Genomic DNA, 72089 nt, shown 5'->3' with positions numbered 1-72089 from the left:
AAAAGAGGATTGGTGGCGACTCCCGTTTCTTTTTTTCAAAACCCAAGTCAACCCCATTTTTCATCCTAAAAAATGGTGTCAACAGCTTGGCGACTCCACTGGGGACAATAAGAGAGTCAAGCCACGTGTTGATTATTTCTTGTCTTTCTGTTGAAAGTGGAAAATTCGATTTAAATTTACGATCCTCTCATTGCATCTCTTTTGTTTTGAGTTATATTTTTTTATCGTGTTCTGTATTTTATTTTATACCTCTGCACATTGCATTGCATGACCGCTGGTCATACCCTTTTTAAGTGGGAGTGAGAAGCTACGCCTTCGTGAGGTTTTCACCTCCGCATGGGATAGTGAATCGCTTTCGGGATATATCCGTACCTATGTCTTCGTGAGATTTTCATCTCCGCATGGCCATAGGGAAATGTATCCCCCTGAATCGAACTCGGTCCGTATGAGCCTATAATGGGTGAGGATCGAGGAATCTGCTGGTTCAGGTACCCTACTTTAGAACCAAATCACATGTAATGAGCCATAGGAACTGACCTAGGTAGAGCTACTCCAAATTTTAGTGCTTACCTAAATGAATGATTGTCGCTTATTTTAAATCTTATTCTGTGTTTAATGCTAATTTACTTTGTTTGTGATTGCATGGCATCTTCATTCTAAAAGAGGTGTCGATTTACGTTCAGTTTCTGGGTAGAAAGCTTATCATGGAAAAGGGGTTTTTTGATAAAGTAGAGGATAATGTGGCTGTGCGAATATGGGCTGAAACGACACAACGAGAGAAAGGCGATAGTCTTACCGAAGGGTACGTGTCAGAATTGTGGGATTTTACCCGTATCAGTGTAATCCAGAATGACCTTCGAGAAATGAAAGAAGTCTGGGATCAATGGGATGTCGAGGCCAAGCAGCTGTTCTATTGTAACTACGGTGACCTACCTTATCTGCTTAGTGTCAAAGTGGACAAGTATTTATTCCGAGCCCTTGCTCAGTTTTGGAATCCTGCCTACAGTTGTTTCACTTTTGGGAAAGTAGATTTGACGCCTACTGTGGAGGAGTATACGACCTTGCTTCGGTGCCCAAAGATTCAAGTCGACAAGGCTTATTCCAGAGCTGCTTGTGTCCCTCCGTTGTTAAAGAAATTAATGAACATCACTGGGATGAGCGAGCAGTGGGTCGCTGCCCGGATCCAACAGAAGGGCGACAGTAAATGTGTTCCTTGGAAAAGTTTGCGAGATTTGGTGCTTGTACATCCTGACTTAAAGAAAAGGGTCGATGTCTTCGCTTTAGGTATCTATGGACTAGTGGTTTTCCCCAAAGCTTTAGGACACATAGACGAGGCTGTGTCTGATTTGTTTGATCGGCTTAGTAAAGGGGTTACACCGGTTCCGGCAATACTCGCTGAAACTTTTAGATCCTTGAATGCGTGTCGAAAAGCAGGGGAGGGAAGGTTTATTGGATGCGCGCAGCTCTTATTGGCATGGTTCCATAGCCACTTCTGGAAAGTCGAAAAGGTCTCTTATCGGGTATTCTCTGATAGCTACTCCCCTCTAGGAGAATTGGTGGCCACGCCAAGACGGGATGATATTTCAGAAGAAAAATGGATAGAGATACTCCAGAATCTCCAGGATGAAGATATCGAATGGAGGGCTCCTTGGTTAATTCCTGATGAGATATTGTACCGATGTGGAGATTTTGACTGGGTTCCGCTGCTCGGGATATGGGGAGCTATCGGATATGCTCCTCTACTCGTATCAAGACAGTATAGATCACGACAATTCATACCAGCAACGCAGGGGTTGGCCTATTGTGATTTTTCCTATAGGGAGGACAATTACAAGAAGAAGGTTCGAGAAATATCTAGTGCCTGGAACCAGACTCGTCGAATGAAGATCTTAGCCGTGGGTCCGACAATTACCCCCGAGTATAGTCAGTGGCGTGATCAAAGGATCAACGACAACATCCCGGCGTCAAATGCAAAAACTGCTCGATCTTTAGAGGAACACTTACAAGTTTTGCCTTCTGAGATAGAAATCATCAAACAAGAATTTGAAAAAAGGAGTTTAGAATTGGGGAAGAAGATAGAACAACTAGAGGAAGAAAAAATGCAGTTAGGACTGGATGTGGACATTCAAAGATTAGAGGCCGATAAATTGAGAAAAGGAAAGAACAAAGCAGAAGAAGATTTGGACAGCCTGAAGACAGATTACAAGAAGTTGCGTAGGTCGGTAAGAGCTGCTGGCTTGGGTAAAACGCCAGAACAATGGCGACAAGAAATTCAGGAGGAAAAGACGAAAGCTAATCAATGGGAAAAGAAATTTCAGGATACTCGGACTCGAGAAGTCGCCTTGGGAAAGAGTCTACTAGTTTGCCAAGACGAGAAGACGGAGTTGAAGGTCCGGATAACTGAACTAGAAAGATCGCTTCACCAGTACTGTAATCATAATGCTACGGTTGAATTAAGGGCGAGCTTAGACAAAATTGAAGAATTAAAAGGACAAATAGGAGGGCTAGAGAATGCATTGCAAAATAGTGAAATCCGGATAGAGCTTCTGGAAGAAAATAATGAGCAGTGGCAAAGACAATTCCGTCGGTCTCAAGAGCAGATTAGAGAAAGAGATTATATTATGGGAGAGGCGGTGGCTCAAGTGCGCGAAGTAGCTGATCATCTGCAAACCCTGGCGGTTCAGGCTGATCTATTAAGTTTGAAATATGAGTCAGAGTCGGACAGGGGCCGAGAATTAGCTTGGCTTCTTAGAAAGGTTAAGGCTTTGAGTGTAAGGGCAAAGCCATATATGTAGTCTATTTTATGTAAAGAAACTCTTTATCTAGTAAAGTTTTCTAATGAAGTTGAATTAGAATCAGTGCCTCTTTTTCTTTGCATTCTTTTCATGCATTGCATCACATCATATGCATTAATGACCATTTAAAAAAAAACCTAATCGAATAAAATCATTTCAGTTAACCTGGAAAACCAACAAAGTTACGGCACCCGAGCTAAGGCAAAAATTATGGACCAAAGGTTGGAGAAGCTAAGCGACTTCAAAAAGAAATGCAAGACCAGTTGCAGGCGCAAATGAAAGAGCAAATGGAAAAGATTCAGCGTGACATGGTGCAAAAGATGGAGGAGTCCCAAAATGATCTGGTGGCTAAGATGACGCAATTATTGAAGGGAGTAGATAAGGGTAAAGGTCCTGTGATTGTTAGTGAAGAAGAAAACAATGGTGAACCACTTTATCCTCCAGGTTTCACGCCTCCGCATGCGCAAGTACAGACTGAGCTGCATCCGCGGAGACCCTCTGTGTCGGTTAGGCCCCAGCAGTTCCAAGGCGATGCTTCAATCCCAAGGAATTTTCAACCCGGAGCGGGCTTTAATCCCGGTGATAGCCCGAATAATATTGCTGTCCCAGATCTTGATGAGATGGTTGAAAAGGACAAGGCGAAGGAGGAATTTCCAAAACAATTTGAGGAGAAATGGAAATGGATAGAAGAAAAGTTTAGGGCAATAGAAAGCATCGAAAGCTATGGAATAGATGCAAAGGATCTGAGCTTGGTTCCGGACTTGGTGCTCCCTTACAAATTTAAGATGCCGGAATTCGAGAAATACAACGGGACTAGTTGCCCAGGATCCCATATTACTATGTTTTGTAGAAGAATGACGGGGCATATTAATAATGATCAATTATTAATACACTGCTTTCAGGAAAGTCTTACGGGAGCGGCGTCAAAGTGGTACAATCAGCTGAGCCGAGCTAAAATTGCTACTTGGAGGGATTTAGCACAGGCTTTCCTGAGACAATACAATCATGTCTCAGAAATGATGCCTGACAGGATAACTCTGCAAAATTTAGAGAAGAAATCAAACGAAAGCTTCAGACAATATGCGCAGAGGTGGCGAGAGGTGGCGGTTCAGGTGCAACCACCACTTTTGGAAAAAGAGATGACGACGCTTTTTATTAATACTTTGAAAGCCCCGTTCATCACTCACATGTTGGGAAGCGCTTCAAAAAACTTCTCGGATATAATCATGAATGGTGAAATGATTGAGCATGCCATTAAAAGTGGAAAAATAGATGGAGGAGAAAATAATAGGAGGGCACCCCCGAGGAAAAGAGAAAATGAAGTGAATAATGTGAATGCTTATGGTAGGTCAATTACCGTGAATCAACCAAAGAAAGTGGTTGCTAATCAACAGGGATCATCAAGACAAGAGTCGGGAGCTAGGCAAATTACTGAAAAGCCCCAATTCACGCCAATCCCGATGTCATACAAGGAGTTGTATCAGACTTTATTCGATGCACATGTTGTTGCTCCTCGTTACTTGAGTCCTCTACAACCCCCGTATCCAAAATGGTATGATACGAACGCGCAATGTGATTATCATGCGGGAATTTCTGGGCACTCGATAGAAAATTGTACTGCCTTCAAGAAGGTAGTAGAAGGACTTATCAATTTAGGTGTTGTCAAACTTGACGACTCACCTAACGCAAAGAATCCGTTACCTAATCACGCAGATAAGGGGTGAATATGGTTAGCGAAGGTACGGGAGAAGAAGTCAAGACTGACATTGCTGAAGTAAAAACTCCATTGAAACGGGTCTGGAAAGAAATGGCGAAAAGAGGGTTGGTTATTTCAGATTCTGAGGAAGGGCATGAGATGGGAAATTATTGTGAATTTCACCATAAAACAGGGCATGAAATCCAAGAATGTGAAGGATTCAAGGCTTTGGTTCAAAGCATGATGGATAACAAGGAGATGAGGTTTTATGAAGATGCGAAAGAAATGAGGAGCATATGCGCGACAGAGTTGGGAACAAAGGCTCCAAAAATAAATCATCCTGTGGTCATTATCTCACGCCCTAAGGGTAATGAGGTTAGGGCTCAGGTAACACCGAAAATTGTAATCCAGAAACCATCAAATTTCTTTTATAGGGATAACAAAATGGTGCCGTGGAATTACGGGTGTAATGTGACCATTTTGGGAAAAGAAGCAGAAAGAAACCAGGAAATAGGTTCTTACACGCGCAATGGAAAAAGACATGACGCTCAAGCAGAGTCGTCCAGGGAAGAGAATTGGAAGAAAGAACAGAGGAAAGGGAAAGCAGTAGAAGTTGAGCCATTGGTAAATGAACCAATAAAAGAAGAGGAGGCAAAGGAGTTTTTGAAGTTTTTGAAACACAGTGAATACAGTGTTGTAGAGCAACTGCACAAACAGCCAGCCCGCATTTCTGTATTACTTTACTCCTAAACTCAGAAGTACATCGGAATGCACTTTTAAAGGTGCTAAACGAAACATATGTGGCTGACGATATTTCGGTAAACAAGCTGGATCGGTTGATCAACAATATTGGTGCTGACAATTTTATCTTCTTCAATGATGATGAAATACCATCCGGAGGAAGAGGTTCTACTAAAGCCCTGCATGTTACTGTCCGATGCAAAGGGTACACACTCCCGGGGGCCTTGGTTGATAATGGATCTGCACTAAATGTATTGCCTTTGTCCACTCTTAGTCGATTACCAATAGACAGTTCGCACATGAGAGCATGCCAGAGCATAGTAAGGGCATTTGATGGAACAAAAAAGGAGGTTATGGGGAGAATTGAGGTACCATTAAGGATTGGCCCAGTCGCTTATGAGGTGGATTTCTTGGTAATGGATATTAAACCTTCCTACAACTGTCTATTGGGGAGACCGTGGATACACTCAGCAGGGGCAGTACCTTCATCATTACATCAGAAGGTGAAGTTGGTATCGGAGGATCGGTTGGTAACGATAGATGCAGAGGAGGATATTATCGCAATGATGACTAGCGATGCACCTTATGTGGACATCAACGATGAGGCACTAGAATGTTCTTTTCGTCGTTAGAATTTGTGAACGCGATGTTTATTGCGGAGGGAAATAGAATTCCAGTACCGAAAATATCCAGGACCACTGAGATGGGATTGCGATTGATGGTAGGAAGAGGAGCCTTACCCGGGAAAGGATTGGGAAAATATCTTCAGGGGAGGATTGAGGCACCAATGCCGAAGGAAAAGTTTGATAGATTTGGTTTAGGGTACAAGCCAGACATGAAGCAGAAAAAGAAAGAAGTAGAGAAGAGACAAGAGAAAAGAAGGGCGCGTTTGAATGGACATGAAGCTAAGTGTGACCTTTAACCTTTCCCCACATATCTGCATCTTTGGTGTCGGGAGGATTTATTCATTCTGAATGTGGAGTGTCCGGTAGCGGCATGGGAAGAATGTTGGAAAATTTTATACCAACGCCATAGAAGCAACGGAAAGGAGGGCCTTGTTGGAGATCTGCCCTTATGAGCCTGGAAGCGAGCTAAACAATTGGACTGCTGAAGAAATCCCTGTAGTCTTTAGGGCTTATTCAGAGTAATGCTCAAAACATTCCTGTTGTTTGTTGGCCTAGAAACGATATGAAATCTTTTGTGAAATAGGCATTGGGCCTAAGTATCATTATTTTAATGAAATACGTGTCTACGTTCATCTCGATCAGTCACTTTTTTTTCCTTTTATATTTTCCATTTGATTGATTGTCTTACAAATAATTCTTTCATTTGTAATTCTTTTGCACAAACATATTCATAAATTTATATATTCTTGGTATATTCTTTGATATGCCCTCATAGGTCTTCAGATATCAATGACATGAGTGACGCTGCCTCAAACGCGGAGCTATTTTTGAGCAAGAAGTGTGTTTAGAGGGATCCCACGACTTTGAAAATGACGAAATTATGATGCATCTCCGGACTTGTTAAGAATGGTGGAACAAGAGGATAAGCATATCCTACCTCATAGGGAATCATTAGAAATAGTGAGCCTAGAGGATGGAAAGGAGGTGAAAATTGGAACTGAAATCACCGCAAAGACAAGGCAAGACCTCATTAATTTGCTCTGAGAGTTCAAAGATGTTTTCGCGTGGTCGTACCAAGATATGCCTGGGCTACGTACTAACATTGTGGTGCATCGTCTGCCCATAAAGGAGGATTGTAAACCCGTTCAACAGAAGCTCAGGAGAATGAGACCTGACATTGTGTTGAAAATAAGAGAAGAAGTCAAAAGACAATTCGACGCTGGATTCTTACAAGAAGTCAAGTATTCGGATTGGGTAGCCAACATCGTCCCTGTTCCCAAAAAAGATGGAAAGGTACGAATGTGTGTGGATTATAGGGATTTGAACAAGGCTAGTCCAAAGGACAACTTTCCACTGCTCACATTGATACTTTGGTAGATAACACGGCGGGCTATTCATTGTTTTCTTTCATGGATGGTTTCTCTGGATACAATCAAATAAAGATGCATCCTGGGGACATGAGGAAAACCACATTCATTACCTTATGGGGAACATTCTATTACAAGGTAATGCCCTTCGGATTGAAGAATGCGGGAGCAACATATCAAAGAGCTATGGTGACTTTGTTTCACGACATGATGCACAAGGAGATCGAAGTCTATGTTGACGATATGATCGCGAAGTCTAGAACGGAAGAAGAGCATGTTCAGGTCTTGAAAAGGTTATTTTTGAGATTAAAGAAATTTCAGCTCAAGCTTAACCCGGCCAAATGCACGTTTGGAGCCAGATCAGGGAAGTTATTAGGCTTCATAGTTAGCAAAAAGGGGATCGAGGTTGACCCAGACAAAGTAAAGGCAATACGAGATTTACCTCCCCCGCGCACTCAGAAGGAGGTTCGAGGCTTCCTAGGGAGGCTGAATTACATTGCTCGGTTCATCTCACAACTGATAGAGAAATGTGATCTAGTATTCCGGCTCTTAAAGAAACATAATCCGGGTGAATGTGATGAAGAGTGTCAGAGGGCTTTCGATAAGATAAAGCAGTACTTGGCTAATACTCCAGTCTTATCACCTCCAAGTCCAGATAGGCCATTGATATTGTATCTAACAGTGTTGGAGAATTCCATGGGATGTGTATTGGGCCAACATGATGAGACGAGAAAGAAAGAAAGGGCAATATACTATCTCAGTAAGAAATTTACCGATTGTGAAATGAGGTACTCATCAATTGAGAAGTTGTGTTGTGCTCTAATCTGGGCAACCCGACGACTGAGGCAGTATATGTTGTATCACACGACTTGGCTGATTTCAAAGTTAGATCCTTTAAAGTATATGATGGAATCGACTGCTTTGAACGGGAGAATGGCTAGATGGCAGATCTTGCTCTCAGAATTTGATATAGTATATGTCAGTCAGAAGGCCATAAAGGGAAGTGCAATAGCCGATTTCCTAGCTAGTAGAGCCTTGGAGGACTATGAATCTTTGAATTTCGATTTTCCAAACGAGGACTTGATGCATGTGGCGAATACTGAAGAAAATCCTCAAATGGATCACGTATGGAAGTTAAATTTCGATGGAGCTTCAAATGCTACGGGTAATGGAGTTGGGGCAGTTTTGGTATCCCCAAGTGGAGATCATTATCCTGTTGCTAGCAAGTTGGACTTCGATTGTACAAATAACATGGCAGAATATGAAGCATGTATTATAGGCATTCGTGCAGCCATTGAACGGAACATTAAAGTACTGAGAGTATACGGGGATTCAGCGTTGGTGATATACCAACTCAAAGGGGAGTGGGAGACTAGAGATCCTAAACTAATCGGTTATAGAAAACTAGTTCTTGAATTGGCTGAGGAGTTTGACGATATCACCTTCTATTACCTCCCACGAGAGGAAAACCAAATGGCTGATGCATTAGCTACTCTAGCTTCGATGATTCAGGTGAATAGACTTGAGGCAATGAGGCCTGTTCAGATGAGTATCTTTGAGACCTCGGCTAATTGCTGCAATATTGAGGAGGAGGGAAAAGATGATTATCCTTGGTATCAGAGTATCCTACAATATGTGAAGAATCGGGAATACCCTGATCAAGCGACAGAGAATGACAAAAGAACTCTGAGAAAGATAGCCATTGAATATGTCTTAGATGGAGAAGTGTTATATAAAAAAAGGAAGGATCAAGTACTGTTAAGATGTGTGGATGCTGTGGAAGCCAAGAAAATTTTGGAAGAAGTCCATGAGGGTATTTGTGGGACGCACGCCAGTGGTTTCACGATGGCCAGACAGATCATGAGATTTGGGTACTATTGGCCCACCATGGAAGGAGATTGTATTGATCATGCCAGGAAGTGCCACAAATGCCAAATTTACGGAGACAAAATACACGCGCCTCCTTCACCTCTTCACGTCATGACCTCTCCTTGGCCGTTTTCCATGTGGGGTATGGATGTTATTGGGCCAATATCACCAAAGGCTTCTAATGGGCATCGCTTCATCTTCGTAGTAATTGATTACTTTACCAAGTGGGTGGAGGCTGCTTCATATGCAAATTTCACGAAAGCAGTAGTCAGCAAATTCTTGAAGAAGGAAATCATTTGTCGATATGGAATGCCTGAGAGGATCATATCCGACAATGCGATAACTTGAATAATAGCACAATAGCTGAAGTTTGTAGCAAATTTAAAATTAAGCATCATAACTCATCGCCTTATCGTCCCAAAATGAATGGTGCAGTGGAGGCGGCCAATAAAAACATTAAAAGGATTGTGGGGAAAATGACTAAACCTACAAGGATTGGCATGAGAAATTATCATTTGCTCTCCTTGCCTATCGAACATCTGTTAGAACTTCTACTGGGGCAACGCCTTTTTCTCTGGTTTATGGAATGGAGGCAGTATTACCCATTGAAGTTGAAATCCCTTCTCTACGGGTGTTATCTGAGTTACAGTTGGATAAAGCCGATTGGATCCAATCTCGGTACGATCAGTTGAACCTAATAGAGGAAAAGAGGCTAAGAGCTATTCACCATGGGCAAATGTACCAGAAACGAATGATGCGAGCCTATAATAAAAAGGTTCGCCCCCGAGAATTTCGTGAAGGGGACTTGGTACTAAAAAAGATTCTTCCTATGCAAAAAGATTTTAGAGGAAAATGGATGCCAAATTGGGAAGGCCCTTATGTTGTAAAGAAGGCCTTTTCTGGTGGAGCTTTGATCCTATGCGAGATGGATGGCAAAAGTTTACCAAATCCTGTAAACGCAGACTCCGTCAAGAAATACTTCACTTGAAAGAAAGGGGAACTAAAGTGAAAACCCGTGAAGGGCGCTTTGCTTCCTAAAAAAAAAAAAAACTTTGGGGAGGCTAAGGTGAAAACCCGTAAAAGGCACTTTGAGACCAAAGAGGGCTTGAGTCGAAAACCCAGAAAAGGCGACTCAAGTACTGGGCAGGATTGGAACATCAGGATTTGAGCGGATCAAATTTTGATCGGGGGCATATGATTATCTTGCTTTACTTGAACCAATAAGAAAGGATATGCAACGTCTTGGAACATGGACAGAGTATTGCAGATCTCCTGAACACATGTCAAACTCAGAAGGGTCTTCGGAAAGTTTGTACAGAGAAACTCAAGCTGCGATAACTGGGGCACCTAGTTCTTATGTGTATTCTTGAAAATACATTCTTTTATTTTCTTTCTTTCTTTCTTCCTTTCTTTTTGTGAAAACGCACATTCTCAATCCACTTCTTTGTTAACCTTCTTTCGCCATCTTTGATGTTTTATTCGAGTTATGATCAGAACTAGCTTTATTCTTATCCATTGTTATGATCTTTTTGCAAGCATGTTGCATAGGAATAATGATTAACGAACTAATAAAACTTTCAGGAAAGAAGTTTTGCACATTACTCTGGAAAATTTCTAAATAATATAGGGACCTGAAACATGACTATTGTTTAGAAAATACCAAGTTTAAAGGGTGAAATATCTAAGAAGGAAGAGTCTAAGTTAAAGACTATCCTTTAGATTTTGTTGTCTAAACATTGATTGAACAAAATGACAAGCTGTCGTGTTACAAAGCTTAAATGAACAAGCAAGCAATGATCATCAGGCAATAGGAAGAGGTTACCTCGGAGAAGAGAGCCTTCACTTGCGCATAAGACTTTGGTACGACACCTTGAGAATGGTGTAGGAAACCAGAACGGTTCAGATCCTATATCCCCGAATTGTGATAAAAGAGGACAGAGGAAAAGCCACATATTTCTACCCTTAGATTACTGTGAGAGAATGATGGTACAAATTTTGGCGTCCCAGTGGATATAACTTTAAGGTTTACAATGGGGACAGTGTGGCTAAATGTTTCTTCAGAAAAGTCAGTCAAGCGAGAAGGCGTTGAAGCACGTCAGTCACAAAGCTTTAGTAAACTTCGAGTAATGACAACCTAAGCGAGATCATTCTCGGAAAAATAAAATTCTGCATTCATGCAAACACCATTCACATATGTCTAGTTAGGAGTTTTTGTTTCATTTTGATTATGTCATCCTAATCATTAGGCATAATTAGGTTTATTATACAGGTCTTATCTCCCTGAGATTACAGTGGAACAGACCAAAGAATTTCAGATCCTATCTCCCTGAGATTATAGTGGAACAGACCAAAGAATTTCAGATCCTATCTCCCTGAGATTACAGTGGAGCAGATTAAAATAAAGGATCTTATCTCTCTGAAGTTACAGCAGAGTAGATCGCATCAGGTCTTATCACCCTGAGGTTACAGGGGAGTAGACCGAAGAATTTCAGATCTTATCTCCCTGAGGTTACAGTGGAGCAGATTGAAGCCAGAGATCTTATCTCTCTGAGATTACAGCGGAGTAGATTGAAGCTAGTAATCCTATCTCTCTGAAGTTACAGTGGAGCGGATTAAAATAAAGGATCTTATCTCTCTGAAGTTACAGTAGAGTAGATCACATCAGATTGAAGCCAGAGATCTTATCTCCCTGAGATTGCAGTGGAACAGACCGAAAAATTTCAGATCTTATCTCCCTGATGTTACAGTGGAGCAGATTGAAGCCAGAGATCTTATCTCTCTGAAATTACAGCGGAGTAGATTGAAGCTAGTAATCCTATCTCTCTGAAGTTACAGTGGAGCGGATTAAAATAAAGGATCTTATCTCTCTGAAGTTACAGTAGAGTAGATCACATCAGATTGAAGCCAGAGATCTTATCTCCCTGATGTTGCAGTGGAACAGACTGAAAACATAAATTTCGTTCCCTTGCGAAGAAGATTAAAGCTACAAATCAGACCTTCCTGAAGTACAGTAGAGTGGATCGAAGCAACAAGGCACAGTGGACGGAATGAGGCTACCTGAAGAAGAGAAGTGTCAAAAAAAGTCAAGACTCGGCAAGACCGGGCAAAATTGGCCCTTTTGATGTCTTTGCTCTATTCTCGTTACACGAAAATGAGCAAAGAGGGGCAGCTGTAAAAGTCCATTTTTGCCCGGGCCCATACCAACAAAATAACCCAAATAATAAAACCCAAAACCTAAAATCAACCTAGCCCAACATCCAAGCCCAATCCCAAAACCCTAGACTCCCACTTGCCTCTTCCCATTCTCCCATGTTGTCTGCCACCAGCACCACTCCCACTCTCCCATGCTGTCTGCCACCACCATGCCTTTTGCCGCACCTGCAAACAAGCAAAGGAAAAGGACAAAAAATGGAGCAATAAACATTAACAGAATATTGTATTTTTGGCTATAAAAGCCACAAGCAAAATCGGACCAAGGGGAAAAAAAAAGAGAAACAAAAAAAAGGAGGGGGGACTTTTGTAACAAAAAAGAGAAGATTCGGCTTTTGAAAAAATTGAAAGAAATAAAAAAGGGGGCTTTAGAAGGTGATTCACCTTGTTTTTTTTCGTTTTCTTTATTTTCGTTCTATTTCGGTTTTTCTATAGTATTTCTTTCTCTTTTTTATTATCATTCAATCAACACACATATATATAAGATAAAAAACTAAAAGTAAAAAGGAGTTTACCTGTTTCCGGCGGCGGTGGAAAGAGGAAGAACCGAAAGGTCTCTTTCGATTTTGGCCCTTTTCGCCGGGATTTCGGCTTTTCTAACCCCAGATCTGGACTCTATTCGCAAAAAGGAGAAAAAAGGGAGCTTTTTTTGGTTTTCTGGCCACCGCGAACGGCGGCGTCGTCGACGGCGTCCGGCGACCGGTGCGGTGGTCGATGGCCGGCAAAGGGGGCTCTTCCCTCTTTTTACGGACACAAGAACAATAAAAACATAAACTTTGAATCGGAGAAGTAATTTTCGTTTCTTTATTTTTGTGTGTTTTTACATCTAGTTTGATTTCTTTTTATTTCTTTCTACTTACGAAAATAAAAACAAAAGAAATAAGGAGAGGAGAAACTCACCGGAGTTGGCCGTGACCGTGCCGCCGGGGTTTTTCTTCCATCGTCGGCCGTCGGTCTTGGTGGCGTGGTGGCACTCAAGGTGTTAAGAAACCCAAGTGTTGGGTGTTTGAAAAAAATGGTGGTTTGAAAGAAGGCAGAGCCTTTTTCCTCTAGCAAATTCAAAAAGTGAAAGAATAAAAATATAAAACATTTTTGGTCTTTTTTCAATCATGAACGGCACATTAGTGGGGAATCTTGCACATGCTTGTCCTTAATGGGTAATTTATGCATTTAGTCCCTCCATCTTGCGTTGAAATGCAACCAAACCTTTTATTTTTTTCGATTTGGGCCGCGAGTTTTGTTTCTGTTTCAATCAGGTCCTTTGACCATGTATGGTCCTTTGCGCTGAAACGTTGCACTCTAGGACTAGGGAATATTTCTCTTTTCAGTCCTTCCCTTTTCGCGCGCCTCACATTTTAATCCTTTACTCTATTTCATTTTTGATTTCAGCCCTGAGATTTCGTTTCCGTTTTGATTTAGTCCTATTATTATTATTATTATTATTATTATTATTACCTATTTGTTTATATTTATTTTATTTAAATTTTCGGCGCATATATACATATACATGCGTATATTTTTGTGATATACATACATTGTTTTTATAACATATATACTTATATAGTTTATATATTTTACAACTTATGTACATATCTATATATCTATATATATATTTTCATTTTCCTAAATATATACATATTTATATATAATCTTTATAGTTTAAAATATACTTTTTTTATAAATCCGTATATACACACATATTACTATTAATTTATATACATACATATCCTTTTATTTTATAAGTATATATATTTTTATATGCACGTACATACATATTTTTGTATATCTTAATTTACATAAATATATATATACATTTTCAATATATTTTTTTACATGTATCAAAATTAACGTATTTATTCGTATACATACGTATATTTTCATTATTTTTAAACTTTAATTTGTACATACATACTTTCTTTTATTTTTCAACATATATATATACTTACTTTTATATGTATTTTATTATTTTCATATTCCATAGTTTTATACACCCATATATATGTACATATTTTTATATATACACATTTATCGTTTCTTTTATATATTAAAATATACTTTATACATTTTGTTAATTTATATATATACATATTTTAGTTTATGTCTATATATATCTTTTTATATTTAATTGTATTTGTTACTTATTTATTTCATTTTCGTTATTATTTTGAATGAATGTTTTAATTTATTTGTTTATATATATTGTTATTTTATATGATTGTAGGTATGACTTCTATTTATTTTATATTGTTGCTATTGCTCGTATTATTTTTTATTTTTATGTGTATTATGATTTTACCACGTATAACAACAATGTAATTTGCTTTCACATTTTTTACTACGATTTTCGTGTTTTATTTTACTCGATATAACAAAATTTGTTTTAAAAATATTTCGTATTTAGATTCGAAAGGATCGTACTCTAACTTACTGGGTTTCGATTTTCATAATAAATCTAAATACACGAATCTTTTCAAACTCAAGTTTTTAAACGATCTCGGGAATTAAGAAAAGATCGTGCCCTAACTTACTGGGTCTGATTTATTTCTAAAACCAAGATAATAAAATATCTTTTAAATAAGCATTTTTCATCCGCGTATCGGGAATTTGAGACATTGTGTCCTAACTTACTGGATATGATTCTCTTTCTCGAATAACGTGAAATATCCCCTTTTTCCTGAAAATTTTCAACGTTTTAATACAAGGATCGTATTTTTAAAATTCTTCAAGATTCTCAATTTTTGACATTAAGACATTAAGTAATTAACTAGGTACCAATTTTGGGCGTATCGAGGGTGCTAATCCTTCCTCGTGCGTAACCGACTCCCGAACCTGTTTTTCTGAATTTCGTGGACCAAACTTGTTGTTTTAATAAAATCAAACCGTTTATTAAAAACAACCCCTCTTCGAGGTGATCCAATCGCACCTCATAAAAAAAAGAGGATTGGTGGCGACTCCCGTTTCTTTTTTTCAAAACCCAAGTCAACCCCATTTTCATCCTAAAAAAAAGCTGTCAACAGCCAATGTGGAAAGATGAAACATGTTCCGTGGCTTAATGGTTGACTTTTGTGTTGTTGCCTTCCAAGTTGTGATTTGTATCAATTTTCATGTCATTGTTAAACAATGTTTTGTTGTCTTTATGTCCAAATTAAATCCTTTTGTATATTGTTTGTCTTGTTCAAAAAGTATTACTTTTTTGTTGTTGTTATTTTTTGTTATAAGATATACAAATTTTATGGAAAAAAAAAGTTGAGTTAAAAGTAATTTTTTTAGTCATGGTATATATGTTAGTAATTTAATATTAATAAAAAATATTTTTGAACCTCGTTACTAAATTAACGACAAGAGTGACTAAAATATTTAATTTTAAAAAGTTGAGTGACTAAATAAATAAAAAAACTAATAGTTGAGTGACCAAAATAGAACAAACTTAATAGTTGGGTGACTATTCTTGTACTTTACCCTATTTATTATTAAATTATATATGAATTTAAAATTAAACATTTTTACACATTATTTATAATAATTATTTTATGTATCACAAACATTAATTAAATTAGGGTAAACTATACCATTAGTCACTAAGCTATGGGTAAGTTTTCTTTTTTATCACTTAACTAAAAATGATTACAGCATAGTTACTTAGCTATTCAAAAGTTTTTATTTAAATCATTAGGTTGTTAAGTTTTTTTCTAAAAAAGTGTTCCACCAGCGAGCTCCAAGCGACAATTTGCTGACTAGTAGGGTGGATTAATACCATCGAAGACTAGAAAAACATACCTTAGATCCAAGTTAATCTTACGATCGGTGTTGGAGATCAAAAAAATTTATTTAAATTTCGGTTCGCAAATTCTTGACGTCTAAAGTTGTTTCATAAAAAAAACTAAACTATAAAAGATAAGGGAAAAGAGAGTTTTTTGTTGGTGCAGGCAATGTGAACAGAGAAAATCATATAATATCGATTTTAACAATCTCATAACTTAAATGAAAACTTTCAAATAGTTCAGTGACCAAAACAAAAACTTATTTATAGTTTAGTGACTAGAGGTGTAGTTTACCCATTAAATTATTATACTTACACGTGTTATACCTACAGCCCTCAGAGACATTCTCCACACTTCATAAACACTCCTCAGACAACCCCTCAGAGACATAATCTCTCGAACACACCCCTCGCAACTGCTCCTAGACTATTCACCCATGTGAGCCTCGCTCATTAACAGTCACTTCTAACGTGAACTGTCATTTCTCATTCAAAATGATTAACAATGCGTCTAATCAACACTCTACTTAGACCTAAGGAAACAAACACTTGGCCAACTTGCCTCAGACTCATCTATGGGAGATGACATGTGACACTTCAAGATCATGACTAAAGGTGTAAACCCATAGCCCCTACTGAGAAGGGGGAAATGAAAGTACATAACAGTTCCTGGTTTCACTTCAGGCAATCTATATTCCGCGATGGTCACCATGTTGTATCCTACTCCATCCTGTAAAATGAATATATGAGCAAAAATAATGCTAAATGAAAAATAATCGTACTCTATATTCTGAGAAATGATTGTAAGGAGTGAATTGACATTAAAAGAAAATAACATGAACTGGATTTAGATGGTACCAAAATAATGCTAAATGAATATATGAGCAAAAATAAGCAACAGCAACATGGCTCATGCAACATGCATGTGTTTACGAGTAATCATCATTAACCAGAATTTGCACTACCGAAACCAACGTCTGTAAGCACAATTGAATAGATAAAAGTAACATTTCACTCATAATATGGACCTACGATGTTTAGAGAGGAGACTAGGGGCTAAACTGTAGAGTTAGCAAAGTTTTTTAGTACGAATAGCATATTGTCAATAGTTATTTATGGTGGTTGAAATAGAATGGTAGTTTATTCTCTTTCTTTTCCTAGAGGAATGAGCTATTAGTGAAATGGGACAAAGGAAAGATCCCTTGGTGAGTGAAGGAAGTCATAACTATTTCTGAAGGAAGACAGGTATATCCCCAATTGGCTATTAAAACCCAACAGCTGTTGGGTTTTTATGGCCCTTGGAGAAATGTCACTCTTTATGGTAACAGAGTTACTGGAATGTTAAATTTGGTTAATGGAGGCAAAGTTCAAATACTTAACTACATGATTATCTTTAGGTATAAAACCAAACATTTGGGTACAGTTTAGGTGTCAAATGCATTCTTAAAATAATATGAATTCAAAGATGCACAAAGTACAAATAGGAATTCATGTTTAAATAAGGAAATAGATCATCACCAGACGATGAAAGATACAGTCAATGTGTTTCATAGTCTGGAAAGGTAATGGTAGCTAACAAGCATGAAGCAGCTGGAGATGATATATCCTTCTTGATTGAAATTGAACTAATAAAGATGCTTAGCAGCAGACGCTTTCATGCCAATACTTTGCAAACCTGGTTATTTTAAGAGAACCATTCAACTTATCCAGACACGGCATCAATGAAAGAACAATGTAATGGAAACTCGGCAAGTGATTCCTCCCCAGCAAGTAATTGTTTCAACAGTACTTCAATAGCAAACAGACGATTCCTATCAGAAAGGCCATCCAGGAGTGAGGACCCTGTAACCTCATCCAAAGCTTTATAGGCTGCAGTATCAGCATGGACTCTTCTTCGTGAGCTGATCAACACCCTAACATAGTCAAAGACCAATGCATCAAGAACTATGGTCGGATAAGTTCCTATAGACAACAGAGTTCTATCTCTGTCAGCAGCAGAAATATTAAGCTGGAGACGTTCAACTTCCAATTTCATTGCTTCAAGGAAGGTTAGCTTTCTTTCCAGCAAAATTGGATAAATCGCATGGCTAAGTTGTATATGTTTTATCTAATTGACAATTAGCCACGAAATGCCTGTATATAAAAATTTTAATAAATTAAACCTTTCATTGTTAAAATCAACAGTCAACCATTACATAGTATTGATAGCTGTATTTCATGTTATTCTGCCACGTGTCACATCAAAATTGCTGCATGTGGCAAAAAATAATATTTTATATTTAAATTTAATAAAAAATGTTTAAAATTATAGAAAATTATAAAAATATTTAAAGATTATAAAAAATATATAAGTGCAACAAAATAAAAATTAAAAAACTTATAAAAAATATTATAAATGACTAAAAAATATATAAATTATAAAAACTATTTGTTTAATTTATATAAACTATAAAAATATTATATAATTATGAAAAATTGTAAAATTTATGAAAATATATTAAAAATATAGGAAATTATTAAAAATATTTTAAAATTAAGTTAATTTAAAAATATTAAAAATATTATTAAAAAAATAAAAATCATAAAAACCAATTATTAATGAAAGATATTTAAAAATATTAAAAATATTAAAAATTGATTTAATTTGTAATGATATTTTTATAATTTTATATATATATATATAATTTCTGCACTTTAAATTAATTTTTATAATATTTTTAATAAATTTCTATATTTTAAAATATTTTTAAGAATTTTTAAAAAAATTTAATTAAAATTTTTGTGATTTTTAATATTTTTTTATAATTTTTAGTCATTTATAATAATTTTATAAGGTTCACAATTTTTATATTTCTTACACTTTTATATATTTTTGTAATTTTTTATTTATTTTTTAATGACTTTAAATATAAAATACTCAAAATCACGATAAACAATCTGGTAAGCATCATTCTATTTGTTACAGAACAGGAACTAATTATTACTGAATAGATTGTAATCAACAAAATCATCGGGATTAGTGTGTAGCAGAATTATAGGGATTAGATTTGTAAATAAGCAGATATTTAGTATTTAATAGTTGATTCTTTCCTATTTTAGGAGGTTACACTGTATATAAATAAGTACCTTATCAGTTGAATGAAAATATATTTCGCTTTCTTCTCCCATTCTGATGTACATGGTATCCAAGATTACTTTTCTCATGTCTAACTTGTTTCAAACAGCCCCAAGTAGTTCCACCAACAAGCTCTACAAAGCTTGATCACCAGATTCCTAGGAACTGGCTTCCATAAGTCTCTGCTCTCTTCTATGTTTGTTCCTTATTATTGGTGGGATAGCGACTATGTTTCTTTCTTTCTTTCTTTTTTGTGGCTATTGCCGGGTATTATTTTGTTATTTGGATTTGCCTTTTGTGTCTGGTCTGGGATTATTTCCTGGAATTTTCAGGCATTGTCAATTGTGATTAAGGTTGTATTGCTGACGTTGGCAATCTTGGTTGAGTGTTGTTGGGGGTTTTATAAAATGATTTAGACCAAGTCTTTGATGGATGTTGTTCCTGTAATTACAAGAATTACTGAGCATGAGCTGGTTCTAGTTTATTTGGATTGGAGTAAAAGGATGGATCTTTATTCAAGAAGTATTGATAAGAATGATCATCTTATTAATGACCCTTCTAAGGGTAATACAAGGCAGATATGGATTAGAGATAATACAAGATGAATCTCTCACAACTTATGCTTATTATGACCTTTTTTGCTCCAAATCTCTGGGTCTGAGATTTTCACTTTACGTGACACCTTTAGAATAGTAGTTTGTTTAAGAAATTCACACTCATCATAGCTGAATAATAGTTCCCTTGTTGATCAAGGTAGATGGAATAGATGCCCGATAGAGGAGGGGTATTGAGCAACCATTGAAAATCACATGCAAGAATCAAGAGGAATTGCGTGCTACTACTGTCAGGAGCTATAGCAAGAAACTTCAGAAAACAACTCACTCAATGAATCTTTTGTAGCCAATTCATCTTTGAGAAGCCCATTCTAGTTTTTGTTGACGAGTTTGTCTGATTCTCTCAATACCAAGAATCATTGAAAGCCACCAATTCATCTCCTTTTACCACTACTAACACTACTAACATCAAGTCGAGTGTGTGTTATTTTTTCCTCATCCTAATAAAGATGTCTCTTTTCTTCATTTGAACCAACTGAAAAGTATACTTTTGTACTTGAATCTAGAATTTACAATCTTACATCAATTTATTTATAATTGGTTTTGAGTTTACCTATATGAACTTTAAAATCTTATTACAAGATAAATTATTGAAAGAATTTAAGAATTTGAGGATTTTCGATATTCAATAAGTATTGAGATTCATTGTATATACTATTTGAAGTATGTTAATTAGAACACCTTTCTTTATTGACCTTGAAAAATTATGTTCAAAATTTTTCAAATAGAATGATTAATGTTGGCATGCAAAACATTATCGTCTTATGTATAAGGTACATATCCTATTTTGTCTAACTCAGATTTTAAGCATTTTGTTAGTTTTATTAACTTGGTTATATCTTATGAAAATTTATCTTTTTCAATTTGATTTAAAAGTGATTTTCATCACACTGACACATATTGTAAGTCATTCCATGTCAAATAATTAATAACAGCTTACATTAAATCTTTTTGATTAAATTGTATTTTAATCCTCTAATTTTTCAAAACTTACAATTTAATCAATTTTCTACATTTTTAATTTCATAATCTTTCAACTAATCAATTTATTTCCAAAATTTATTAAAATTCTATTGCGTTTGGTCTTGGAACAACACCATTTATTATTTCAAAAATTCAGAGCGTTACAATATTACTTCATTACAATATTTATTATCTATATTTATACTATCAATATTTTTTATTAAGTGTTTTACTAAGTTGATGTCACTCTCGATCTCACTAATTTGGATAGAGAAATTATAAAAATGTCTTTTTACAATTAAAATAAATTATACTATTTGAGGGTATTTTAATCTTCTCATTTTAACAAAAACTAATAAAAATATGTATATTGTGAAATTTAAACTTTCGTCATTTGGATTAGTAACATTTTAAATTCACCACTTAATCAGATTAGTTTTAATGTTTTTATATGTTTTCTTAATATGCACAATTTATTATCTTTATTTTGATTACAACAAATGATAAATAATTATAGGGTATTTAGTATTGTTAATTTGTTGTATTTACATGTTTAAATTTCGTTTTACTCATAATTTAATCTAATTTTTTATTTTAGTGTCAAATATATTTCATGTATTATTATGAATAATTAGTTTTTAACCATATGTTTCATTGTTTATTTTATGCTAATTTTATACATACATATATGTTCTAAATATGTGATTTCTATAAGTGTACTTGTCTAATAAGATTTCTAGTATTATTTAAGTACTTTAGTGGGTTGGTGTAACCCTTCACTTGGTTGCCAACTCAGTTATAAAATTACAAAAATATCACTTCTTTTAAATTATAAATAATATTATAACGGTACTTTTATTTTTTTCAAATTTTTATATCATCTTTAAATAAAATAATTATAAATCATAAATTCAAAGATGGAACAAGTGTTTAATAACATTAAAATACCAATTCATCAACTCCACCAATATTCATTATTGAATAAATTAAAAAAAAATATTTTTATCAACATCGTTAGTGTGACAAGATCTAGTATATAGTGTAAAACTTTCAAAAATATATTGTAATTTTGTAATATATTATGTAACAAGAATTGCAATATATATTATTTAATTACATAATTTCTTATGATCTGCGTAATATATTTTGTAATAGAACAATTCTCGTAAAATTTTTGTGTTGTTACAAAAACATTACCCTATTACAATATTTATTACATATCCTATAATATTATATGAAACACGAATTATTTAAAAATTAATGAAAAATTAAAAAATTACATTTTTATAAAAATAAATTAATATTTAAATTTTTTATAAAAAACACTCAAATTTTTTGAAAAAATAAATAAAAATTTAAAAATTAGACAAAATAGTTAAAATTACAAAAGCTATATATATATAAATTATTAAATTTACAAAAAAAATATATGTATATAAATTCTAAAAGTATAAAAAATTCTAAAAAAAATTATTTAAAATTTTAAAAAAAAAACTCAATAAAATGTACATAAATTTAAAAAAAAATAAAATATTCAATAATTTATAAGACTTTGAATATTAGTAATTTTATAAAAATTTTAATATTTTGTAAAATTTCTTGAGTTCTGATTTTTTTTAATTTGAAAAATTCTAAAACTGTAATTATTTATAAAATTTTAATGTGTTTGATAATGTAGCAAGTATAGTTAGCTAATGACATAGTATGTGTACCATGTTTAATATTTTGATTAATCCACGTCATCTTCTTTTGATATTAGAAAGTATATTTTGGGAGGACTCGAAGACTAGCTGGGTAGCGATGGTGCAAGAGTCTTCAGGTATGTGTTGGATGAGTTGTCTTTCCGATAGACTTTGATTGCATATCTTCCCGCCTTGTATTTCTGATGCTTCCTATGGTGTAATCAATAGGGAAGAGAAGAGGGTTTTAGGAAGGGCTGGGCCGGGGGGATAGTGTTTTACTCTCCCACCCACGTGGTTTTGCGTTGAATAAAAATCTTTCTTTAACTATTAATTTTTTTTGACCGGTTTAACCGGTTTCTTTTGGCTTTGTTACGGTGAGCTGAGGGGAAGAAGCTTGTTTTAGAATTTTTCTCTTTTTTGCGCTCGCCTTCTTTATAATATTTACTCGTTATGAAAACTCGGAACAAAACAGAAAAATTTTCAAAACCCCCCAATTTAGTTAAAAAAAAGAAAAGTGCGCCAACTCGATTTCCCCATCCTGCACCACCGTATCACCTCCAGTTATGGCTGATTCCATTACAATCGATGGCACCGACGAGGACTTGGCCCTCTCCAAGTCCGACTACCTGAGCCGACAAGAGGTGCTTCGTCGGCGGTCACGGCGGGTGAAGCAGCTGGCGAGGCTCTACAAAGCTCACTACTGGAGTCTAATGGAGGAGCTCAAGAGAAAGCACAAGGAATACTATTGGCTGTATGGAAAAAGCCCCTTCAAAGAAGACGAGAAGAAGAATGGCGAACAGAACGATGAAAATAATAAGTTAGGGTTAGGGTTTCAGCTCAAGTGTCAGATTTCAGATTGCAAAGATAAAGCGATGGCGTTGACTCGGTTTTGTCATAAGCATATTTTGAAGGATACAAATCAGATCCTATATCGAGGCTGTAATTTTCCTATCAAGAGGTTAGTTCTTTTTATATAATTCACGATTTTATTTTTATGTGATTTCTGCTTTTTTTTCTTAAGCGCGATTCCTTCTATAAGTTCAATTAGGGTTTAATTGTAATTGATTTATTAGGGAAAATCATGAATTTTTTTTCCTTTCTTTTTTTTTGGGTGATCTTGGTAATATTTATGCACTTGGATTTACTGAATTTGGTAAATTGAATTTATTAATGAGTCTTCCTCTTGTTTAGAACATAAAGTTTTGATCCTGTACGGTGATATGAGGAATCTTGAGCGAGCGATCTGAAGAATATCAACATTAAGTTGAGGGTCTTTTTTAAGTAGATGCTATTTTCTTTTCCAACCACAGTTTTGTTGTGAATGGGATAAGGTATTCGGCTATTTAAAGATGCTTTGTGTGTTGAAACAATGAAGTGGTTTTGGCAGTCTCTAGAGAAAGAACATATGATGGAATTTAAATGCCATTGCAACTATGGTGTGTTCTTGTGAATATGGTTTATTTCTTTTTTATTTTCTCTCATGTCATAGAGGATCCTTGATTAGATGTTTTAGTAGGAGAAGAAGTTTCTATGATTGATGTGAGTGACCAAGTGTTATTAGAGAGAATGTCATATATGTTCTAATTAACCATGGGGTTGCATTTACCGTGCAATATTTGTTGTAAGATAGGTTAAGATAATATATATGTGTAGATGGTCTTTGGTTTGTAATCTTATGCCCCAAACCTAAAGGAATGAAATCATTTATAGAAAAAAGAGAATGAAGTTGTTGTGTGTGGCATATGGTCATGCTTAAGAAAGGTTGAAGAGAGTTTTGGCTTTGGTTGCCTCAATCTCTTGAAAGCATTCCAAAAATTTGGATTGATATTAACTCTTCTGTGGATACAAGCTATTTTGCTTCAACTCATCATTTTTATTGAAGTATTCATGTCTGACCCTTGTGTCTGAGACATAGATATGGGGGTATGACCTTCAAGGATCCTCCAAATATATGGAAAAAAAATAGAAAAATCTAACAATACCCTTGTAGGACACACGCCTGTAACCAATACTCAAGCATGAGGCCAAGATACATAGGATATGAAAACTAATCCTACCTGTTATGTCATAGTCTCAGCTTTCGTCTCCACTGATTAAATTGTCTTTTGATGTTTACTTCAGTCATTTGGGATAATATTCAATTCGACTATATTGTAAAATTTGGGGCTTAGATGCATGGGATGTTAATGCTCATATGCTTGGTATGTGATTTTACTACAGGAATTTTGTTTTGTTCGCGAAAATTAATTTAAATAATATATATGGGATTATTGGACTGGACCACTGCCACATGTTAGCTAACCACCTTACACTATATTAAGTTCTGTGAGTTCTGCACCTGCAATTGAGACTTGGATATCGATATTTTATTTACTACCTATATAAATGACAATGGGCCTTTTGGCATGGCTGGGGCTTCACTAAAGAAGTGCCATTGGAGACAGAGTCACTAACATAGTTAACCTGATTCACTTGATGTGCAACTACCATGAGTGTTCTGCAAATTTAATGCAGAAGTGCTGTATGGTGTTGAAAAATATTTTTATTAATTTTCTTCTTAGTAAATAAAAATAAAATATTCAATGTTATTAAACTAAATGATAGGTTTTGAGAAAATAATTTTTTTGTTAATTAGACATAAAACATAAATGAATGAAATCAAGGGGAAGTAAAAGGAATGATGAATGTGGAAAAGTTATAATTTTCCAATAGTTTAAAGGGCAAAGTGAGAATGCAAAAGAATTTCATTGAATGTGACTATAGATGAGCTCTTTCTTGAAGATGCTTTGGTTTATTGTTTTGTCTGAAAACCACAATGGGATTCCTGCATAGGCTAGAAAAATTTTAGAACTTCAAGAGCAAAAGACATTACTTCTACCTTTGTTGCAGAAAAATTCATTCATGAGCTGGGCCAAATACACATTAAAACTAGACATTGGATCTGTTGCTCTGTCCATTTTGGACATTTGGGATCTGCATGCTAGGGCACACATAGGTTACACAATTTTTAGATGTTGCCTTAGTGGTGCCAATTACTATCATACCTTTGCTCGAGTAGGATAACAACTGCTTCATTTATGGTTGGCTTTATTTCTTATGTAGGTCACTATATTGGATAACCATGTCTATCCATGCCTGAGTTTGTGTTTCTTGTAATACTTTCTTACTACATTTTTTCTTCATGGTTTTTTGGCCGAAGTGGTCAAAAGTTGAGCCTTATAATATATTAGTTTTAGTAAATTTAAGAAACGGTATCTTTTATATATAGTGGGCAGCTTTGCAAGAAACCAATCCTAAGATCTATTAATCCTCCTCATTGCCCGGTCCATGCTCAAGCGGCTGAAAAACATCTTCAACGAGCATTGAAAAGGGCAGGCCTTAATGTCTCTTCTCCAAGTAAGCTCGCTCCGAAGTTGCATGTTGTTGTTGCCGAGTATGTTCGTCAGATTCAATCTAAAAGAAGAGAAGCACAACGAAAATCAGCAACTAAAATCAAGATTGAAGAGAAAACTAGTGAAAGTTGAATATTATTTCGCAAAACATGTTAAGCCAACAGAAATAGGTAGCTTTATTGCTGCTGGCGGCGCTTCCATATTTCAGTGTCTAGGCCTAGTATGAGTGAAAATGCTGTGAGACACTGGATATGTGCATTGAAGGTTATTATTTTTGCATGTTATGTGAAGGTAGCTTTTTGTTGTTGCCCATTATTTTTTAACCTTTTGTTATTGTTCGGTTTTGACGTTAAGTTTTATATATTCCTTCCTTTACGTGTATTTACTTCATTTTTCATTGAAAATGTAATAATAAAAAAAAGACCTTCGACTTTCTGGATTTTCACTTTTCATAAAGTGTGAGAATTCAACTTTTGGTGAATGAACAGTTAATAAAACCAACGAATGAAATTTAACATATCGGTTCGATTTGTATAACCTATTGAATTGAAAGAAAGTTAAATATTGAACCTTTCATTTCAATGTTAAATGATTAAAAAAAAAATCTTGGAATAAACCATGTGTCGTAGCTTTGATCCATTTTTTTTATTTATTTAAAATAAGAGAGTTTTAAATATTTTTAAGATGAATGTTCTTTTTCTCTATTTTACGAGTAAAAATCAAGGGGCTTTTAATTTCCGTAAAAAACACTTGAAGTTTCTGTCAACCAATAATTTGATTCACGTTATAATATGCTGAATATAATCCTACATGAATATACTTGTATTCCACCACATCATATTCTCTCCAAATAACATAAATTTTATGCTTCTTTGTGCAGACCTGCAGTCGGTCACTAATTTCCACAATTTTGTTGCAAACATGTGGACAATTTCAATATTTCTTGCTTTACACACTACGATAAATACAGCAAAGCAGCTGTTGGAGTCATCAATGGAAAGCCATTAAGACTAACTAATTTTACCTTTTCAGGGTACCATCTCTGGACTGCAACATATAAGACAGCCTCCCATTAGCATTTTAAATAAATCATATTACATTTCAAGTCCACAATAATTCCCATACACTTGTCCCTTTTCCTTCAACAATTTGACCCATTTACTTTTTAACCTTCCTTTGATATATATATATATATATATATATTTACTGACATTTTACGTGAATCAAGTAAGCAAGTCGAATTAGATACCTTTTTTTTTAGATTTTATTTTATTTTTGTATTTCCTAGTTTGATTGGTGATGCGATGGTGAAACTGACAACGAAATTTTCGTCCCCACAAAACCAAAACGAGAGGCAAAGAGGAGCCAACTCAGCCCATCTATAGATTAAGAAGCTAATGGGCATTGCAATGGCTTCGACAAGCCACACGATTTTCCATCGTCTCCCGTTTCTTTTTTTGTTTTATTTATATTTTCTTCATTTTCATCTTTCTCCCTCCTACTCACTAGTATCCATTAACCTGTTAGTTCCCTTCAACTCTTCACATTCTCAACTTGTTTTTAATTTTATTTTCCTTCATTTTTTTTTGTGTGCAATAGAGAGTGGATTACTTGGTACCAAATTTGAAGATTTTATGTTATCTTTATTTCTTTTTCATTAAAGTTTCAAGAACCCCACGTTGAGGAATCTATTTGTTTAGTGTTGGTGTTTCTGGCATTTGTGTATTGTTAAATGCAATGTGTCCAGAGATTTGAAGGAACTCAATAAAGGAATCAGTTTAACAAATGGCTTAAGCTCTATCCTACTGATACTTTTGATTCACTTTGACCTTGAATTATCCTAAAAGTTTTCCCTTTTCGGTTTGTTTGAAGATTTCATTTTATGAACTTGGAATTTTTCTTCAAAAGGGTGTGTTTATATTGGAGATTGATGAGTTTTTTTTTTTTTTTGCTTCCAGCAGAAAATGAGAGTTTGGTGAACTTTCAAAGGTTGTAGCTATTTAGAACATTTGCGCTATGTTGCCTGTTTGCTCAGCCACCCCTGGTTCTTCTTCACATTCTCAGGTGGAGTCTTCACTTTCTTAAACCATAAATTTCTTCTTCCATGCACTGGTTGACTTGCTTGTACCGCTTTAGTTTTATCCTTGAGTTAAGTTTTATATCATTTTTTAAATTTAGATTGTTTCAAGCTCAAGTAACTAAAATTTAATAGAATTAATCAAGTTTAATTGCTTATGGAACATCAAGTTTGTTTGAATGTTTAGGTGTTTTTACAAGTTGGTTGGTCAATCACAGCTGCATTGATGGAATGCTTGTGTCTGCGTCTCAGTAGACAATATCTTTTATTTTAAGTCTTTAATATGTCCTAGTTATTTTGGGAATTTATTTTATAGGATAAATTAGTAGACGGTTATGTTTGCTTGTTTTGTCTTGCTTCCATTGCTAAGGCATTCATTTTCTCATATAACTAATGTTTTTTTATTTTCCTGAATCCTGACATTCCTTAAAACGGTATTTATTCGAAACAATGCCTCTAGCAGCTTTCTTTCCATGGTGGCTTGCGACCTTTCACTCCATTCCAAAAGGATTTTCAGTTCAGATGTAATGCACAAGACAAGTCTGTTCTGGGAATGTCAGGAGGAAATCTCCATAGAATGTCCTTTAAACCACAAGCAATGGAACCTTTCTACACCAGTTTTGCTGAAACCACTGAACAACCAGTGCCTATGGACCTCATTAATAATTATTCTTGCCCAGAAAAGTTCAATGATGCTAAATGCAACATTTCTAATGTCTGGAGTTCTTCAGTCAAAGCAGTAAATGACTCAAACGCATTAGAAGAGAAACTTGTGGATTTAACAAACCAATCTGTAGAAAATGCCAATAATTCCATGGGGATGGTGGGATCTGAAACCATCTCAACTATTGACACAATGGTTGAGAATCCAATTGCAGCGTCTAGCACCCTGAACTTTGACAACGATTCACTATCCGGTGGAATAAACAGTCTTGATAAATTTCTGACTGGGGTTAATGAGTCCTTCAACTCTTCAGTGAACAGGGGAGAGAATGCTATGAAAAACTTATTGGATAAAATTACTTCTTCTATGACTTCTGTTACAACAAGTGCCTCTGAAGCTGTAGACAACGCTCAAGCATTAGCTGATAATAAGGTCTCTAACTTGTCAAATGATTTGAATGAAGCCTCAAATAAAGCTAATGCTTTTGCTGTTGACTTGTTGAGACGTACAATAGTTGTAGTGGAGAATTCTTTATTTAATGGCGCTTCCTCTTTTGGATATTATTATGGGTCTGCCAAGGAACGTCTTCCACCAGAGATCAAAGATGCATTAACTCTTTACGAAGAGAGAACCGGAAAAACCTTAAAGCCTGTTGGTGCAGCCCTGCAACAGGTACCCTTTTATTTGTCATAGATATCAGTTTTGAGCATCCACAAACAAATTTCTACTTGTAGATATTAGCAAGTAGTTGGTATTAATAGGAATCAATTGAACTGGAACAATGAGTTGGAGCATATAACTTTCCTTTGTATTTACTTTTCTATGTCAATGATAAATCGTTTTTCATTAAATTCATTAATCCTCAGTTTGTTACTTAGGTCCTGCAAAATTGAAGATCTAAAGTTGAGATTCCTATCAGCTATTTCACCATTGTAGTTTAGTTGGGAGCATTTTTTTTTTCACTGAATTTCAATTTACGTTAACCAGGTTTACACCGGCATTGAGGGGGTGGAAAGGAGTCTAGGGTTTGACCCGAGTGATCCCATTGTCCCATTTTTCCTTCTTTTTGGCACCCCAGCCTCTTTATGGTATGAATGTTCTTATGTGCTCATTTTAATTAGACATTGTCAAGAATATTTTCTTGTCTCGAATGGCGAGTTTTATTTTGTATCAGATCTGTGCAGGGTGTTTTACTGGGTATGGGCATACGGTGGTTACTCTGGGGACTTATCTCCTAAGCTAACTTTGGAGCTCTTGTCTGGAAAGGAGAATGCTTTCCTTATTGATGTCCGGCCAGAGGTAAGAGACTGTAAACTTGTCTGGGCAATGATACAATAGCATGCCTGTGAGAGGCTGACACTGTTGTCATAACGGTGTTACTGGACTCTTTTTGTATGTAGTTATAAGTTGCCCTCGTAGATGGTTAATCTGTTATTCTCCTGAGGTCAAAATTACTTTTCCTATTCTATTGAATTTGAACTTTTGAAGTGGCTTATTTTTGGGTATTAACTTTTTCAAGGTCCTTAGAGAGAGAGATGGCATTCCCGATCTTCGGCGAGTAGCTCGGTTTCGTTATGCATGTGTATCTTTACCTGAGGTTTGGATAAACATCACAATCTTACCTGAAATCAATACTTTTGCTCTGCCGCTTAGTGCTAAATATGGCTCTAAGCTCTTTGCAAACTAAGCAATACGAATTGGTGTTTGCTTTTATGTTCTCTGAAGCGCTATATTTTATGGTGTTCATTGGTACTCAGGTTAATGGCTTAATGGGTAAAGTATTGAAGAGTGGAAGGGACCTTGATGACTCCTTGATTGCTGTAGTTATTCGGAACTTGAAAACCATTGAGGTTTGTATCTTGGTTTTTGTCACTACCTCTGAAGTTAGGGGGACAAACTGAAGTTATTTCTATAAATTTATTATGAGTTATTTCTTATCTAAACGGTGATCATGCACATCTAGTATTTTTCTTACTGGATCTACCTTGAGCTAAACTACTAGTTAACACGCTTTGTTACTAACCTTTGACTTTGTTCTTTCTACCACTTCTAGGACAGGTCCAAGGTCATAATTATGGATGCTGATGGTAGTCGCTCCAAAGGAATTGCAAGATCATTGAGAAATCTTGGGGTTAAGGTATGTGTTTCTGAATTTTCGGAGTACAAGAAAATTTCCTTGAGATACACAAAAATATGATGAAATAGGGGAGTCGCCTTATCAGGAATTCACAAGTGTATCATTTTTCCGTAAATTAACATTCATGTCATAGGCTCATAGTGTTGTGTTGGAAACCTGAATCAATGTGGGAGTTCACCTATTCTGAAAGATTACAGCTAGATATTTAATGACTGTCTTTGGACTAAGGAGTGAGCATATTCTGATCAAATTGAAATAACCAACATAGATGAAATCTAGTTAGATTTTGAATTTATTATTAATTTGGTCCCTTATGGTTTAGAAAAATTTACCAAACCCAAAATGCAAATATGCAAGCTCCAAATAGTTAGATCCCTAAATCCTAATCTCTCATTTCAGAATTTCAACGCTGCATTGTTGCCTGCTCTCTCAGTACAATCTAAATCCTTTTGTTAGATATCTTATCTACTAACCTCTTGCACTTCTGCCCTAGTTATTGCATTTAATGAGTTTTGTAGGTTGCTCGATACTGCAAATTAGCTTACATAAACTAATTGTTAATTTGTGCTTTACATCACAGAGACCATACTTGGTCCAGGGTGGCTTCCAATCTTGGGTGAATCAGGGTCTCCGAGTTAAGGAACTAAAGCCAGAGACAGCGCTTTCTATACTTAATGAGGTATTTCTTATGCTTTATTCCCTTTTCCCAAAAACTTTTAAGTACTGTCCAGTGCTGAACTTTTTTACCAGCACCACGAGAATATAATTTGTTTCTTTTTTTATTTTTATTTTTATTTTTTTTTGTAATTAGAAGACCTTAGCTAACACTGAAGTCATATTTGATAGACTGAACTGGTTGACCAAGATCAAATGAGGGATGGAAAATAACACTTTTTTTTTTGAGTTAATGTGATTGATTTTAGGAGTTGTATGTAGGTTACAATCTTAGATGTTATTACTACCAAATATGATAGCTGCTTATAGCATATGATCAAAGAAATCTATTGCAATATGCTTCTAATAACACACATGTTAAACATCCGACAACATAATCTGTTGCGCATTGCTAGAAAGTCTTGCCTTAAGGACACTTCTAAGCCAAAACTGATCTAGGGTTTCAAAATATTTCATCCTTGAATTATTTGAAATAAAAATATGCTTTCTCTAACTCTTCTTTTTTATTACTTTTTAAAATTGCTAATGTAATAAATCTTAACTTGTGTTCACCACAGGAAGCTGAGGCAATTTTAGAAGATATCAATCCATCTCCAGTACAAGTTCTTGGGTGTGGTGTGGTAAGACTAGGGTTCCTTGAGTGATACATATGTGCTTCAGTTTATGTACTAGTAAGATGAACCCCAAGAAAATGGTATTTTAATTACGCTAGATCGAATTGATATTAAAATGATATTTGGTATTTAGAAACATGCACTGTCATCATTGTCCTCATATGTAACACATGAATTATATCGATTGAAACCCATTAAATTCTAATAAATATCTTTGTTGCAGGGTTCCATAGCAGCAATTTATGCACTGCTAGGTGTGTATCTTGTACTTTAAATATATATATATTTTTAATTGAAACTCAGAAGAAATGATTGATTGTGAGTCATCAAACATGCAGTTTTCACTTTCTTCAAACTTTCATATTGTTATTGAATATTCTCTTCAACCTAATTTTCCTGGGATTCTGTCATGCTTATGCACATCAGAAATGCTTTTTTAAAAATGTTTTTATTGATTTACCAGTTCTCTTTTTTCAGAGTGGGAGAAATCATTACAGCTTATTGGCATTCTTGGCCTTGTCCTGGTATGTTATTTCACCTGATTTAAACTGTTCTGGCCAGTCTCTTTGATATTGATTTCGTTGTTTCTCAAAGTTGAAACTAACTTCAGCATTTTGGTTGTTTTCAATGCTGTGTTTTAAAAGACAATACAGAGGTTTTAGTCAAACTAGAACTCACTGCAATCATTAAGACCCGGGTCTTAGTGTGAAATATTCTGGTTTACCATAGTAAAACTGATTCATTATAAAATAGCCATCAGTGATTCACTCCAAATAGCCACAGTTAAACCAGAAATAAGGACCTATGTTTCCTGAGTCCCATGAAGATGTATATGATTTTCACGGCAAAAATGGTTTGATATCTGATTGCCATGTACTTAAATGCACCCTTTTACATTGAGTGGGTTCCTTTGATGCCTAAAGTGATATCGATCCACTGTAGAGGATAAGTTGACTTTTGCTCCTTGCATGTACTAATGCGACATTGAACTGTTGCTTTTAGTTGAGGCTTAGTGCTGAACCTCCTTGGTTATATGTTAAAGAGAATATTTTAGCAGTTAAGTTGAATTTGGCCCTCCAGTAATGGTGATTTTCTAATGCTTATTCATTGCTGGCTTATGACTCCACCAGACCGTTTACCGGAGGGTCTCTTCATATGAGAATGCTGAAGATCTGAAGAAAGATTTGACGTAAGTCCTCTATAACACTACTACATGTGTGACCAATAATTTGATCTGTAAACTGATTTTACCTAATTTCAGCGGCCGGCAATGATATTTTTGTTCCATCTTTGTAACCTTTCACCAGGTTGTTGTTGGGTCCTGCTAAAGTTGGAGCTGTGGCATATTCATGGATTGCTGGGAAGTTAGAGACCAATGGCATTGGACTTTCGACCTCACCTTCATCCTTAGATGTTCAAAACCGAGTGTTGCAGGCTGCTGCGAAGCTTGAATCTCAACCATCCAATGCAGAAGATCCATCGATTACTCCAATAAATGAGAAAGTAGATCTCTCGGAAGCATAGGGTCTTGGATTTCATCATCATCATATTGGTGAAATGCAAGTTGACCTGCCTCACTGATATAATATTTTCAATACCCTAAGAATGAGTCTTGTACATTAGTGTTACATCAACAAGAGTTGTATACTAATAATAATCATTGAACAAATAATACCAGCCAAACCAATAAACAAGTTTGAAAATTGCTTTCAATTGTGGCTCAACTTAGCTTAGTTTGGTGGTTTTGGTTAGAAATTGGCGAACCGTATGCAGAATATATGTTACTGGTTTTAGTATATGTTTAATTATCATTCGCAAGTTGACCTTCATATTTAATAAGCGGGTCTTACACATTTGAATGGAGATGATAAATGTATTGAATATTAATGGATGAAAACCTAATAGACTGGATTTTAACTCATTATATCCAACACATTCTATATCAAACAGGACACGGTCAAATTCAAATCCAAACTGTTCTAAATGAACTGGAGAATTGGTCTGTCCATAATTATTGTGACTTTGAATCCCACAATGAAAAGTATGACGTTCTGTAGGGATGGAGTTTATGTGAGCCTAAGTTCTTTGATTCTGACCGCCATCTTTTGCAAGGTGGTTATTAGATTGTAAATATCAGTTGGTATTAAAGACAGCTATCGTAACTCACAGTAACAATTGCGTAACCAATAATGACATTGTATTATACTGTATTTGATCGTGGTTAAAGAAACTAATGTAGGTGTCGTACGTCCGAAACATGATAGATTATTATATGTTAGATCGAAAAGTAGTGCAGGTGTCAGTGGGTGTGTAACATGATGAACTAATATTTTCATTTTGATGATTGGGGGAGAAAAGCCCAATCTCTGTCGGATACTCCCAAGTAATATCAAGAAGTTAAAAAAATTGATTTCATTACTTGAGTCTTTGGAAGTTTAGGAGGGGGCGTGTTACGAGTTCAATAAACGTGAATTGTTACTCTTATATAATAGATCCTTTTGCTTATAATTTGTGCGCCTATAATGCCAGTAGACAGCTTGTTTGAGGAGAATATACATCATGTGGCAATTGTCAGGGATCCATGAAGCAGACTAGAATTCCACAAGGTAGACCCTAAAGACTTTTAACTTTCATTCCTTCAATATAGAAGCCAAATCAAGAAACCCATTGACAATTGAAACAATGTTCCTGGGCTTTAAACACCCATATGCATTCTATATTTCGTGCTTCATCCTCTCTACTCCTAAAACCAATTGTTTTCTTTCACTACCAAGGAACAAAATTGATAGGAAATTCAATCCACCCCCCCCACATCAACGATCCACAAAAAAAACACAATTCTCGTACCTGGTTCAAACACTACCTTTTTATTTGCTGTCTGCGAAATCTGCATCAATTACGTCCCCATCAGGCCCCTTGTTTGATGAATCTGAAGGTCCAGTTTCACTACCAGGTGCAGGTCCACCAGGACCTCCTGCTGCACCGGGTTGGTTGTAGAGTGACTGGCCAAGCTGCATCACTTCTTGGTTGAGGGCAGCCATGGCATCCTTCATACCTTGTGTTGAGCCCCCTGAAATTGCATCCCTAAGCTCCTGCAATTTTGCCTCTACTTTCTCTTTCACTGGACCAGGAACCTTGTCTCCGAGCTCTTTCAGCTGCTTCTCAGTCTGGTAGACAACAGAATCAGCCTGGTTCTTTGTGTCTATAGCATCTCTTCTCTCCTTATCCTCCTTCGAGAACTTCTCAGCTTCCTTCACCATTCGATCAACCTGCATATTTTAACAACAGAACGGGCAATGGTTAATGATCAATTCTTGCATCCAATCCCAATGAACATGCACAAATTCAAGTCATGAAATATGTGCAAAGAACTTTTAGATGGCTTCCGAGCAATTCCTCTGAGCAACAAAAGTAATGCATACCTCATCGTTTGGCAAGGTACTTGCACCGGTGATAGTGATGTCCTGCTTCTTACCAGTTCCCTTATCAACAGCAGTGACAGAGAGGATACCATTGGCATCAATGTCAAATTTGACTTCAATCTGTGGAACCCCACGTGGTGCTGGTGGGATACCATCGAGACGGAAGCTGCCAAGAGATTTGTTATCCCTAACAAACTCTCTTTCACCTTGGAGTACATTAATCTCGACACTTGTCTGACCATCAGCAGCAGTTGAAAACACTTCTGATTTGGAGGTTGGCAGCGTAGTGTTTCTTGGGATAATTTTGGTCATAACACCACCAAGAGTTTCTAGACCAAGTGACAAAGGACTCACATCCAAAAGCACAATATCACTGACATCTCCAGATAAAACACCAGCCTACAACCAATTGAGAGACATAAGGAAAAACATTAAAAATAGAACTGATAAACAATAATAAGACATATTGCAATCAAATCTATAACCAACCCTGCCGCATTCAACTGAAAAGGAACGATAACTATAGAGCTATCAATATAACTTGAACAAGAATAAACCCACCTGAACTGCAGCCCCCAAGGCAACAACTTCATCTGGGTTGACTGTCACATTCGGTTCGTTGCCAGTCATCTTCCTCACAAGTTCCTGAACAGCAGGAATACGTGTTGATCCACCAACAAGGATAACCTCATCTATGTCTTTAAAGGAAAGTTTAGCATCCCTCAAAGAATTCTCTACGGGTGTCTTTAGCCTTCAGATTTCATTAAATACACAAGAGAAACTTAAAACCCTAGTGATTAAGCCCAAAAATTAGGAACAACATCAACATATTCTTCTTTTCCTTCTTGGTCCTTTTTTTTAAAAATTAAACATGATAAAAAATTATTAAAATGATAATAACTACCTGTCAAGTAGGTCTGAGCACAATTCCTCAAATTTAACCCTGGTTATGGTGGTCTCAATGTGTTTAGGTCCATCTGCTGTGGCAGTAATGAAAGGTAAACTGGAACCCAAAAAGAAAAGTCTTCGTCATTAAGCACCGAGTAGAAAGTGCAAAAATGGAAGACATATACACAAAGAAGGGGAGAGAGATACCTTATGTTTGCCTCAGTCAAAGAAGATAACTCCATTTTAGCTTTCTCAGCTGTCTCAGTTAACCGCTGAAGAGCTTGTTTGTCTTTCAAAAGATCTATGCCTTCATCCCTCTTAAAGTTTTCAGCAAGCCAGTCTACAATTCTCTGCACAAAAAATATGACACATATGACATGCTTCAGCACTGAAAGATACAACTAACCCAAAGAAGAATGTTCAAAATTCATCAAGTACACCTACCTTATCAAAGTCATCACCACCTAAATGTGTGTCTCCAGATGTAGAGAGCACCTCAAACACTCCATCACCAACCTCAAGCACTATAACATATTAAACAAATAGGCAATCAAACATTTTCTAATATCTTCACCAATAAAGGATAAATGAAATCACTATACATGTAGATAAATAGTTTCTCATCTATCTCACATACCTGAGACATCAAAGGTACCACCTCCGAGATCGAACACAAGGATGGTTTCATTGTTCTTCTTCTCAAACCCATATGCCAGAGAGGCAGCAGTAGGTTCATTGATAATCCTAAGAACTTCTAACCCAGCAATTCGACCAGCATCCTTTGTGGCAGTCCTTTGGGAATCATTGAAGTAAGCAGGGACAGTAACAACAGCTTTGGTCACTTTATCGTTCAAAAACTTCGAAGCATCATCGACAAGCTTTCTCAAAACCTATATCCAAAAATAGAAACAACCCATTAGCCATAGAAAGATTCCATTACCCTTAAAAAGCTTCATCCGTAATGCATTCATTGCCAATAAACTCAAAGTTCCATAAATTTGGTTTTCAAAACATTTTCAATTTCTCAAACTTCCAAGTTAAATAAGCTCAATAAACATAGCAAAGACAACCCAATTCATGACTCAATATAGCAGTGAAAGTAAGAAGCCGTTAATATAACATACTTGAGCTGAGATTTCCTCGGCGGCGAATTGTTTACCAATGGCAGGACAATCAAGCTTAACATTCCCATTATCATCTCTAATAACCTTATAAGAAACCTGTTTCGATTCCTCATCCACTTCCGACATCTTCCTTCCAATAAACCTTTTCACAGAGAAAAACGTGTTCTCAGGGTTCACAACGGCTTGTCGTTTCGCTATCTGCCCTACTAACCTATCCCCAGTCTTCGTATACGCCACCACGGACGGCGTCGTCCTCTGCCCTTCAGCATTCGTTACAATAGTGGGCTTCCCTCCTTCCATGGCCGCCACCGCCGAGTTAGTAGTCCCGAGATCGATTCCGACCACTTTCTCGTTCACAACTCTCACTGGCCCAACGCTGTAGCGTTTACCGTTGTTGTTGGTCTTAGCGAGTCGTAGGAAAGCGGCGTTCAACGGCGACGTTTTGTGCAGTCTTTGGCCCAAGAAAACCGTTCTGGGTGAATGGTGGTTGGGTTTTCTTGAAGAAGCGAAACCAATACCACCAAGGACATGGATTTGGGCAGTTGAGGAAGCCATTTCTTTTTTTTCTTTTTTTTTTCAGATGTAACTAATTAAAATAGCAATCAAAAGAAGAAGGAATTGAAAGTGGATAAACTGAGAAGAACCCAAAATTCCCAGAGAGACAGAGTTTGAAATGGGTAGAAAGCAAAGGCAACAAAAGCTGAGTTGGGTTTGGGGTTGGGAAGAACTAAGAAGATAAGAGAGGCGGAGAAGGTTAGAGAAGAGATTCCAGAATGATCTCAAGAGTTGGGTTTTGAGGACCATTCGATTTGATAATTTGTCACTGTTTGGATGCCAAGAAAGATCCAGTCAGGTGTTAGGAACTTTGGGCTGAACAAAGCCCCAAAAGCCCAAGAAAAAAGTTCCCAATGTTTTACCTTTTAATTATTTTTAATGAAAAATACTTAATTTAATTTTTTGAATAAAACTATATCTGTCTATCTATGTGATTTGATTAAGCTGGAACTCATCAACCAATTTAAAAAGTAATTTAAACCGATAAATCAAACAATTTTAAAAAGCTAAAAAGTAAAATTATATCTTACAAATTTATTAAAAATTTTAATTTTAGTTTAAAATTACAGATTCCATTTTTTTTAAAAATTAATACAATTATAATATGAATTTTAATTTTATATTAATATTTATATTAACAGTAAATAAATACAATTTCATTAATATTAAAATTAAATAAAATAAATACACTTTCATATTCTTCACAACTCTTCACTTTCAGCAGTTCAAAAGTCAAAGTCAGAATTGAATCAAGAGCTAAGATTGAAATCATGCATTCTAGTTTTAGACTGCTGCTGCAATTTTGTTATATCTCAATTTGCAGCAGCACGAGAGAGGGACGGTGGTGGGGGGAAGTAGGGGGAGGGAGACTGACGGGGTTGGGGAATTTTTATTTTATTTAATATTAATGTAATTATCTTTATTTACTATTAATTTATCTGTTTGAGATTATTTTAAATTTAATCTGTTTGAGATATTTAATTTTTTTTTTAAAATAATTTGATTAAATTTAAAAGCTATGATAAAGGTATACATTATTTATCTTAACATTGTATTATTTAATTTAAATTTAAAATAATTGGATATATAAATTTGTTAAAATAAAAAATTATCACAACTATTGTATACAATCTATCTCAATTTATTTTTTTAGCATTTTTACGTTATTACTTTTAATTGTTTTTTCAGCATTTTTTAAGCAAATTATTGAAATTCACCTAATTAAAATAATGTTTTTTTTTAACTTTTGCCACTTTAATTTTTTTTATCAATTTAATCATTAAAATATTTTTTAAAATAATCACTCAGCCACGTCAGCAATTTTATATTTTGTTGTAAAATTTACAAAATGGAATATTCTTTTTTTAGTCACTTTAAGAATTACAAACTTTTTAATCTAACACCCACCATCAGTAAACAACCGACCGTCATCATCATCGGTGGCCGGCGTCCAGGTCATCCTCCAATTAGCCAACTTAGCCAAACGGAAACCAACTGCAATTAATTTGCATGAATCTTGCCAACAAATTACTACAGCTGATGCATTTGTGGAAGTTAAAAATTCGATAAAGAAACATCAAAGAACTGACCACTGATTGAGAACTTGAGGCTGATCTGGTCAGAAATGTTTGAATTTGGATCATCAATTTCCATCCCCGCTGCTTCGTTAACCTTTGCCATAATACCTTCAAAAAAGAAAAAACCAATAAGATTGCATGTGACAACGAAAATGACAGAAGTTTTTGACAGAAAAAATTCAACCAAAAAATATAAAGGCATTTAACCGGTGAGCAAACAGAGTGTAGAGATCTAGACATTTTGACAGTACCGAAGGCGTTACCTTTGGATTAATCTAGTGGTAATGAAGAAAGCGCCGCAAATCTCGATTTCGTAGGCCTAGGCTGTTTTTTGCTGGACCTTTAATTTGTTGCCGGAAGTTTCCGCCAACGGAGGATTTGAATCTCGTTGATGTTTTGGTTTGTGGAGATGGTGGTGATATGGGGGAGGTGACAAAGTCGTTTACATGAAACGGAGGCGGGAAAGACCGTCGAAGAATCCAGCGAGAATCATGTCTTCGTTAGCGCCGGTGCCGGTGTCGGTACCTCGGAGGAAGAAGGACGAAGAAGATGTTGCTTTATATGCTTGGATGGCAGGAATCTTGTGCTTTGTGATCGCCAGTGAGTTTCGAAATTTTTTATTGGTTGATCCAAAAATGTAATGAAATGAAAAGAAATTTTTAGTTAATTGTCCAATAATAAGCTGAAAGATATTGTTTGAGTGGAGTTGAGAGTTTTGCCAAGTTAAAGCTGAAATTTAAGTGACGTTTGCCTCTATTAAGCTTGTCTGATTCCAAAATAATTGCGGTTGATTACGGGATAGTTTGGTATTGTTTTTTTAAGGTAAATTTATTGATTTATTCAATAAATGGAATCATATAATTTTTTTAAAAAATAGTAAATACTCGTAGTAGATAATGAAGGATAAGCTCTATCAACACAACAAAGGTTTTAACCTCAGCGCATCAATAGAATATTATGACATGTTGACAATTAACTTTGTCACAACTCAAGCACGACATATTTAGAGTGATTGCAAGCACTTAATACGATAAGGAAATTAGTCCCGAATGGTCTAAAGCGGAAAGTAAAAATCGACAAAAGAATCGAGCATTCACCAAACTAAAGAGGACAACAACAAAATTATCCCTAAAATCACTTGTAAAATTGAGATTGCATGCATAAACAAGACTAAAAAACATGCTACAAGAGCAGACAAAAACTTCTAAAACTGAAGACTTCTTAAACAATAGAAAAACAAACAAAAAAATATAAAACTTAAGATAACACGAGTCTAAATCAACACATGAAATCATTTATTATTTTGAAATGGTCTCAAAACAAAAACAGATTAAGAAGTTAACTACCCACTTTCCAAGAAAAACTATTGGTCGCTAGTGGAGTTTTAGCGAATGATAGGCACCATCATCTGTACATCATAACTTGTGAAGAAACAAAGATAACCACAAAATAGATCTACAAATTGAAAAGAGAGAAGACAGGTAAAAACTCGTTTTTCAGAAGTGTTGGAAACGGTAGTTTCAGGGCCACAAATCTGACGAGTGAGTCCGTAGATATTATTATTTAATAGTTACGAGTCAAGTATAGAATTACATTGAAATTTGATTTAATGATTTTTGTTAATTGAACGAATTATTAGGTTCAAGTGGTATGTCTCTAAAGTCAAGTGATTTTAGAAAATAAGATATCGGACCTCATTTCTATAAACCAAGCCCGTCAATATTTTATTAGATATGTACGAAGTGTTATTAAGGTTATATTAAAATTTAATTAAGAAATTTTAATGTTTAGATAATTAATTAATTAAAAAGAATTAAATTGTAAAAAATATAAAATTTAATCACTATTGAATTATAATAATTAGATGACTTAATTATTAAATGAGGGAGGACTGTTATGACAATTATACCATGTTATAACTTAATGGACGGTTGTAGGTTGGTGTTTTGGTTTAATTGAATGTTTTACTAAAAGGCTAAATTTAGTAATTAAGTCTAAGTAAAATAAAAATAAAACAACATCATCTTCGTAAAGAGACTTGGCTGAGGAATTTGAAGATGAATAACACAATTTTTTTTAAAGCTTAAGGTTCGCCCATCATTAGTTTCTTGCAGGTGAGTTTCGTTTAAACTCGTTTCTTATATTTTTTTTATATTTTTTAGATTGTTGCAATTAGGTCTAGTTAACTTATATTTTTTGTTTTCAAAACTTTAAAGATTTTAGATTTTTCCTTTAATGAATCTAAGTTATTCTTGATGTTAAATAATGAATTTGTAATCTTGATTGTTGTTTAGGATTATTTTGTAAAGTAATTTTAGTTAGTTTTTAGTTTAATGACTAATTTGATAAAATATTAAAATTTACATGGAATTCTTGTGATATTTGAATAATTGTGGACTGCATAAGTATAGAAAGAAATTCGGCTAGCATGAGAAATTGTGAAATTTTGATAAATCTAGAATTTTGGGTTTGGGGACTAAATTGTGATAAATGTAAAAGTTTAAGGAAAATGTGTAAATAATAAAAACTTAAGTTCATATGCATAAAAATGAGTTGGAATATGTGTTTGAATTTGAATTTGATAAATTGAATTTAATCATTATAGATTAAGAAACGAACCAATTGGATTTAAATTGATGAAAAGCTAAAGTTTTGCACTAGTCATTGGCTTTGTTTTTGCAACCATTTAATCGAAGTAAGTTTATATAATAATTTAATATATCACTAGTTGATTTACGTATTTGTTAACAAATAATTATGTTATGTATAATGTATATGTTTATTGTGTCATATACTGAATTGGAATTGATGGAATTGATGAAAAATGTGAGTTACATGAATACAAGTATGAAATGATATAAACGAAAAGTAAAAGATCATAGTTGAAAGATACTATGACATTATATTCGAAAAGAAAAAGTCCATAGTTGAAAGATACAATGACATTATAATAATAATAAAAAAGACCATAGTTGAAAGATACTATAGCATTAAATCGAAAATGAAAAACAATAGTTGAAAGATAATATGACATCTTTTGGGGATTGTGTAAGACCGAGGTTGGAAGATACCACGGGATCCTCTGAACAATGAGAAGGTACACAAATTAAACGAGTATTATATTAATGGTTTGAAGTTTATTATGCAAATAGAAGGCTGAATAGAATTTTAAATATGTTTACTTGTAATGTCTTATGCCATAATTAGAGGTGTGCATGGGCCGGGCAGCCCGGCCCGGCCCGAAGGCCCGCCTGAAAAATGGGAGGGTTTGGGTAAAAATATAGGCCCGAAAAACGGGCTTGAACAAAAAACGAGGCCCGTTTAGAAAACGAGCCGGGCCTCGGGTAAGATTTTTTTGGCCCGGGCCCAGCCCGGCCCGATTTTAATATTAAATTATTTTTAAAATTTTTTTATTTTTAATTTTAAATAACTTTAGTACTTTTACTTTACTTTTTTTTGTTGTTTTGATGTTATTTTGATATTGTAAAATTTTTGTTATTAATATAATTTAATTCTTAATTTAGTTTTAATTTGTTTCAATTTTTTAATTTTAATATAATTACTTTTTATTATATTTTTAATTTATATATTATTTTAATAATTATTTTAGTCCCATTTTTATTTATTTTTTGTTTTAATATTTGTTTTTATGTTTTAAATGTATTTGATTTATTATATTTTAAAGTTTTTTATTTAATAAAAAAAGTAAAAAAAATTAATATGACCGGGCCGGGCCAGGCCGGGCTCGGGCCTATCATTTTTTTCTCAAGCCGGGCTTGGACAAATTTCCAGGCCCATATTTCGGGCCGGGCAGGGCCCGGGCCTTGAAAACGGGCTGAAATTTTTTTATGGGTCCGGCCCGAACCCAGCCCGGCCCGACCCATGCACACCTCTAGCCATAATAAAGTCATTTGTTTCATGTGGTTCAACGGGTAATAAAGACTTAAAAGAGTAAGCTTAATTATATGAATTGATATGTGATCATGAAAGTTGAAATGGAAGATGTTGATATTAGGCTTTGATTTGGATGCTTTATGCAAATTGGTATAATGAGGAATGAAAGGTATATTTGATATGCTACTATTAGGTGTTTTATGACATAATGAGATTATATATTTTTGTTGACGAGCTCACTAACTTGTGGGACTTGTGATGTGTATAGGATTTCATAAATTCATGAGAATGATAATGAGATTATGCATCAAATTCATATAATTTGAGTTCAAAAGATAAGTTTACGTTTAAGATTATATGAGCTTCCTAAGTACTAGTTTCTTATGTTGTTGTTTTCTTTATTTTGCAGATCATCGGAAAGCTTGATCGGTTGAAATTTTTCGGAGAAGAATCACACTATCCATCTACCATTTTAGTAGACTTTGGTTATTATGTTGATGGTTATAAATGGCATGTAATAGGTGTTTATGCTATTTGGCCAATGTGATGTGTTTTGAGAGTACTTGTTCATATGTTTGATTTTAGCTTGTTAATATATATGTAAATATGTGATTTGGTCACTTGTGAATATATTTTGAAGTAGGTGACTTATGGTAGATTTAGGATGTGAAAGAAATGGTCAAATAGTATGTGAGATGTATGTTTAAGGTTAGTCTTTTAGCATTGAGTTTGAATTGTTTTGGATGTTTATTTGTGGTACCAATGAAGGTACACTAGATAGGCATTTAGACTGAATGGTATGTGTGTGTTTGACATGTTTTGGGCTTGTTTGGGTGTGTTTTGAATATGATTAAATGCTGGTAAATGGTATACTTGTGGTTCAAGTAAGCACAATTTAATAAACTTGTTTTTGAAGGTACATTATGAGACACACGGCCTGAGACACGGGCTATCATACAGTCGTGTGTCGCACACAATCTCCTCACATGGCCGTGTGTCTTTTGATTTTTAAGTGCAAGTTGTTCCACACGGTCTCAAAGAGTTACACGGCCATGTGACCTTACTTTGAATGCACACATGGCCTGGCCTCACGGTCGTGTAACCCATATTTTCAAATTTTTTTAATTTTTCTAAAATCTTCCCTTTTGTTTTAAATCAGTCCCTAAATGTTCCTAAACTATTTTTAAGGCCTTATAGGCCATATTTAAGGCTCGTAAGTGCAACTATTCTATAAATGAAATGTGTATTTGAATGTTAGTCTTTAATTTGAATCTTTGTTTCTGTTTGAAGTTAAATGTTCTGAATTGTACTGTTGTAATACTCTGAAACTCTAATCCAGCAATGGAGACGAGTTATGGGTGTTATAAGATATGTGTAGAGAATGAGAAGAAGAAAAAAATAAATAGTTGATGAGAGAGAAAAAAAGGTAGGCGATAGCCAACCTGAAGGTTGACACCATTACTGAGCAAAACAAAAGATAAGAAGCAAATGACTTGGAGAAAAAAAAAGAAATTTTTTTAGGGTTGTTAAAGATTTAGTTTAACATTGTTTTTAAAAAGCACTTTTGCGATAAAAAATACTTTTGAGATAAAAGTATTGCTAAACAAGAGGCTTTTGAGTTTTTCAAAAGTGCTTTTGGGACAAAAAAGTAATTTTTTAGCTAAAAACAAAAGCAAAAAATTTTAGCTTTTATCGCAAAAGCATTTTTAAGAAGTACTTTTGAGCACTTTTAAGAAGTAAGGTTAAACTAAGCCTCAATTTTACTAAGTGGCCAATTGGATGCTGCCTGATGATGACAATTGGAAATGAACGATGGATTGTTTGCTGATGGGGCAGTGTTAAATTAAAATTTTTGTAATTTTTAAAACATAATATAAAATTGTCAATATGGTTGTCTTGTTAATGAAATAACATTGAAAAAAATAAATTAGAATAATCAAAATAGGAACAACGTTTAAGTATATCTTTTATTATTTTAAAAAATATTGTTGGTCTCTTTATTTTAATTTATAACTCTGACAGGTTATATTTACATTCACTTTGATATTTTATGACGATAGACATATTTTTGTATAATGTATGTATTGGTGAAGATTTTATAAAATTAAAAAAAAATATATTTTCAATGAAAAGAAAATTATTGTCATTGGATGTTGTTTGGTGTTTGCTAAAATCTAGAAAATAAGAGAAATAACGAGGGAATTGAATGAGTTTGAATAAATTTTGGTGCTGGGCTGGTCACTGGTGTCAATGTGATGTTAAATATGCTAACCCATGTATCTCATCATAATCGCAACCTCGCCATCTTTAGTTAACTCCAAATCCAAAGCTAATATTAGGCTACTCTATTCTTTTATTAGGATCAGAACTACAAAAAAAAAATCAAAAAGTTCATAAAAAAATCTAATTATAACTAAAATACCATAATTTGTAAGAAAGAGACTCTAAATATGATCTAATCCAAGGAATTTAGGGTTTTTGATTTTTTTTCCTTCATTAATTCTTAGCTTCACAAGAGGAAGTGAAAATGGCGAAAATAAAGAGGAAGTGAAACATTGAATTTTTTTTTTAATTTTTAATTTTTTCTAGAATTATAATTAAATTGACATAATATATAAATATTGAATATTAAATTTGATATTATGTTAAATTTAAAAACTGCCACGCCATTTTTCCGTCACAAAATTAAGGGTAGTTAATGGAATCGGAAAAAAAAGAAAGCAAATACAATAAGTTGATTAATATTTTATAACTTTTTATTTACATAATTAAAAAAATTAAATATAATTGGGTTACCTACAATGCAGTTTAACGTTTGTTCTAGTAGTAGATATGAATTGGTTAAAGACTCAACTTTTTTGTTATAAATTATCTTGTGCACGCTACATGCTTACTTGGTTAGATTTATTTAAGTTTATCGCTTTGTTTTCATAGTTAAACTTTTTTTACAGTAAAAATTTAAAATTACTCTTATGCAATGAAATTGATTTTATTAAAAGATAAATTTTTATTTATTTTGAAGTTAATGGGGTATATAAATTCTTGAACTTTACGAAAAATCAATTAAGTTCTTTTGCGAAAAATAAACTTAATTAAGTCCTCTAACAAATGTTTTTTTTTTCTTTTGTTTTAGATTGTTACATAACTAACATGGTGCTCTGTGTCAATTTCCTCGTCAACAAAAATTTTAAAAAATAAATAAATTCTACGAAAAAAGAAATACTTCTTTTTCTAGGTTGTTCAGGTTCATTTGTTTCAAAACTTATTTTTTTTAAATTTAAAAAATCTCTTTTAAAAATTTAAATAAATTTGTAAAAATATTATTGAAATTTATAAAAAATATTAAACAAAGTTCAAAAAGTTTGATGTTGACAAAGGTAGGTTGAAGAGCCTTTATCTTATTTTAATGCATCCAAAATTATGTTGGTCCATCTTTTGTTATCACCTTGTAGCCTACGAGAAATAATATCATGAGATTTAAGCAATACGAGGATAGCGTGAAGAATGAGGATTCTAGCTTGGAGTTTGCTTGCAAATGTGAAGCTAGGGATTATTAAAAGTTGGAAGCTACAGGGATTTTGAGCAATGGTAGCTCCTCCAATCATGTTGTTATATCGATTTTGAGTAATACATAAAGAAAGAGTCCAATCTGCAAGGAGATCCTCAAAAGAGATAGTCAATTGAATCTTTTGTTGGTTGGATTGACCGGGAGTTTCAATAAAAGGAGTAGATGATAGAATGGTAAACATCAAAGATTTTATTAACAACAATTATAATATTAGCGTTTTAACTCGGGGTTAGGTACAGTGATGGATCGAGTCAAAAATTAGTATAAAAATTTTGAAATATAATAAATAGGAATTTTGAGTATTAAATTAGGAAGTATATAGATCCAATAAGAAATTAAAAAAAATACTCTTTAGATAGGAAATTTTAAAATAGATACATTGATTTAGTTGAAAGAATAAAGAAATTGTTGTAGCCAAAGTAAGAAAAATATTAAGTTAGGAGATTTAACCAAAGTGTAGTATGAGTCATCCTAAGAAATATGAAAAATGAGGAAGGACAAAGTGGTAATTAGCCAAGTAGATATTTATTAGATGTAATGATGATGGTTAAAAGTATAAAGATGGATGGCTTAAGACTTATTAGTATAGTAATTTGACCATTTTAATTAAAAAGGTGAGATATTTTAGTGGAATGGTGTAGAAAAATGGAGAAAAGATGAAAAGATATCATCTTTTCTCAAACACCAAACCGTCACTACTTTTTCTTCTCCCGTTAACTTCTATCCAACTTTTCTTTTAATTCCCTTTCATGTCCTTCCACCACTGTTGAACCATCCAAGCTTCAATCCTTTATTTTTCTTTGGAATTTCCTTCATAAAAATCAAAGAAAAGTCTAGTGAACAACTTCATTTCATGAGAAAATTTCCATAGATGGGTTAAAAGAGAGAAAAACATAAGTTAGGTTTTTAGGTGTTCAAAGAGCTAAGGTAATAAATGATAAAATTATCATACTATACATGTTTATTTATATTAAATAGCATAGGAAAGTCACTTGATTGTAGTTTTAACATATAAATGTTATGTGTTTGATATGAAAATTGAAGAGAAAGAAAAGAAGGGAGAGGATAAAATTGAAGGATAAGGAAATGAGAAGATCAAGAAGTGAAAGAAGAAGAAAATACATCATCTCAACCTTTTTGTTATAAGTACTACAAGATTTTAAATTATTTTTATTTAAATGCTTATATTGTGATATGAAATTACTTAGAATAGGCAAGTTAAACATATATATCTATATTTGTAAATAAATAATAAATGGGAATTATGAAATTATGAAAATTGTAAAGAAAATTATAGGTGGAGAATATGAAATGGCATATTTGTTTGAACACTAAGTAATGATGTTGTGGTAAAAGTATATGTGTGGAAAAGGTTTGATATTTGTGATTTGTGAAATGAGGGCTAAATTATAGATGATCGAGAAATGTGAAATCTTTTCCGAAATACTTATGTAAAGAATTTAAATGTATGGAATTCAACTTTTATGCCCAAGTAGACAAAAATTAGAACTACTAAGATATTAGTGGCATGCCATTAAGGGGCCCTAGTGTGCTCTCCGATTATTAGCACATTTGTGCTCTCTGTATCACACTTTAGTGCTCTCTGTTTAATAGTGCATAATAATGCACCTATATATTTGTTCTGTATATCCGATGTGTTCTATAAAGTCTACTTTGGGCTAAGAATATGAGTTGTGAACAAAAGTGAATCATCAATGTGTTGAGGTAAGTTTGATAACTTACAAAAGGTAAGTTAAATTTCACTAAAGTAAGGTATAGTTGAAGAAACTTGTATGTGTGTAAATATATATTAGTTGAATAAATTGTGTAAATATGCTTTAGTTGAATAAGTTTAAAATATTATGTTATGTTTCATTTATCTATTTAATTCTTTTAATGCTTACTAAGCCTTCACCAGCTTAATGCGTTTATTTTTTAACTCGTAGGTACAGTTAGACTCGAAGAGATAGAGTCGGTCTAGGAGATCTCTCTTCTCATCACATCCTCAAGAGCTTCAAGAGTAGGTACCATATTTCGAGTTAAAATGGCATGTACATAGGTAAACCAAATGTGTTCCCATGTGTTAGGGACTAAAATGCAAACTCTTGAAATTCTATCTGTTTTGGTTTACTTGAAGTATTTTGGTCTATATGAAATGAATTGGTGAAACTGTAAGTATATTTGCAAATGTGGTTTGGTAATTTGTTGATATTGATTGATTTTGAAGTGATTTTAAGTAGTTTTAATACATTTTGAATTGGTCTTGAGTATTGAGAAGAATCTATATACGTTGCAAGGGGTATAGTGAACTTTTAAAATGATTTTTGCCAAAATTTACCTAAGGTATCGATACCTAAGCTTTGAAATACTAATTTTCCAAAATAGAATGTGATTTTGGTATCGTTTTTAACATCGATATCAATATTGAAGGCTAGGTATCGATACCTAAGTCTAAGGTATCAATACATTTATCAAAATTTAAATTTCCAGAGTTCCAGAATGTCATTTTGGTATTGATTTTATACAGTGGTATAGATACCTTTTGTTTTGGTATCGATATTTTTCCCCTGGTTTGAGTAAAAACAATGTTAAAACCATTTCTAAACATATTTTAACATCTAATAATGACCCCCACACATTTATATTAATAATTTTTGGATTAATTAAGTTAAAATACTATGTATAAATGTTTAAATTAAACAATATCTGGCCAAAACCGTTTTGGCACCAAATCTAATAGTCTTATATCGGGTCCATACAATTGAACCGAGTGTAGGGGTGTTACAACAACAATAGGATTTAGGTTGGAGCTTCTAAATATAAAGTCATTTTTTGGATTTCTGAACGATCCACAAGGTGTTGGAGAATTTGAGTGGAGATGATAAATCCAGAGACAATATGAAATTAAAACCGTAGACTTTGTGGCGCAGATGATGCTTTCCAATGAGAACAATTTGCCCCCACACAAAATTGCTAAGGGTTAAGACAAAGGTCCTCCCAGTATACAACAAAGCTTTTTATTTCCTTTGATTAGCAAAATCGAGGAATTCCCTAACTCTTACTCTAATTTCTAAAGTTGGCTTGATTGTAATAATAATAATATATTTTGAGCACCATAGTCCCTCTATTTATATGCATTCAATGGACACTATTGAAGAGCCACAACCCTCTGTATTGAACATACTTCTTAGAAGAAACATGTCCCATGGAAATCAAATGTATCTATTGAATGAATAAATCATCACTTTCTAATTCGAATAAGTGTTCATGAATCACACTAAGTGATCCATTAATAATGTCTAATGAATTTGCAATCTACAATTTTCAACAACTCCACTAGATTGCTAATTTAAGAAAATAAGTACACAATGATCATGCATAAAGAAAGGTTTCTGCATATTGAACATTCCTTTAGTGCAAACTCTCAAAGTACCAACAAAGTCAATACCGAAAAAATTACACATATAACTGTAAAGTATTAGAGTAAGAATTTATTTGCTTTAGCACTGTTATGGTCATGTACTCATCCCGTTTCATGAACATGTACGAGAGAAAACTGTAAAGAAAACTCTCGTTAAAGCGGCATCACTTCATGTCTATATAGGTGGATTACATGGCAATTAATGTCCATCCATTATGTAACAACCCATTTTTTAATGATGTCAGAAATAGTGATTTTAGGACCATAAATATAACGAGTAAGTTCATAAAATTAGTATTTAAATTAAACGAGTCAATAATAATTTTTATATTGAATTTTTATTTGATGAATTTTAATTAATTTGAGTAATGATTAGTATAAGTGGTTCAGTCCGAAAGTCAAGTGGTTGTTGAAAATGAGGTATTAAGACCTCATTTTCATAATTTTAAAACCGTAAATATTTTATTAAATACTTACAGAGTCGTATTATAGGTGAATTGAAGTTTGGTCCGATAATTTTTACAAGTAATTGCTTAATTAAGGTAAAATAATTAAATTGCAAATACGTAAAAGTTAACTACTATAGATTTAAAATACTAAAGGGGCCAAATGGTGATTAAACCCTAGTCAAAAAGACCAAGCGGTGGTGACATGATTAAATCCACTAACTTTTGGGCTATTTCTCATTTAGTCCTAATTAGTTTAGGTTAAATTGAAATTAAGCTTGTTTAGTTAGAATTTAATATAATTGAAGAACCAATTGTGCAATTAAACCTTCCTTGGATGGTAATTATACCATATTTATATGTTATGGACATTTATGGACATAAGATAGTAATTTTATAAGTTAAAATTAAAAGGTTAAAATTGTAAATAGTTAAATGGTAAGTTAAATTTAATGAATTAAAGGTACATATCATCATTTTTCTTTCTTCTTCGTGTGAAAAGAACCGAATAGCCATTGTTAGGGCTTGAAAACCTTTGGTCAAGCTTTGGTTTCATATTAGGTAAGTGAAATTCCACCCATTTTTAGTAATTTTTATGTTTTTAAGCTCGTATTAGCTTAATCTAGCTAACCCAAGGACTAATTCGTAAAACTGTAAAATGTTATAAATTTTTCCATTGATGATTTGAGTTGTTTCTTGAAGTTTATGGAAGATTATTAAGCTTCGTTATTAGATTGGACTACTTTGTAAAGTAATTTTTGATAATTTTGACATTAAGGACTAAATTGTCAAAATGATAAAATTACTTGTACTTGATGTGGAATAATTGCAAAAATAATATTCGGTTAAATTGAAACTTGAATAAAAATGGTTAAATTGCATGTTTTGAGTTTAGGGACTAAATTGCATAAAAGATAAAATGTTGGGGTAATTTTATAAAAATATAAAAAGGACTTAATTGCATAAAAGTAGTTAATTATGTTGTTGGAAGTTGATAATTAAATGGAATTATTATTTTTAGATCAAGAAATAAATCGATCAAGCTCTAATTGCGAAAAGGCTAAAGTAATAGATTGATCGTTGTCTTGATTTCGACTTCGTTTTTTTTATCAGGTAAGTTCATTTAATATGAACTCAATTATATTTCTAATTGTTTATGAATGTTAGAGCTTAAATGATATAAAATTACTAATATTAAATTGATTTGTTGATAGAACTGGAATTATAAAAAGTTACAAAAATGACAATTCTTGATATCAATAGAGATAGGTTGCATTCGTATTTAAGTCCATAGCGAGGCTATGACAACTATTTAGACGTAAGATCATGATTGGACCATGGCAATGTATATATGTAAGACCATAGCTGGGTTGTGGCACTATAAACATAAGACCATGGCAGGGTCATGACAATGCACATGTAAGACCATAATTAAACTACAACACAATATGAAATGTATACCGGGATTTCAATCGTCTTTCCAGTATGCGTCAGATGGAAATACAAGAGGATCTAAATGCGAGGTGTGAAACGGTAAGCAGCTCGTAATAGTATATATGTGTAAAGGTGGTAAATGCTGTATTTTCATTATATGTTAAAGAGATTACGTATTGTGATAGTAAGAAATGTTAATGTATTGAAATGTGGAAAATTGATTTGAACTAATGTTTGAACATTACTCACCTATTGTGAGCTGTGATTGACAAGAATTCTGATAATAACCTTGTTAACAGGAACTCTATTCATTTATCTTGTTATTTGAATTATTATATTTAATTAATTAAGTTTTATCGTTTAACTAACGAACTTACTAAGTTTTATTAAACCTTACTTGTGTCTTTGTCTTTTCCTTATAAATCACGTTTAGTGGAAATTGAGAGATCGGATCAACTCGAAGAATTCACACTATCCGGGGATCTTTTGATAGATTTTGAATTCTATTTGGTTTATATGACATGTAATAGGGGAATTTGGTTATTGTCTGTAATAGTTCCTAAATACTTATATTATATAGTTGTCTGCATATGATGTTGTGGTTTGAATAACTTTGTTAGGTATGCATGCTTAATTTTAAGCTTAAATATAATGGATGAATGTGATATAATAAGACTAGCTTGAGTTAAGTATGACATTTTGAGATTTATTACAGGTCATTAGAAGCATGTTTGTAGTTTGTATATGTAGTTAAAGAAATGAATTGTGTAAGTATTGTATTGTAGTGCCATTGACGACATATTGGTTAGGTTTTAGGTTGATTGTTTTTACATGCTTCGAGTGTCATTAAAATGCATTTATCAGGTGTTATACTCATTTCTTGAAAGTTGGTTTAGGTACCAAAGCATTTGGATATGAAATGAGCAATTTTTGGGCACACACGGCTTGGGACACGGGCTGTCACTGGCCTTATGTCATACACGGACAACCCACACGGGTATGTGCCCTGAACGTATTAAGTGCAAAATTCACACGGGCTAATACACAGCTGATGACACGGCAGTGTGTCTCAAAAAAGTTTCTAGCACGGTCTGACACATAACCTACGACATGGTCGTGTGACCCAACATTGAATTGAACACGGTCTACCACACGGCCTGTAACACGGTTGTGTGACCCTTATTTTGAAAATCTTCACTTTTTTCTAAACTTTTTGTTTGCTTCGAATTGGTCCCTGATTCTGCTTAAACTATTTTTAAGGCCTCAAAGGCTCGATTTAAAAGTCATAAAAGTATGTTTTACTTTGATCTTAATTACTTCTGAAATTTTGTTAATTAATTTAGTAAACTTGATACTATCTGTTATTGATTGTTCTGAATTGTATGGTAACACTCTGTAACCCTAATCTGACGAGGAAAGCGGTTATGGGTGTTACACATTAAGAGTAAAACTCATCCTCCTAAAATATAAACACTAAATCCTGATTCTCAGCGCACGTTGTGATTCGATAACTTGTTATTACCCTTTGAACCTTTAAACTAACTTTTTGTTAGAACAAGGTAGAGTTTCCATTATCAATGACACAATTAAAGTGATTTTAATCTCATCTTAGTGGTGGTACTTTTAACCAAATCCCTTGGCAAACCTTTTGTCAATGGATCCACTAAATTGCCAATTGACTTAACAAAGGTAACAATTATCACACCGTCCTTAATCAATTGTCTCACATACCCATGTCTCAAACTTATATGTCTAGAATTTCCATTGTACACCTTATTGCACACTCGAGACATGGTGGATTCACTATCACAATATACGAAAATGGCAAACCTACATTGTGGCCATAACTTTATATCTAGAAAGAGATCTCCTAGTCATTTCGTTTCCTTTCCAGTAGCTGCCAAGCCTATAAATTCAGCCTCCATAATTGAATGTAAGATGCAAGTTTATTTCTTGGAGGCCCAACTAATGCCTTCACCTTAAATCGTAAAAATCCATCCCGATGTAGGCTTATTGTCACTTAGACTTGTAATCCAACTTGCAACTGAGTAACCTTCTAGTAATGCGGGATAATCACTATAGAATAATCCCAATTTTTTTAAGATAGCCAAAAATCCTACAAATTCCTTTCCAATGATCAACACTAGGACAACTTGTAAATCTTGCCAATTTGCACTCAGCAAATGTGATATCGGGTCTAGTGCAATACATTGCATACATTAGACTTCCAATTGCGCTGGCCTACTCAAGTTGTGCTATAGCCCTGCCATTATTCTCACTTAACTTAAAGTTTGAATCGAATGGAGTGTTTCGAATCCTTGATATTCGAGTGTCTGAACTTCTCCAATACTTTTTCAATGTAGTGAGATTGGCTTAGTACAAAGCTCCTTACTTTTGCACCTTTATACCTAAAATTGTATCTACCTCGTTGAGATTCTTCATCTTAAAATTCGAGGCTAGATACTATTTGGTCTCGTGAACACCTTTCAAGTTTGTCCCAAGAATCAACAAATCGTCTACATAGAGAAATAATTACACCATACCTATTGGTGAACTTAGTGTAAATACATTTATCCGCACCATTATGTAAAAACCCATATGACAAGATAATCGAGTCAAACTTCTCATGCTACTATTTAGGTGCTTATTTTACACTGTATAATGACTTGATCAACTTACATACCTTATGTTCATTCCTAGGAAGCACAAAGCCTTTTAGTCTCTATATAGACTTCCTCTTCAAGATTACCATTCAAAATAGCCATCTTAACATCCATTTGATGTACATGTAACTTATCGATATATGCAAGGGCCATAAGAATTCGAATGGAGGTCATCCTAGCCACCAATGCATAGGTGTCAACATAATCTAGACCTTTTTTTTTGCCTAAATCATTTTGCCATCAATCTAGCCTTAAAGGTTGGAGAGCCCCCTGTTGAATTATTCTTCCTTTTAAACACCCATTTACACCTGATAGACTTAGATCATTGAGGAAGATAAACTAGGATCCAAGTATTGTTGGGCAATATTGAATTCATTTCATCATTGATCATCTCTTTCAAAAATGTCACATCCTTAGAAGTCATAACTTCACCATAGGATTGTAGATCACCATCCATATTAAACAATATGGGGATCTTCCTAATTACGGACTTTCTATTTCACTCAATGAAGAATGCTAGAGATTGTGAGGAAATAAAATCGAAACCAAAATCCTTTACTTTTCACACTCTTTGACTTTTCCTCGTCTTCGATTCCTTATTGTCACAAAGAAGTCTCTTGGTTTGATCACTTGAGATCATTGGTTGATATTCGTTTTCTGAATATGTTGAATCATCAAAAACCTTATTTTCAATAAATACAACATCTCTTGTTTCAATTATCGTATTTGACACTAAATTAAGAACACGATAAGCCCTAAAGTGTTAGGCATATCCAACGAATGCACCCTTGACGGCTCTTGGTCCTAACTTTGTTCTCCATTGGTAGAGAACTCTATAGTAAGCCAAACACCTCCACACTTTGAAATAATCGAAGTTTGGCATTAGACCTTTCCATAACTTTTATGGAGATACTTTAAATTTTCTCGATGGTATTCTGTTAAGGATATAACATGTAGTCAATAATGTTTCACCCTATAGATTATATAGAAGTTTAACATTTAACAACATCAAGTTAACCATATCCATTACAGTATGATTCTTTCTTTCTGCCAAACTATTTTGTTGTAGTGTATAAGGAGCAGAACACGCATGTACCACACCTTGTTCTTCACAGAATACATTAAATTCATTTGAAAAATATTCACCACCTCTATCACTATGAAGCATTTTGATTTTCTTACTAAAAAAATTCTCAACCTCATTTTTAAAACGTTTAAAGATATAAAAAGCCCCATATTTACTTCTCATGAGATGCACATAAGTAAATCTAGAGAAGTCATCTATAAAAATAATAAAATATTATTTTCCACCTATTGTTAGAGTTCCATTTAATTTACAAACATTTGAATGGATTAAATCTAACACTTGTGAATTCTTTTCATACTTATTAGGAAACGATTTCTTAGTAATTTTTTGAATTAAATACAAACTTCACATTTATCCAGAAACTCATCATTACTTAGATTGATATAACCATTCTTTTACATATATTACAAAGTTTTAAAATTAAAATATGATAGACCTGCATGCCACAAAGGATAAGATTCAACAATATAAGCACAATAATTGATTTTATTCATATCAATGCTCAACTTGAACATGCTCTTGTTACAACATCCTTTACATATATATTGCCTTTAAATAAAGACTAACTTATTGGGTTCCATGATAACCTTGAACCTCTTGTTACAGAGAAGACTTGCAGACACTAAATTATTTCTTTGATTGGGAACATGCAACACATTGATCAAGGTCAATTTCTTCTCGAATGTAAAGTTGAGTCATTACACATATGGACAGTAATTCATAACTCTTGAATTGTTTTCAGTCATTACACATCTGGATAGTAGCTTCGGAGTCGAGCCATAAATTATAGGACTTATCGATCATGAATACATTGAGTTTAGTAATCATATCAGTCTCCAAACTCTCGATCCCTTCCGTAACCATGACCACTAAGTCCATGCCTTCCACCATATTGGCTTTGAAAGTTTTGGCATCTTGATTCTTTTTGAGAAGTTTAAAATCTTTAATGTAGTGTTTTTTCTTATTGCCATTATAATAATTACGAGATTTTTTCTTCTTGTCTTGCATATCCTTGGTCTCAAATGTGGCCTTTCACTTACCATTTCGAGAGTTCTTGGACTAGCTCAAATGGTTCACTTTAGAACTTTAGGGAAGGTAACAACATCACGCTTCTGATTTTCCTCTTCAATACATAAATGCCTAAGTATTTTCTCCACAGTGAAGTCCTCTATCATATGCAAAAGCTTCTTCTGATAATTATTCCCAGACGATGGCAACTTCGAGATGATAACCCCGACTTGTAACAATTTCGGAATAATAATTTTAAGTTCACGAAGCCTTTTTTCAAGGACTTGTAGTTCGTGGACTTGATTCATGGTCGGGATACTATCGAGCATTTTGAATTTGAAATAATTTATCATTAAAAATTTATTAGTACCTTGTTGCTCGGTGTTGTATTTCTCTTCAAGAGCTTTCCATATTTCCAGCAAGGATTGTATTGATATATAGAAATCATACAATCAATTGAATAAGGTGTTGAGGATGTGTCCATGACATGTGAAATTGTATTCCTCGCACTTCTTCTTGAGTTCGGCCACTTTCACAATTTAATCGGGGTCTGCATTGAAGGCGGTTCTTCCACGGGTTGGACGTTTGGATCTAGAACATACGCCACATTCAAGACGATAAGAAGGAACATCTTATCCTTCCACTGATTGAAGTTTGAGCCGTCAAATCGGTCAAGTTTCACAAACTCTTTGTTCATCACTTTGAATGCGGTTGTAACACCCCGAACCCGAGACCGACACCGGAGTCGGACACGAGATGTTAATAAACTTTGAAAAATTTTTCCAGACACTGCCCAGTCTGAGTACTAGTCGCTTCAAAAATCATATCTTGAGTTTCACAACTCGAAAATCAGTTTTGTGATTTTTCCCTGAAACTAGACTCATGTCCCCACCTATCTATTTTTTTCTAGAATTTTTGGTCGGGCCAATTAGTACAGTTTATTAGTCAAAGTCTCCCATGTTACAGGAGTCGACTACACTGACCTTTTCCCATTACGACTTGGATATCTCTCTGCACAGAGCTTCAATACTGATGCCGTTTGTTTCTATGGAAACTAGACTCAGAGAGGAATCCATACATATATGGTATGACCCCTAATTATCTCTGGTAAATTTATAGTGAATTTCCAAAGTCGGAACAGGGAATCCAGAAACTGTTCTGGCCCTGTTCCACAAGAACCCGAATATCTCTTACTGTACTGTTCCTATGATTGTTTCGTTACTTCCATATGAAAGTAGATTCATCAAGGTTCGATTACATAATTTATTCACTATTTAATTCCACTCCTACGAATTCTTGTGATTTTTCCAATCCACACCACTGCTGCTATCAGCTTCTGTTTTCAAAGTAAACCTTACCTAATTTGGGGTTTCATGGACCAACTAGGGCCTTGTCATACATAAGCCCACATATGATCATACTTAGCCATTCCAGTGGCTGATCATTTGCTCAACACTTCCATTCCAACTATAGTTACATCATGAAACCATCTATACATTCATAAACACGAATGGTCTAATGCCATACTCCACTTCTACAAGCCATTTTCGCATGGCTGTACACTTATACATTTCATAAAGTACTCGAAAAACAACAATGGGTAGTCCTATACATGCCATATCAAGATTCAACCAAAATAGTACCCAAAAGAGCCTTTGATAGTGTGGGCGACTTCGACTTCAAGATCCCGAGTCCGATAGCTGGAGAACCAAAAATCTATAAAACAGAGGAGCAATGTAACGAGTAAGCAATTTATGCTTAGTAAGTTTGAGCAAGGAATTCCAGCATAAACAAAGAATATCACACATTTAGCGAAACGGAATATTTCATAATACGCAATTTATCGATATTAAACTTGCTTCACAACATTAACAACCCTTATGCACATACACAATAGACTAACTTAGCCGAAGGCCGATAGCTCGTTTATCAACTGAGCGAACATTTATTTGTAAGGGCTCGATTAAATTCAACACATACGTAACATATCCCCATATTGGGATGTTTTTCGAGTATTCGCTGGAATTTTACAGCAAGCTCATTCATTACCAAATCACGTACCTTCGGGATTTAACCGGATATAGCTCCTCGTTCAAATGCCTTCGGGACATAGCCCGGATTTAGTAACTCACACAATGCCTTCGGGACATAACCCGGATTTAACAATTCGCACGAATGCCTTCGGGACTTAACCCGGATTTAACAACTCGCACGAATGCCTTCGGGACTTAACCCGGATTTAGTATCTCGCACAAAGGCCTTCGGATCTTAATCCGGATATATTCACTTAGCACAAAGCCTTCGGGACTTAGCCCGGACAGCATTCAATTAATCATGCACATCTAACAATAATTCATGGCACATTCATATTTCATTTTCGTTTACGAAACTCAAACACAAGGCACATATTGTCCTTGCACATTCGGCTCAATAGCCACACATAGAGCATGATTTAATCACATCGAAATTTAAGCTCTCTTACTCAAGAACTTACCTCGGGTGTTGTCGAACGATTCCGCTAGCTATTCAACCACTTTTTCCTTCCCTTTATCGGTTTTATTTCCCCTTTGCTCTTGAGCTTAATCAAACAAATAAATTGATTTCATCATTTAGGCATCAAAAGATGAACACAAGGCACTTAGCCCATATTTATACATTAGACATTAAAGTCTCATACATGCAAAAATCATGCATCAACACAACATATTAGCTAATTTCTTTCCCCTTGGCCGAATATGCATGTCCATTTTTGGGGTCGATTTCAACACTTAATACACACATATACACACTAGTAAAGCATCCTCCCCCTTTTCATCAATTTAACACATGCATTGCTCATTAACATGCAAAGTTACATTCGGCCTTAGCACACATCTTGCTAGCCGATTCTTCTCCATTTAGCAACCAATGCACATATGTGCTCACACAAAAATGCTAAAAAGGAGGTTCAAGAATCATCAAGCCATCATCACATGCATCATTAACAAGCTTCATATTTTGCATGCAATGGCATTAACACAACCTCCACCTAGGCCGAATCTTAACTCATCCTCATGCCTCATCACCACAACATCAAACATCAACCAAGAATGATGCATCCATGGTCAAGTGCCATTTCCATCACATAGCAAGATTTAGACCATGGGTTAGGTAGAACTCAAGCTAACAACTAAAACATGCATGCCTCTCATGGAACATCATCAAACATACCTTAGCCTAGCTACATGCATGGCCGAATCTCTTCACCTTTCTTCTTCTTTCCTCCTTAAAATTTTTGGCCAAGGATGAACCAAAGGATGAGAAAATTTTTCTTTGTTTTTCTTTCTAGTTTTGGCAAGCATGAAGATGAGAAAAGGATGAACAAAATTCCCCCTTTCTCTTCTTTAGCTCACGGCAATGGGGGGGACAAACACTACACACACATTTTTTTTCTTTTGTTTTCCATTTCTTTATTACCCATACTCCTTATTTTATTCTTCCATTAACAAAACATGTTTCATGACATGTTTTGCCCATCATTCCTTGTCATGGCCGACCACTACTCATTAGGGGGGGGAAATTTGACATGCAAGTCCCCCCTTTGTCCACATGCACTAATAGGTCCTCACACATTGACCTATCACATTTTTGAATTTTCTCACATAAGTCCTATTGACTAAATTCACATGCAATCAACCAAATCGAAGCTTGAAATTTTCACACATTCATAATTACATATTCTACACAATAAGTATCACATTCAAACATTTCGGTGACTCGGTTTAGCGGTCCCGAAACCACTTCCCGACTAGGGTCAACTTTGGGCTGTCACAACTCTCCCCCACTTAAGAAATTTTCGTCCCCGAAAATCTTACCGGTAAATAGGTTTGGGTATCGTTCTTTCATCGAGCTCTCGGTCTCCCAAGTAGCTTCCTCGATCCCGTGTTTGAGCCATAACACCTTTACTAGCGGAACTCTTTTGTTTCGCAACTCCTTCACTTCACGAGCTAGGATACGCATCGGTTCTTCTTCATAGCTCATGTCGACTTGAATTTCAACCTCCGATGGGCTAATTATGTGCGATGGATCAGATCGATAGCGTCGAAGCATCGAAACATGAAAGACGTCATGAATCTTTTCAAGCTCCGGGGGCAAAATCAATCTATACGCAACCGGACCAACTCGTTCGGAGATTTTGTACGGCCCAATGAATCTTGGGCTCAACTTGCCCTTACAGCCGAACCTGAGTATCTTTTTCCAAGGTGAAACCTTAAGGAACACTTTGTCTCCCACCTGATACTCGATGTCTTTTCGTTTCAAATCTGCGTACGATTTCTGACGATCCGTGGCTACCTTCAGACTTTCACGGATTACCTTTACTTTCTGTTCAGCATCTCTAATCAAATCAACTCCGAAAATTTTACTTTCACCGAGCTCGGTCCAAAACAATGGTGTACGGCATTTACGACCGTACAAAGCCTCGTAAGGTGCCATCTTAATACTTGATTGAAAACTATTGTTGTAAGCGAATTCAATCAAAGGTAAATACCGTTCCCATGAACTACTGAACTCGAGGATGCAACATCTCAACATATCCTCAAGTATCTGAATTATCCTCTCGGATTGACCATCGGTTTGGGGGTGAAAAGCAGTGCTAAAATGCAGCTTGGTACCCAGAGCTTCTTGCAATTTCTTCCAAAATCGTGAGGTGAATCTCGGATCTCTATCCGACACGATAGAAACAGGTACCCCGTGTAATCTCACAATTTGATAAACGTACAATTCAGCTAGTTTATCCAATGAAAAATCCGTACGTACGGGGATGAAATGAGCCGACTTAGTCAGTCTATCAACAATAACCCATATCGCATCCTTCTTACTTGCTGACAAAGGCAGTCCGGACACAAAGTCCATTGTGACTCGATCCCATTTCCACTCGGGTATCATGATCGGCTGGAGTAATCCTGAAGGCACTTGATGTTCCGCTTTCACTTGTTGACATATTAAACATCTCGAAACAAAGTCAGAGATGTCCCGTTTCATACCATGCCACCAAAATTGACGTTTCAAATCGTTGTACATTTTCGTACTCCCCGGGTGAATTGACATTCGGCTACAATGGGCTTCGTTCAGAATCATCGAAATGAGTTCCGAATTCCTTGGAACACACAAACGATTTCTGAACCTCAAACAATCATCATCATCAATTTGAAACTCCGATTCCTCGTTCGGAAAACACTTAGCCCGTTTTGCAACCAATTCATCATCGACTTTCTGAGCTTCACGAATTTGGTGAGTCAATAATGGTTTAGCTTTTAATTCAGCTACTAACACACTGTCTGGTAGAACAGACAAATGCACGTTCATCGCTCGTAAAGCAAACAATGACTTCCGGCTTAAGGCGTCCGCAACCACGTTAGCCTTTCCCGGGTGGTAATCAATGACAAGCTCGTAATCTTTCAACAACCCAAGCCAACGTCTTTGTCGCAGATTCAAGTCTCGTTGAGTCATCAAATATTTGAGACTTTTGTGATCCGAAAATACATGGCACTTCTCACCAAACAGATAATGTCGCCATATTTTTAAAGCAAACACGATGGCAGCTAGTTCGAGATCATGGGTCGGATAATTCCTCTCGTGAGGCTTCAATTGTCTCGACGCATAGGCCACGACTCGACCTTCTTGCATCAATACGCAACCCAACCCAAGTAGGGATGCGTCACTATAAATGACAAACTCTTTACCTAATTCGGGTTGCACCAAAATTGGAGCTTCAGTCAAATGAGTTTTCAGTTGGTTGAAACTTTTCTGACATTTCTCCGTCCACTTGAACTTAACATCCTTTTGAAGTAGCTTCGTCATTGGTGTGGCTATCATCGAGAAACCTTTCACAAATCGTCGGTAATAACCGGCGAGCCCCAAAAAGCTCCGAACTTCAGTAATATTTCTCGGAGGTTTCCAGTCAAGTATGGCTGAAATTTTGTTCGGGTCAACTCGAATACCCGACGCGGATACCACATGACCCAAGAAGCTAACCTCTCTTAACCAGAACTCACACTTACTGAACTTAGCATATAACTGCTTATCCCGCAAAATTTGCAGCACTAGCCTCAGATGCTCAGCATGTTCGGTCTCATCTCTTGAATAGACCAAAATGTCATCAATGAACACAACTACGAACTGATCCAAATACGGTCTGAAGATCCGATTCATCAAATCCATAAATACCGCAGGGGCATTAGTGAGCCCAAACGGCATCACTAAGAATTCATAGTGACCATATCTCGTTCTGAAGGCAGTTTTGGGAATATCTGGATCTCGAATTCGCAACTGATAATAGCCCGATCTCAAATCTATTTTTGAGAACACTGAGGCTCCCTTCAGTTGGTCGAACAAATCATCGATGCGCGGCAACGGATATTTGTTCTTTATCGTCACTTTATTCAGCTGACGATAGTCAATGCACAACCTCATGGTTCCGTCCTTCTTTTTCACGAACAATACTGGTGCACCCCAAGGTGAGAAACTTGGTCGAGCGAAACCTCTATCCGTCAGTTCTTGCAACTGAGCTTTCAACTCCTTTAACTCAGTTGGTGCCATACGATATGGAGCTATCGAAATCGGCGTAGTCCCAGGTACAAGCTCAATACCAAACTCTACCTCCCGAACAGGTGGTAAACCCGGTAATTCTTCCGGAAAAACATCCGGGTATTCACAAACCACCGACACAGATTCGGGTTTCTTTTCTAATTCTTTGTCATCAAGCACATATGCAAGGTATGCTTCGCACCCTTTTCTTACATATTTCTGTGCCAACATTGCTGATATTACAGCTGGCATCCCCTCCAAGTTCGCAGACTCAATTCGGACTACTTCGTTATTTGCGCACCTCAAATCAATAGTCTTGCTCTTGCAATTCACAATCGCATCATGCGCGGTCAACCAATCCAACCCAAGGATAACATCAAATTCATCAAACGGCAAAAGCATCAAGTCCGCTGGAAAACAGGAACCTCGAATTTCCAGGGGACATTTCTTACACACTTTGTCGATAATCACGTAACGACCCAAGGGATTTGACACCCGAATTACGAACTCAATAGACTCAATAGGTAAAGTCTTACTGGATGCTAAGGTTTCACATATGTAAGAATGAGTAGAACTGGGGTCAATCAAAGCAATTACATTAGTATCAAAGAGGGTGAATGTACCGGTAATAACATCAGGCGAAGAAGCATCCTCGCGGGCACGTATAGCATAAGCTCTAGCAGGCGCACGAGCTTCGGATCTGGTTATATCATCTCTAGATCCTCTCTGACCACCACCAGCATTGCCCATATTTCCAGATGGTCTACCTCGAGCAGTGGTAGCACCCGGTCTCCCACTCTGATTTGCATTCTGTCCCGACAACCTCGGGCAATCTTTAATGAAGTGGTCCACTGATCCGCATTTGTAACAGGAGCGGTCAGGAAATCTACAACTCCCCGAATGCCATTTACCGCAATATCGGCATTTCGTCCTGTCTCGACGTTCATTCCCAACACTGGCGACCGAAGTGCCTCGTGTACCCACAGGGGGTCGATCACGATCTCGTCCAAAAAGGCCCGAAGTGCCTCTAAACTGGCCCGCATCATCTCGAAATCTCTTCGATGTCTGTTGAAGAGACCTTCCCGAGGACCTTTTACGAAACTCTCCAGTTCCCTCATCAACTCTTTGCTTTTCTTTTCTAAGCTCTTCGGCTTTACAAGCTCGTTCAACAAGTACCACGAACTCTCGTATTTCAAGAACGCCAACGAACATCTTTATATCTTCATTCAGCCCATCCTCGAAGCGTTTACACATAATAGCTTCGGACGAAACACATTCCCGAGCGTATTTGCTAAGTCTAACAAATTTTCGCTCGTAATCAGTAACCGACATGGAGCCTTGCTTAAGCTCAAGAAATTCCTTCCGTTTTTGATCAACAAATCTCTGACTGATATACTTTTTCCGAAACTCAGTTTGGAAAAACTCCCAAGTTACTTGCTCTCGGGGCACAATAGAAGTCAGAGTACTCCACCAATAGTAGGCAGAATCACGTAGCAAGGAGATAGCACACTTTAGGCATTCATCGGGTGTACAAGATAGCTCATCGAGTACCCGGATAGTGTTGTCCAGCCAAAATTCAGCTTGCTCAGCATCATCGCTATCCATAGCCTTAAATTCAGTAGCCCCATGTTTTCGGATTCTGTCAACTGGGGGCTTATTTGACCTTATTTGGTCCGTTACCGGTGGTATTGTAGGTGCGGGGGTAGTATTTTTCGGGAATGGAGGTTGTGGAACAGCCATATTAGTTCGAATGTATTGGTTAAACCAATCATTCATCACGCTATAGAATGCTTGTCTAGCTTCATCATTCGGATTACTAGCATTAGGTTGAGAGTCCGCCGGCACTGTCCCTTGTGCGGGAGCAGGCGCTACACTCTCAAGATCATCAGCTACCTCTCGGTCACGATCGGGATCCATTACTATAAATAAACACATTTACGATGGTCAGAAATCACCACACTATCAAGTAATCACATAAAATGGCATGTATAGCTAGACCCAAAACATTACGGTAGTCCTAGAATCGACTAAACCGTAGCTCTGATACCAATAAAAATGTAACACCCCGAACCCGAGACCGACACCGGAGTCGGACACGAGATGTTAACAAACTTTGAAAACTTTTTCCAGACACTGCCCAGTCTGAGTACTAGTCGCTTCAAAAATCATATCTTGAGTTTCACAACTCGAAAATCAGTTTTGTGATTTTTCCCTGAAACTAGACTCATGTCCCCACCTATCTATTTTTTTCTAGAATTTTTGGTCGGGCCAATTAGTACAGTTTATTAGTCAAAGTCTCCCATGTTACAGGAGTCGACTACACTGACCTTTTCCCATTACGACTTGGATATCTCTCTGCACAGAGCTTCAATACTGATGCCGTTTGTTTCTATGGAAACTAGACTCAGAGAGGAATCCATAAATATATGGTATGACCCCTAATTATCTCTGGTAAATTTATAGTGAATTTCCAAAGTCGGAACAGGGAATCCAGAAACTGTTCTGGCCCTGTTCCACAAGAACCCGAATATCTCTTACTGTACTGTTCCTATGATTGTTTCGTTACTTCCATATGAAAGTAGATTCATCAAGGTTCGATTACATAATTTATTCACTATTTAATTCCACTCCTACGAATTCTTGTGATTTTTCCAATCCACACCACTGCTGCTATCAGCTTCTGTTTTCAAAGTAAACCTTACCTAATTTGGGGTTTCATGGACCAACTAGGGCCTTGTCATACATAAGCCCACATATGATCATACTTAGCCATTCCAGTGGCTGATCATTTGCTCAACACTTCCATTCCAACTATAGTTACATCATGAAACCATCTATACATTCATAAACACGAATGGTCTAATGCCATACTCCACTTCTACAAGCCATTTTCGCATGGCTGTACACTTATACATTTCATAAAGTACTCGAAAAACAACAATGGGTAGTCCTATACATGCCATATCAAGATTCAACCAAAATAGTACCCAAAAGAGCCTTTGATAGTGTGGGCGACTTCGACTTCAAGATCCCGAGTCCGATAGCTGGAGAACCAAAAATCTATAAAACAGAGGAGCAATGTAACGAGTAAGCAATTTATGCTTAGTAAGTTTGAGCAAGGAATTCCAGCATAAACAAAGAATATCACACATTTAGCTAAACGGAATATTTCATAATACGCAATTTATCGATATTAAACTTGCTTCACAACATTAACAACCCTTATGCACATACACAATAGACTAACTTAGCCGAAGGCCGATAGCTCGTTTATCAACTGAGCGAACATTTATTTGTAAGGGCTCGATTAAATTCAACACATACGTAACATATCCCCATATTGGGATGTTTTTCGAGTATTCGCTGGAATTTTACAGCAAGCTCATTCATTACCAAATCACGTACCTTCGGGATTTAACCGGATATAGCTCCTCGTTCAAATGCCTTCGGGACATAGCCCGGATTTAGTAACTCACACAATGCCTTCGGGACATAACCCGGATTTAACAATTCGCACGAATGCCTTCGGGACTTAACCCGGATTTAACAACTCGCACGAATGCCTTCGGGACTTAACCCGGATTTAGTATCTCGCACAAAGGCCTTCGGATCTTAATCCGGATATATTCACTTAGCACAAAGCCTTCGGGACTTAGCCCGGACAGCATTCAATTAATCATGCACATCTAACAATAATTCATGGCACATTCATATTTCATTTTCGTTTACGAAACTCAAACACAAGGCACATATTGTCCTTGCACATTCGGCTCAATAGCCACACATAGAGCATGATTTAATCACATCGAAATTTAAGCTCTCTTACTCAAGAACTTACCTCGGGTGTTGTCGAACGATTCCGCTAGCTATTCAACCACTTTTTCCTTCCCTTTATCGGTTTTATTTCCCCTTTGCTCTTGAGCTTAATCAAACAAATAAATTGATTTCATCATTTAGGCATCAAAAGATGAACACAAGGCACTTAGCCCATATTTATACATTAGACATTAAAGTCTCATACATGCAAAAATCATGCATCAACACAACATATTAGCTAATTTCTTTCCCCTTGGCCGAATATGCATGTCCATTTTTGGGGTCGATTTCAACACTTAATACACACATATACACACTAGTAAAGCATCCTCCCCCTTTTCATCAATTTAACACATGCATTGCTCATTAACATGCAAAGTTACATTCGGCCTTAGCACACATCTTGCTAGCCGATTCTTCTCCATTTAGCAACCAATGCACATATGTGCTCACACAAAAATGCTAAAAAGGAGGTTCAAGAATCATCAAGCCATCATCACATGCATCATTAACAAGCTTCATATTTTGCATGCAATGGCATTAACACAACCTCCACCTAGGCCGAATCTTAACTCATCCTCATGCCTCATCACCACAACATCAAACATCAACCAAGAATGATGCATCCATGGTCAAGTGCCATTTCCATCACATAGCAAGATTTAGACCATGGGTTAGGTAGAACTCAAGCTAACAACTAAAACATGCATGCCTCTCATGGAACATCATCAAACATACCTTAGCCTAGCTACATGCATGGCCGAATCTCTTCACCTTTCTTCTTCTTTCCTCCTTAAAATTTTTGGCCAAGGATGAACCAAAGGATGAGAAAATTTTTCTTTGTTTTTCTTTCTAGTTTTGGCAAGCATGAAGATGAGAAAAGGATGAACAAAATTCCCCCTTTCTCTTCTTTAGCTCACGGCAATGGGGGGGGGACAAACACTACACACACATTTTTTTTTCTTTTGTTTTCCATTTCTTTATTACCCATACTCCTTATTTTATTCTTCCATTAACAAAACATGTTTCATGACATGTTATGCCCATCATTCCTTGTCATGGCCGGCCACTACTCATTAGGGGGGGAAATTTGACATGCAAGTCCCCCTTTGTCCACATGCACTAATAGGTCCTCACACATTGACCTATCACATTTTTGAATTTTCTCACATAAGTCCTATTGACTAAATTCACATGCAATCAACCAAATCGAAGCTTGAAATTTTCACACATTCATAATTACATATTCTACACAATAAGTATCACATTCAAACATTTCGGTGACTCGGTTTAGCGGTCCCGAAACCACTTCCCGACTAGGGTCAACTTTGGGCTGTCACAGCGGTGGTAGCCTCCGTCGCCATCTCCAAAATTATTCTCTTTGATTGTTGGAGATGATGCGGTCGTTGAGAGCACCAAAAATATCCTATCCCTATAAATATTGAAAATAATAAAAATAATAGTATAAGGGAAGTAAGGTCAAATCATCAGGGATCGGATTTGCACAATTGCTTGTTCCTCAAAATCCTGGTCAGAATCGTGCCCAAGACAACTTGCGTACCTGGAAAAGAAAAAAAGAACAAAATTAAAAGTTTTGATCTGGAAAAATAAAATAAAAACAGAATTAAAAGTTTTGATTGGAATTTCAAAGATTAAAAATAATAGAAATAAATAAAGTTGAGGAAAATGTGTTCTTATAGAGAGGTTCCAGCCTCCGGTTGTCTCGATCCACCTTGGGTTCTATCCTCGGCTTTTAGGTGATCCTTCTCAAACAGAATAAGTCAGTTATAGTGGAAGAGGATGCCTACGACCACCAGCTCCAAGAATTTAGACTTACAATTTAGCGGAACCTGACTCTAGCCAACAATCGCTTTTGTAGGTTCGTCTTAAGCTAGATCATCACTTCTCAATGGCGAATCCCACGCCATTTTTTCTCTTGGGCTCGCCAACCTCTGACACAGTAAGCTAACGAACTGACTGTGCAACCTTCCCAAAATATACAAAGCGGTCGTCTTTGCACACGTTGAAAAGATCACCTTTTAAGGGACATGGATGGAAGCGTCAGCCCTGTAATGCGGAGAACCGATGAATATTCGTCGAGAAGGCTAAGTATGAATTCTAAGCTCAATAACCCTTTTTGGGGAATTTTGACAACCTTCGGCTAGATATATTTAGTGGCTCATGTTTTTTCTGGAAAAACAAATAAATATAATGGGAATGGAATTTTTATTGAAAGAAAATATGGAAAAAATAAAAGGCTAAACTTTATGGGGAGAGACTGTTTATAGAAAAAAATAATGTGAAACTTGTGTTACTCCATCCCCTATTTATAGTACTAGGAAAGATAGTCTAGTCCTACTTAAATTCCAAAAGATAAATACAAATAATTAAAGATAAATAAAGATAAATAAAAATAAATCCTAAAATTTAATCTAAATAATAATCCTTAATAATTATTCTAATATAATTGGAATTAAAATAAAGTCTTGTGATATAAAATCTCTTCTTTTGCACTTTATCCCTTATGTTGTCCATGCTTGCATTTTTGGCACCACCTTTTTCCCTATATTGCATGTTGGCCCATTTTTTCTTCAAATTCGCGATTTTTTCCCTTAAATTTCCTTTTGCCTCTAATTTAGTCTCTGAAAGATAAAACACCATAAATAGCTCAAATTAGTAGGGTCATACTCAAAATAAACATGCAATTAACACATAAAAATATGTCGTTCTAGAGTATTATCAGGAGAATTTGAATGAAAACGATAGATCCGAAGACAATATGAAATTAAAACAATAGACTTTGAGGCATAGATAATGCTTTCCAAAAAGAACAATTTGTCCCCACATAAAGTTGCTAGAGGGTTAAGGCAAATGCCCTACCAGGATATAACGAAGCTTTTATATTTCCTTTTATTAGCAAAATCGAGGAATTCCCTGAATCTTACACTAATTTCTGAAATTGGATCAAATGTTATAATATATTTTGAGCACCATAGTTTTTCTATTTATATGCATTCACTATTGAAGAGCCACAACCCTTTGTATTGGACACACTTCTTAGAAGAAACATGTCCCATGTAAATCAAATGTATCAATTGGATGAATGAATCATCACTTTCTGATCCAAATAAGTGCTCATAAATCACATCAAGTGATCCATTAATAATATCTAATGAATTTGTAATCTATGATTTCCAACACAAGTTACAGGCAATAGATGCGTATAAATTCCTGGAATCATAAGAGTTGAGTTTGTTACCTTGTAGCAATTGAAAAAGTTCGGATTATAAAAATACAAATCGTAAACTTTGAGCTATTCGTTGATAACTTTATCCTTTTCCTTCCTTTCGAGGAATCTAAGTAGACGTTAGCTATAGATTAACATAAACACATAACACTATCAAAATACAATCAATTTCAAAATCAATCGTTAATTTATAAAAAAATTGTATTTTATTCAATTTAGTCCCTAAAATCGAAACTAACATAACTTTCAATCTAGAACTTATATTCTCAATCTATTTTTCACTATAGTCCAACTAGGACATCCTATTTCTCATTTCTATTACAAATTTTAAAATCTATGCATTTTAGTCCTTATTGTGCAAAACTATAAATTAACTTCAAATTTTAGTTTTTTTTTTACTTCTAAACTTAAAATCTATCAAACTAGTACCTAAAACTTAAAAGATTCATTAATGGCAACTGTCTAAATCTTTAACAATTTCAAAAAATAATACATGACTCAACTATCTTAAGCTTTCTGGATTCAAAAACATAAAAATTACAAGAAAATGGACTAAATTGATTAACCAATTGAAGTTTTGAACTTTAGAACCCTAGAGGCCGATGTTCTCTTTTCTATCTTTTCTTCTCATGATTTGCATGAACAAATTAGGGAAAAATGTTTTGATTTCTCTGCTAAATTTCCATTATCTATATTTTATTTTAACATATTTTATAACTAATAATATTATTAAGGGTAAATTACACTAACAGTTACTCAACTTTGGGGTAGCTAACAAAACAGTCACCTAGGTTTCATTTCAGTCACTCAACTTTTAAAAAATAACAAAACAGTCACTTACGTTATTATAAAAGTGACAAAACAATAGTGATGTGGCCAGTTAACTTGCCACGTTGGATGTCTATAGTGGAAACCCACCGAAGTTAAGAAGAAATTAAAAAAAAACCTAAAAAAACCCTTAATAATAGAGAAGAAGAAGAAGAAGAAGAAGAAGAAGAAGAAGAAGAAGAAAATGTAACATGAAATTTTATATTCCAGTGACCATTCTGAACTTTGACGATCAGAGTTCATAATTTTTCGAACTCCGATAAGAAATTTCATATTCAGGTGACCATTCCCAAATTCCAACATGGAGAAAATTTGAAACAAAATGAAAACTACACAACCCCATCCTAGGGACTCGATTTTTTCTTCATCACCATTTTTCAGTGAATGGAAATTTGCAATAGAGGGGAAATTGTTGTTATTTGAAAAAAAAAGGAGTAAAGAATATTGTAGCTAAGGGGATTGATTTTCGAGAAACTATTCGCATATACAACTTTGGCCTGCCAAATGCTACTAGTGATTATTTACATTAGGCTAGAAGAATCAAAGA

At 35.1% G+C, this 72089-nt stretch overlaps 3 protein-coding genes across 8 annotated transcripts; 2 read left to right on the top strand and 1 right to left on the bottom strand.

Annotated features, from left to right (window-relative positions):
* Window positions 1–22795: 22795 nt before the first annotated feature.
* LOC107896770 (INO80 complex subunit D) lies at window positions 22796–26269 on the top strand. Of its 2 annotated transcripts, none has more exons than XM_016822037.2 (2): window positions 22796–23396; window positions 25707–26269. In XM_016822037.2, exons 1-2 carry the CDS (start codon window positions 23002–23004, stop codon window positions 25960–25962), a joined length of 651 nt encoding a protein of 216 aa, XP_016677526.1. In that variant the 5' UTR covers window positions 22796–23001; the 3' UTR covers window positions 25963–26269. The 2 variants fall into 2 exon arrangements, with proteins under 2 accessions (XP_016677526.1, XP_040934822.1); XM_041078888.1 differs by having other exon boundaries at window positions 22864–23396; window positions 25541–26269.
* Window positions 26270–27150: 881 nt separating this feature from the next.
* LOC107896772 (calcium sensing receptor, chloroplastic) lies at window positions 27151–33826 on the top strand. Of its 5 annotated transcripts, none has more exons than XM_016822040.2 (14): window positions 27151–27352; window positions 27792–27894; window positions 28371–29243; window positions 29559–29659; window positions 29756–29870; window positions 30091–30168; window positions 30329–30421; window positions 30625–30708; window positions 31289–31387; window positions 31941–32003; window positions 32221–32251; window positions 32475–32521; window positions 33128–33186; window positions 33305–33826. In XM_016822040.2, the coding sequence occupies exons 2-14, from the start codon at window positions 27847–27849 to the stop codon at window positions 33519–33521; spliced, it is 1908 nt and encodes a 635-aa protein (XP_016677529.2). In that variant the 5' UTR covers window positions 27151–27352; window positions 27792–27846; the 3' UTR covers window positions 33522–33826. The 5 variants fall into 5 exon arrangements, with proteins under 5 accessions (XP_016677529.2, XP_016677528.2, XP_040934821.1 ...); XM_016822039.2 differs by having other exon boundaries at window positions 27789–27894; XM_041078887.1 differs by having other exon boundaries at window positions 27151–27444.
* Window positions 33827–34604: 778 nt separating this feature from the next.
* LOC107896771 (stromal 70 kDa heat shock-related protein, chloroplastic) lies at window positions 34605–40283 on the bottom strand. The gene is made up of 10 exons (XM_016822038.2): window positions 39827–40283; window positions 39576–39671; window positions 37432–39480; window positions 36945–37197; window positions 36752–36831; window positions 36515–36657; window positions 36324–36422; window positions 35981–36170; window positions 35420–35818; window positions 34605–35266 (listed from the first exon to the last, which is right to left on the bottom strand). Exons 3-10 carry the CDS (start codon window positions 37984–37986, stop codon window positions 34865–34867), a joined length of 2121 nt encoding a protein of 706 aa, XP_016677527.2. The 5' UTR covers window positions 37987–39480; window positions 39576–39671; window positions 39827–40283; the 3' UTR covers window positions 34605–34864.
* Between the last annotated feature and the right edge of the window lie 31806 nt (window positions 40284–72089).

This window comes from Gossypium hirsutum, chromosome A10 (genome assembly GCF_007990345.1).
Source record: "Gossypium hirsutum isolate 1008001.06 chromosome A10, Gossypium_hirsutum_v2.1, whole genome shotgun sequence".
Lineage (NCBI taxonomy): Eukaryota > Viridiplantae > Streptophyta > Magnoliopsida > Malvales > Malvaceae > Gossypium > Gossypium hirsutum.
The sequence above is the reverse complement of the archived record's forward strand: the minus strand, read 5'-3'. Positions and strand labels throughout refer to the sequence as shown.

Bases quoted from the DNA above. Each gene is read 5' to 3' on its own strand.
- LOC107896771 (XM_016822038.2), bottom strand. From the start codon at position 37,986: ATGGCTTCCTCAACTGCCCAAATCCATGTCCTTGGTGGTATTGGTTTC. The intron at 36,423-36,514 runs GTATCTCTCTCC...TTTGGGTTCCAG, and splicing joins TTGACTGAGGCAAACATAAG to TTTACCTTTCATTACTGCCA. The intron at 35,267-35,419 runs GTATGCATTACT...TAAAATATGCAG, and splicing joins GTACCTTGCCAAACGATGAG to GTTGATCGAATGGTGAAGGA.
- LOC107896772 (XM_016822040.2), top strand. From the start codon at position 27,847: ATGTTGCCTGTTTGCTCAGCCACCCCTGGTTCTTCTTCACATTCTCAG. The intron at 30,709-31,288 runs GTATGTGTTTCT...TTTACATCACAG, and splicing joins TGAGAAATCTTGGGGTTAAG to AGACCATACTTGGTCCAGGG. The intron at 31,388-31,940 runs GTATTTCTTATG...TGTTCACCACAG, and splicing joins CGCTTTCTATACTTAATGAG to GAAGCTGAGGCAATTTTAGA.
- LOC107896770 (XM_016822037.2), top strand. From the start codon at position 23,002: ATGGCTGATTCCATTACAATCGATGGCACCGACGAGGACTTGGCCCTC. The intron at 23,397-25,706 runs GTTAGTTCTTTT...TTTTATATATAG, and splicing joins TGTAATTTTCCTATCAAGAG to TGGGCAGCTTTGCAAGAAAC.